The sequence below is a fragment of the Sander vitreus genome, chromosome 23 (assembly GCF_031162955.1).
Source record: "Sander vitreus isolate 19-12246 chromosome 23, sanVit1, whole genome shotgun sequence".
Classification (NCBI taxonomy): domain Eukaryota; kingdom Metazoa; phylum Chordata; class Actinopteri; order Perciformes; family Percidae; genus Sander; species Sander vitreus.
Genome location: NC_135877.1, coordinates 9,866,900 through 9,938,988, shown reverse-complemented (window position 1 = coordinate 9,938,988; position 72,089 = coordinate 9,866,900). Strand labels below are relative to the sequence as shown.

Sequence of the window (72,089 nt, the reverse complement as noted above, 5' to 3'; positions counted from 1 at the left end):
TTATTTATAGTATCAAATCATAACGAGTTATCTCGAGACACTTTACAGATAGAGTAGGACTAGACCACACTCTATAATTTACAAAGCCCCAACAATTACAATAATTCCCTCAAGAGCAAGCATTAGCGGTAGCTATTGCGACAGTGGCGAGGAAAAACTCCCTTTTGGGAAGAAACCTCGGACAGACCCAGACTCTTGGTAGGCGGTGTCTGACGGTGCCGGTTGGTGGTGTGATGAACAGTGGTAGTAATAGTCACAATAAAGGTAATCAACAGTGACTACAATGGTAGTCGTAGTAGTTAAAGTCATAGTAGGGCACAGCAGGGCGTTACGGGGTGTAATGTGGCACAGCATGGGTGGACGCGGTAGGACACAGCCGGACACTGCAGGGAATCGCAGAGCGTAGCAGGGTGTAGAAGGTCCATAGCGACAGCTGCACCCAAGACCCAGGTCTTGGTGCCACCCTAATCCAAGGCGATATTCTGGGTGAAGAAGAAACATAAGGACTCCGGGGAGTAAACTCCCCAGAGCTAGGTTAGTAACAAGCATTTCTGGGGGAAGGATTACGGTGGCCCTGAAGTGCAAATCACAACAGCAAATAGAAAAACGCAACAGCAAATCATAAAACACAACGGCAAATAGGAAAACACAACAGCAAATAGGAAAACACGACAACAAATCATAAAACACAACGGCATTAACTTCTACCGGAAAAGGTAGTGCCTATCTAGCAGAGGACGGACCCTCCTGATTGGACAGACAGTTTTCATATTTGCTGTCGTGTTTTCATATTTGCTGTCGTGTTTTCATATATGCTGTCGTGTTTTCATATTTTCTGTTGTGTTTCCCTATTTGCCGTTGTGTTTTATGATTTGCTGTTGCGTTTTTCTATTTGCTTTTGTGATTTGCACTTCAGGGCCACCGTAAAGGATGCACATAAAAGGAACAAATGAAAAGAGAGATGAAAGAGCAGCTCATTGTGTCATAGGGAGGAAGGAAATTCCCCAGCAGTCTAGAATTATAATAGCATAACTAAGAGAGGCAAAGGCCTCTCCTTATTGTTTTTTTCCTAATGAGAAAATGCATGTTTATTTCCCTCACGTGGGGTTCTAAACTTACTTTACCAACGTCCTTATATGATGACATTATGAGTCCAACCTCAAAGTGTGCCACATACCACAGAAGTGATAAGCTTTATCAGGACTATATGCTTTGATTTTTATGCTCGCCACTTCCAAGGTTGTGAAAAAAACTGTCTCTGTATCTGTCAAAATTCTCTCAAAGGGTATGCTGGTGTTTTTTTTTTATTTTGCCATTATCCACATCAAAATAACTTCAGAAGAGATGATGCAATCACATTTGCACATTGTTTATGGTCAGGGTGTTTGAGGCTGTTAAAACCAGCTGCGTAGAAATAGCATGTTCTAATCTTTTTGTGAGGGCTAGCCGCATAAAAGAGCATCTTTTATGAGCCCCAGTACGAGAAGGCACTCGAAAAAACACTGCATGATTCACAAGCAGCTTTTGCACGAGATCTCTAAAACATCTATAACATTTTCTGATTTTAATTCATATGACATTCTTATTTTTGAAAAGGGTGTAGTCCTCGAGAGGAAAGCTGTCTTCACATGTTCATACTGACTGAAACTGAACTGACAACTTATATACCTCCATTCTACATTTACTAAGCCTATTTTCTTTCCAAGCACTCCAAAACTACTAACCACCATAATGTGTATGATACCCTGGGAGGCTTTTTCTCCTTCCTTACAGCGAGAGTGCGACAGACTGACAGAGATCTTCTGATTGAATTGACAGCTCATGACTAGTGCTCAGCTGCTGCATTTGGCAAACGGTGACGGGAAGAGATGCCATCCCGAAGTCAGCGCTCCACTAATTGGACATGCATGCATGAAAGAGAGAGCTTCATTTAAAACCAATTAAGAAACTTGATAATCTTAAATTAACCTAAGCTAGATTCTATATAAGCTATGCTTATTTTAATGCCCTGTCTGTAACCTCAATTTCTCTCACAATCACACTCACTTTGACACATGCTCTGCCTTGTAGCTAATAATCTTAACAACTATCACATGATTGTATAAGGTTTCTAAAGGGTAGCGGTATTGACACATTTTTGTTCTTACTGCAGAGTTTTGACTGGAGGATAGCAACAACTCTTCCAATTAACACCGCAGCGCCTCTGGGTGCAAATGGTTGTTCATCACTTCACCATAATGTGTCTTTATGAAAATGGATACCTCACATGCTGCAAAAGTCATCTGCATAGCCGTGCAGTGCGAAGATAACATCTGTGGAAGTGCTCTTATCATAGACAAAGTAATCCATAATAGAAACTACCCGAGCTGTTAGGAATGAACTCAGTATTTTAAAAGTCATACAGTAGTTTTTACTATCCTTTCAAAAATGTTTATATCTGTTTTGCGTTTTAGTTAAATGACAATGTTCAATTCCTCCAACAGCAAGGAGATTCAATATGTGGTCAAATGGTCATATACACTAAAACACTGTCACTCAATACAAGTCCTTCCCTGGTTCCACTGGTTACCAGGGAAACCTCTCAGCTGTGTGTGTGTGGGTGTGTGTGTCTATTTGTGTTATTACACACATGCAGCTGGCAGCATCTGTGTGAGAGGGTTTCTTTATGTAACCGTGGATATATGGCTGTATTCATACACCTGCTACCCAATTTTTTAGAGAAGTGTGAGGCAGGCTTGGGGAAGATTGAAATGGGGGTCTTGTAGACGGAAAACATAAAGCAGACCTGACATGACCACCATCAGAAAAAGGCTCAAGAGTACATATTTAGTCATATTAATACTAGTTTGAGGACTAAGCAATATGCCTTTTCATGGAAGACATTTTGACATGTCACAGTAGGAAAAGCACAAGTATAAATTATAAATAAAATAAATGATGGTTAAATTCCATGTAGCTGCTTTGGTTTCAGGGTCCTCCTGGTATTGTGCAGGCTTTGAATAGAACCATCATTGTTATGTTGTTGTCATGTTATTAGTAATGGCTGTGCTTTTTCTAATCTGACAAGTCAAAATGTCTGCTGTGAAAAATAGGCTGTTAGGGGAAGCACTCCTATTTTTGTTTTCATGTTAAAACATTTAAATTAACTTTTAAATTTTTTTTCGAAATGAGCATAACATAATACTTCTCTCTCAGAAATGATGACGAAATGCAGAGATGCTTCCTGTCCTTCCACTGGAACAAGGTCTAAACATCTTTTGCAGGTAAGTGGCAACTACAGACCCGGTTATTCACATATTGTGCTTTCATTTTTACTCTTCTGTCTTGCTATTTAAATTAAAAAATCTCTATTCAAAGAAAACATGCTCTCTATGAGCTTCTTGGGGGGGGTGTTGAACGTCAAAAAGTACAGGCTTATCTGCTAATGTTAGCTACCGACCGTTACATTGAAACTATCCAGCAAATAGACAGTACCGTAGGGTGATTTAATGTCACCGCTCATTTTACACACAGTTTAACAACAAAACAAAACGCTGAGTGAACATCACTAGCTACGTTTTTCATGTTGGTTTTGAGCAGTATGCACCCCCACTCACCTGGAAAACGGTTTTAAAACAGTAACGTTAATACAGCGTGTCGGAGGAATACAGCGTCTCCTGCAGCGGGGAGTCGAAGGCAGAAGGACCGTCACCGCAGCGTTCGCTAACGTTAGCTTCTTGTCTCATCTGGGGTCTGATAAACAGTAAATTCATCAAATTCAGTGTCCACAATGCTATTTGCCAATAAACTGTAGCTGTCATATTTCACGGGAGCCGCGTGAGTGCAGATTTCATGTTGCGGCTTTCGTCGCGGTTTGTCACTTTGCCTAACCGTACAGATCCATTTTTGCGACTGGAACTTGGTGTCGTGACGTCATACATCCATGGTTGATGCTCCACGTCCTTGACCAGCAGCTGATTGGACGAACGTGTCACGTGGGTCTGGCTACTCCCGAATTTCAAAACAACCATTATGGCGGCTCGTTCAGAGTACGATCTCGTATTTTACGAAAATAGTTCACCGAAACGTGTTTCTGAAAACATTTTAAATGAGAAATAGGCCATGCAGTTGCTGAATCTGTCTTCATTTCAGATCGACAAAAATTTTCGTCTATCTCTATTGGATAGTCGCATCGCTTTCAACAGATTAATTTGCATAAAGATGGGCATCGGCCAGCTTTTTTGACGCGCAGCATTTTTTCAAATTACGAAAAATTACGTGTAATTACGACTTTATGACTTTTCATAAACGGCTGAAGGAGCGGCGGTGCGCGTGGTACATAGCGAAACCCTGTTGTGCGTCTGTCCTATTTCTGATACCTTGGCGGCAGAAATGTTACCATTGGCGGGCCGCCGCGCTAATATCAACATAGAGGAAACACTGTGTTTTGGCCACCATTTCTATCGATTAGGATAACGATGTACTCACTAAGTTAATTACTGAGATTTTGGAACATGGTGACATTGAGGTGAAAAAATGGGGTAAGTAATGCAAGCAATAACGATAAAAGATATGAAAGTACTGTAAGACCCAAGTTTTAATGACCTGTGATTTTCCTTTGTGGTCTTGCAAAGTCTGTACATGTCTAATACCTCCATAGAAAGATTTTGTGCAGACTTCCATATCTCAATCTTATCAACAGGCTATATTTTACTCTTTCACAATTGCATTGTTAAGGACGAGACAAAGTTGACAGCATGGAAAGATTAGGAGCTGAAACAATAAGTTGACACACAGAGGAAATGTACTTTACATTCATTTTTGTGGGAAACCTGCAGCACTTGGCCAGACTTCAGACGGTGAACCCTTTTTTCTTTATCTTGTCTGTTCACACTAGGTGATGCTGACATGCGTGGCCAATCGGATCAAGCAGATGCACTGATTTTGACTGGAGGGCTACAGTTACTCATGCGGATGGACTGATGCCATGCTGAGAAAGCCGACTGGTGGAGGTAGGATATAAGTCTCTCTGTCAGCGGCAGAGGAGAGGGGGAGTCGGGTGTAATGAGGAAAGACGTTTCTGATTTACCCTCTCCTCCCCCCAGTCACATATCAAAGGATTGAAAGCTGTGGTGAATCCACACCTTACATACTTCCAGTACGCACACTACTGCACGTGCATTTTAACTCACACACTTACAGTATAGACCCATGCTGTCTGCTATTAGAGGGATGGACACATCTTCAGTATCCCAAAAATTCACTCAGTATGTCAATGTACTGTATGAACAGGTGACTGTTAACTGTCAATTCAATTAAAGTTGTTATGGTTAGATTTGGGGACATTTGTGGTTGCTGTGGTAACAGCAAGTGCTGTTTAAGACCACAGCAAATCAGTGTTTTCCCTAGATCAACTGTCTGGGAGGGGTGGTGAGAAGGTTAGCTGGGAATATAGCTAGCTATTTACATAGTACAAATGTGGGACTTTCATTTTGGCAATTTTTAAACTGAAGCAGACTCAAAATGCTTGATTTTAAGTCTATGTAGTCAGAGATTCAGAGATGTCCATTGAAATTTGTCAGCTCCTGTGCTTCTCGGGTGGTCCAGAGGCAGCGTCTGTATCGCCCTGGCCACCAGGTTGATGGTGTTCTTCTCTTTCAAAGAACTTAGAACAATAACTCACTATACTGAACCTTCCTGTCTGTATGCTTTACTACATGAAATGACACCAAAGGGGGGGGGTGTGTGTGTGTGTGTGTGTGTGTGTGTGTGTGTGTCTGTCTGTTGGATGGAGGAGGAAGAGACCAAGAGGGTACAGTATGTGTGTGAAAGAGAGATCTGTAGCACTTTAAGGGTGTTGTTCTGTTAAATCCCATCCCCTCTCCGTGTGTGGCATTCTGTCAGAGCCAGCCCAGTGACATTTTCAGGCAGCTGAACTCCAGGACCTTTCAGTGTCACCCTCTGTTGTCATTTCTGACTGGTACAGCCCAGACAATGATGCACTCGCACTGTGGGGGGAAAATGATATACAGTACAGCCAACCTCTAGGTCTGCCTGGCTCAAAGTTGTTTTTCCACTGCTCCATCAAACCGGCTTCTGCTGGAACAGAATACCACTCACTGTAGTGATGAAAACAACAAAAAAGTTTTCAGCGATAGAATATGTACTTAAGAATTGAAGTCAGACAAAACTTTAACGTTTGATATTTGCTATTCACTGAAGCTGCAAATCGGTGGAATAAGTGCAATACTCACATTCCCTACAAAACATAATTCCCAATTGGAGCTTCTTTTCTGCTAAATCAAGAATCATCAAGCCTAAAAATATAAAAATAATCATTGGTACCTCCTCATAGTTCATCATATTACAGTTTGCAAGCCCCAACGTGGACTGTTTAATTGCCCCTGACAAAATCAAATAGGCTTGGTCCCTGAGGGAGTGTAAAACTGCACGCATCTTATCCATAAATCAGGTACGTAGGGCCGCTGCAAGGTGGCAGTGGCAGTTATATAGGAGCCTCGGCTGAATCACATGCCTGCTGCAAGGAAATGGACCTGTCGGAAGGGCTGTGACATAGTGCGGCGGCTGCGTCACTCACAACTATGATCCTCTATTTCAGTGGTTCCCAACCTGGGGTCCGGGAAAGATCACAGGGGGTGCGCAAGTCTTTATCTGGTTTGAGGTTGAGGTAAAAAAAAATGAAATTTGCACATGTTAAACAAATTATGATAATACACTAGAATATATAATGTATACAAAAGTCTGTATGAAAACTATATATTTTTGTTCTCGCTTAAAATTGTAGGCAGGCTACTTAGTAGGCCAAACCTCCGGGACCTCTTAACCTGGGACCCTTGCTGTCATCAGGTCAGCTGCTAGCTGCTATCATCCTCGTTTGTCCTGCCGCCACGGCATCACTATTTTATGAATAAAACATGGCGGAGAAACGTAAAAGTGCTGATAACTCTTCTGTATCAAAAAAGAAAGTAAGGCTCTATCTTGAGAGTTACCTCAACTTCGGTTTCGGAGGGGGGGCTCAGCTTTTCTTAGACATAAGTAGGGGGGGCGCCAAGGAAAAAAGGTTGGGAACCACTGCTCTATTTCATTATCACACTGGAACTCTGTGTGTGTGTGTGTTGCACTGTGCAGGCAAAGGGTGTAGCTGAAACAATTTCCGATTTGTGTGTTTTTAAGCTTCAAACACATGTTCAAGCAGTCACAAGCACCTGCTTGCCTCTGCCCGGCTACATTACACATCTACTACCAACAGAAATCTCTGTCGCTGCTTTACCCCTCACACAATCAACACTCGCCTATCTATGAGTTGTTGAGCTGCTCTGTAAGCGTGGGGTTCTGTAGAGCTGCCTTTTAACCATGTTCTCCGTATTGATTTGAGTGTGGCTGAAACCTCGTATTAGGGCTTTGCAAAGTTCTCTGCTGCATTAAGTCCTGGTCCTAATTGAAGCCTCCCGGAGGCTAACAGGCTCCATTGCTCCGGCATGTCAAAAAGCATCAGTCAGTTAAATGGGGCTGGGAGATGGAGAGTCGTTATTCTGCTACTGCTGCTGCCTGCAAACTCTGACCTTGTGGTGAGACTGAGCTTGAAATGTCTTGCTGCTTCCCTGGAACGTCCAAGTAATATTCTTGACTAGATACTGTATCCACCAATGAGTAGGTGTGCTGGTGAGCGCATGTGTGTTTGTATCTACGTTCAATCGAACGCCGTGTGTGAGCATGTACGCATAGTTCCGAGGCCCAAGGCTGCAGGGTAAAATGAATGACAATTGTTCCGAGTGGCTAGTGATCCTGCAGCAAATCCTCCCAAAAATTTATCCTGGGCTGCTGGGGATGGACAATTACATGGCTGGATCTGCCAGGAGATAGGGCCAGAGGGATGACTACAGAATGTTGCCATAGTAACGCAGAGGTGATGACAAGCTCTGATAAGCAACATCATTTTTTTAAAATTATATTTACACAATGTAATGTTTGAAATATTAAAGCTGTGAAGAAGCATCATTGCAAAAGTTAAAAGATCCACTTTCTACTACTCTAGTAAGGAGGACAAGACAATGTTGTATTTGAGTATGGGAACTAAGTCTTTTAGCTATCACATAGCACTCGGTGCACCTTTTCTTATGATGCCGCTGTTTGCAGCTCAGTGTCAGCAAAATGAACTAACTTCAGAAAGAAGGTACAGACACTTCTCAGCATTGAGGTGAAGAGGTAGACATGGTTCAGTCTCACAACTATCAGCAACTATCCAGCTCTAAAAACTCATATGGCACTGTTAAATCAGTGGTGGCCAGTGTGCTGTTCTTCGCTGTGCTGTGCAGAAGAGGCAGTACTGAGATGGAGGAGGCAAGCAGAATAAACAAATCGGTTTAAAAAAAAAAAAAAGACTAGCTGCTACAGCCTGAAGGCAGTAGCACGGTGGAGGGCGCAGACTAAACTGAAATCTGTCCTACACAATACCATCCACCCTCTCTTCGGTGAGCTGTCATCGCTTTTACCCCCATGGTGCAACATGAGGTGCTTAAGGGTGCTTCTGTTTTGCCAACAACCATCAGATTGTAAAATACCTGTTGTGTGAAATGATTGATTTTGCATTGATTGGAGAGCCTGAATATAACTGTTGATATAATAAGACCAATCAATTTACACATGCCTTGTGCATGATTACTTTTCCTGTAGATATTACAAGTTCTATTGCTACAGATGTTTGCTGCTGCAAATTTTGTGCATCTTATTAAAGCTGTACTCTGGCAATTTGGTATTGCACTTCCACACAGTGTGCAAACAGATTGAGGCAGTAGTTGCTGAGGTTTCCTGACTTTTAAAAACACTGGATCCTATACTTCCCATAATGCATCTCAATAGCATCTTTCCCTACACTTGCCCAAACCCGGCACATTCAGGTTATAGTCACAATGTTTTCCAAGATGGCAACCACGGCTTGTTTCTAGAGTTGTCCGTCATTTTTTAAGTAAACTTTTTAACATTTTAGTTCAGAATTGTTTTACTAGTCTTTTTTTAAAGCTTTTGGAATGTTTTGCCATTGTATCACAACTTTATTCCCCATGTAAATTCAACCCATTACAATTTCATAGCATACAGAGTATACTCACCCATATGAACTCTTTCTACTACATCTTAGAAATCATCTCCACTAACATGCTCAATGAGGTATTTTCCATTTTTAACGATTCTCTGGCCTCTGTGTTTTTTTGTTTTTTTTTCAGACAGTTTTAAGCATGCCATTGTTCATGTCTGATGTCATTCTGTTCGGACCCCCAAATTCCATCAGCTCTTTTAGTGGTAATCTTGCTGGTCCGTCAAATAATATTAAGCAGGTTGCTAGGAATCTATATGAATATTTGACGCTGACCTCTTGATCAAGTGAAAAATGCTGTTCAGTCATATTTCTTCCAGTTAATTTGGACACAGCCTCCCTATTAGATTTCAAATGGATTTTAAAATTGTATTGCTCACTATAAATGCCTTAAACGGCCTTGTTCCTAAATACATCTCTGATTTATTGACTTAGTATGTGTCCTCTCGACCATTAAGATTTGCGGATGGAGCCCTGCTGGTTACTCCCAGGTCACGGTTTGTGACAGAGAGTGATCAGGCTTTTGCTATTAGAGCCCCACACTATGGAACTCAGACACATGAAGTCTCTAGCTTCTTTTAAATCTCTTCTTAAAACTTCTGTCTTGTACAAACATTTGGAAATGTTTGATATAGGTTTTTCTATTTATTTGATCATATTCATTTTATTGTCTTTACTTCCTTTGTGCTCATGTCCTTATTCTCATTTTAGCTGACTTGTTTGGATTTATGTCTTTTTGTAAAGCACTCTAACATTGTTAAGAAAAGTGCTATATGAATGAAGTACATTATTCATTATTATTATATGCCTGAGTGTTGCTGTGTAGTGCTCTCTAGGCGGTCAGTTGACGGTGTAAGATCATGGATAATCATCTGAATGAAGCTATGCTGAATTTGAAAAGTCCACCTGTTGTCACCAAAGAGCTAGTATAGCACAGTGAAAGTCACTCCTCATGATTTATAATTTATGCGCTGCCACTGCTGAAAATCAGTCCACTTCACCCAAAAATGTGGATGTGCAATACACAAATTTCCCACAAATCTTCTGCCACCATACAAATGCAGAACAAATCTCTGTAATCCAGGGGAAAAGGAAACTGGGTACAGTATAGTTCTCCTAAAGAGTGTATATTGCAAAGTGCAGTTCCCAGGCACCTACTAACAGTTATTTGCTTTATACCTTTTCATATGCTGGTCTATAGAACAAAAAAAGTTTGACGTCATAATAATAAACCTTTTCCTATAACCGTACAGTGAGAGACAGCCACAAAGTGCAGTTCCCAGGCACCTACTAACAGTTATTTGCTTTATACCTATTCATATACTGGTCTATAGATCAACAAAAAGTTTAACGTCATAATAATAAACCTTCTCCTCAAACTGTACAGTGATAGACAGCCATGCTGACAGCCACTTATTGAAATTCTGAAGAGTCTGACAAATGTATTAGTTCAATGGAAGAATCTTTATGAACGAGACCTAATTGTCAGTAGGTAGCTACGGCAGCTGCTGGTTACAATGTAAACATTTTGTCTTTATTGGTTACATTTCATCAATGAACCAAACATTGCAATTAAACTAATTAACATAAAAATAAACGTAACATACACTTACACATACACTGACATAAACTGTATTACATTGCCCTCTAAACACATGCTTGTACTCCATTGGCTGTCATTAGTTTTCCAGCCTTGTAACAGCAAACCTTACCATAAAGCCTCAATTGTTACAGCCCCAAAACAGTGCATCATTTAGGGACAATCTGACACTGTTTTTCTTTCGTGTCTGTGGGTGTCTTGATGTCTAATCTAGCTTGTTTTAGTTTTTTAGCCACGTTGGGGAAACGGTATATGGATAAGACTAGATTTGGGATTGAAGTTTAGCAGTAGGTGCATGAGTGGCAGTATCTCACAGGTAGACTTTCTCTTTGATTGATGCTGAAAGATTATGGCTTCATAGTCTCTCCCTGTCACCCATTGTACCAGAATGGTGGATAGAGATGCCGGAGGGGCCTTTGCTTACACAGTGCTGTTTGCCTGGAACCAGATTGACATGGGCCATAAATCACTCTCTAATATTTTTATGCATCCAGTCCATCCAACTGCTGCTAATGTTTCCTCTCCCTGCTTCCTTTGTAACTCATTTGAGCTGAGCAGCGACGCATGACAATGTGTGTGTAATGGGGATTGCTAGAATCGGCTTGGCAGAGACAGGGCCTCTGCCTGGATTGGCTTAAAAGTGCAACTCCCATGACCTTGCAGCAATGTGTGACATCAAGATTACGTGGAAAGGGCAATTGAAGACAAATCAAATGTAGCTTTCAATTGTAAGGGCTTGCCCCCCAATGTCATTGTAGAAGCCCTAATCCTACATAAATCCTGTGTCGGTATTTAAATGGCTTTCATAATTCTTGAAAGAAACTGTCAAGTTGCATTAAAAAACCTGTCTGTCAAATCCTTGTCTACTTTCCCATCCCCTGCACATTTGTACAATTGTATGAGACGCAAGACTTCTGAGCAATTTGCTTCAGAAGCAGTATACCTCCATAAGCAGCTACATCTATCGCCACTTCATCTTTAATTATAATAATAATTAATAAAAATGCAAAGCAATGAAATACATGGAGAAAAGAGACAAAGTCTCAGGTAGCAAGTCAAGTATTACAGGGCAATTACAAATATGAATGTAAAAACAATCAAATTAATTATAACAGACAAAAAAGTAAACAAATCATCTAAATCAAGAATTAAAAGCAGGTTTATACAAGTGTGTTTTAAGGAGTGATTTAAAACTGGGCACTGTGGTCTAGTTTAAGGTCAGAGTCGAATATTATACCATGATTTCTGGCTTTGAATTGGAAGCCAGTGGAGTTATCATTATGAGCCCGGGGCAAAGATGACCTCAGATTGTGTTTCATTAAACTGAAGAAATTTGTCAGAAATTTAACTTTTATTGTCACTAAGCAATTATGAATGGTTTATAGGCTGGTTTTGTCATTAAAGCTCCATTGTGTAAATTTTTGAGTTGATTCTGAGCAAAACCCCATTTGTTCTTTCACAAATATGTGTACTCATTCATGTGTAATTACTTCTACCAACTAATCAAAGTATTCTCGTACATGTAGAATCTGCCATTTAGAATCATTCAGAATACATTGGAGCGACTCGCTCTAATGTATTCTACCATGTTGCGCCTCCATCTTTAAAATACGTTAGCCAAAGAGGGCCATACCTCTGCGTTTCGCACTTTTACACTCACTGGCACCGTGACGAATGCCAGGGAGGGGTGAAGGTTACTCAGCGACTGCCGGCAGATTTGAAAGCCGGTTGAAGATGGAGCGCCTATCTAGTACGCGCCAAGGAAGATAAAAGTGAATTAAAACGACAACGCGAGAGGCAAAGCAACAATACCAAAGTTAATATTGGAGTGGCTTTTCCAAGATGGAAAGAGCTCATAAGGAGCAAGGATTTTAAAAGGGACACCGAAGTTGCCTGCTTTCTTCTCTACAGGTAATTCTGCCTATTTGTGTAAATCCAAAGTTTTATAGTTGCTTTGTTGTATGGTTGTGCATAACGCTAGAACGTCTAAGGATACTTTTCCTCGCGTCAATGATGAAAAAGGATTGTCTACCTTGTAACATAAATGTAGTCGTATGTGGTGTGATTTCCCTGTCAGACCACTCAAGTCATGTGCAGTTGTAACACAGACTAGCTGGAGATACTAAGAGCTAATTTCGGTTTCATTTACATTGTTCATACTGCTCAGAGAAATATATTAAAAACACAAACCTTCGTTGCTTCTCTCCTACGCTGTAAACATTGCCTTACACTATTAATCTCGTACAATATACAGAATAACTATAGCACTGATACTTTACTAATATTACCTTGCATATGTTTGGGAACCTGATAGCTGATGTTGAATGAAATAGTACCAAAATAACGTAAAACTATTATTACACTGGAAGGAACTCTCACAGACGAAGTCGTACTTCTTGGAATAATACGGCCACCGTAGGAGTTACAACGCGCTCAGAATGGGAGGGGTTAGAAAGTAATATTCAGTTGGTTGTCATATACAATTCCACTGCTAGGTGGGAGAAATTCTTACACAATGTAGCTTTAAGTTTATTCTGCAGGTAAAGTATTGTCAGCGTAGCAGTGGAACTGAATCTTATGGTTTCGTATGATGTCACCAATATGCATGTAAAGGGAGAAAAGAATGGGACCTAAAATTGAGCCCTGGGGGATGCCGTAGTGGGTAGGAGCTGGAAATGCACAGAAGCAGATACTAAAAGAGAAGTGTCTACCAGTTAGCTACTTAGTGAAGTGAACCACTTAAGGGCAACCCTGGAGATGTTCACAAAGTCCTTCAGACGGTTTTAAAGGACAGTGTGATTAATGGTGTTACCTGCATCAGCAACCAACAGGTGCTCATTGCTCACCCTCAGGAGGGCAGTTTCTGTGCTGTGAAGGGCACAGAAACCTAATCGCCATTTTTCAAAAATGTTACTACTGAGCTGAGCGATCAGCTGGTGTAATACAACTTTTTCGACGACTTTGAAAATAAATGGAAGTTGGTGGGTCTGTAGTTGTTAAGAGCTGTGGAGTCTAGGTTTGTTGAGCCCAACCCTCAACAATCTGCCTCCCCAGCACAGTGACTTGGGCCGTTGTTGCCCTCATTGCCATCATGTCCTGACCTTTGCTGCCTTAGCTTGTCACACTCTTATCAAATGCTATCTGATGGCACCGCAATGCCCCAAGCAAGCAAGCAAGCAAACACTCTGATACAATCTGTCTGGCTGGTTAAAGGAGATGCCACTCTCCAACTGCGATTGTTCATCATCGCTTAGCAACTGTATGGCAGGTCTTTCAAGCTGAATTTCTCCCCATGTTAAGGCGGTGTGCATGGGGCTGTAGTAATAACAACGCTTGGCATTTACAGAGTTTGGAGTTTTGCCATTCCAAAAAAAGACAGAGAATTGTATGGAATGGTTTAAATGGTGTGTTTATCTGCTCTGCTCTGTTGGTCTGCCTGGCTGTATCTAACCTAGTCTATATCCATGACGTTCCACTTCCAGGATGCGCTGGTGCCGCCGGAAATTCCGCTGGATGACTCTCTTTTCGGCCGGATATCTCTCTTTTCGGCCGGATATCCTGTTACCTTCCCCTTTCTTTGTGTTGTAATTTTAAACTCCGGTGGATTTATGAGGACTATGGTTAACTGCGCCTCAGATATCTGCAGGGTAAATCCAGACAGCTAGCTAGACTGTCCAATCTGAGTTTTCTGTTACACGACTAAAACAACCTTTGAACGTACACGTTCCACCAAAACAAGTTCCTCTGAGGCTATTTTGCAGTGGCAGTGTGGCTCCGCTCGGCGCTTAGCGCCGCCAAAGACGATTGTGATTGGTTTACAGAAATGCCAATAAACAAGAGCACGTTTTTCTCCCATCCCGGAATACTGTGTGGACTAGCCAGACACTGCTCCGCAGCGCTGTGGAGGAAGGTCTGGCAATGCGAGACTAGTAGTAAACTAACCCAGTGTTACTTCCAAGGCTAAGGAGTATCATGAGCTAGCTACATTTTGTGGGGTTACAGGTAAGGAAGCTGACTTTTTGCCAAGCTTTAGCCTAATTTTTTGGCATGATATCATGTATGCAGCCATCACAGGTATAAATAAGAATGTTTTCTTGTTCATAAATCACCAGAAAATGGAGCAATTACAAATACCTAAGGTTACACAGTTATTTCACTCTTTTAAACCACATACTATAAATTGTACCCAATGGAAAAATGGGGTTTTGAAAAGCATTAAACATAATCTCACAACAGACAAAAGTCTACTAGACATAATGAATAAATGCATTAGGACACAAAAAATGGCAAGAGCAGAGAAATGACTACGGGATTATATTTTATTAATTACCGAAAAGTAGGTTCATGGCCTATTAAATGCATAGATAATAAGCAAAAGAACATCTGATGAAAGTTTTTATGATCCACTGTACAACTTCAGCAAACATTTCACTTTGTTGGGTTCTGTGTGCAGGAACCCAGACTAGTACACAATGTAACCTTGTATTTCAATTCCCACAGATTTTTGCAGGGAAAAATAAAGCAAAGGGAGACGCTGCTAATGCATCATCCCACACACATCATTCATTCTTCTCTTTTGTACACAAAAACACATACTTATTATAAAACACACACATATAGACATAGCAAATGACTCCCTTGCCCCAGGTGCGCTATAATGAGCCTGCATTATTTTTGCTCCTTTGCGTTGAACGTGACAACATTCAAAAAGCATTCAACAGTCAATGTTTTCTCCTGTAAATGCTCTGAACAGACTGCTCACTTTCCATGCTGATATTAGGCGACAAGCAAAATGAGGAGCCGCGCAGTAATTTGATTTTACAATTCATTCTGGTTTAAAAACTGTACAAATTTAGCCTATATGAGAAAATGTCTTCATGCGCTTCAACAAAAAAACTCAGCATCACTAAGGTAATTTAGGGATTAACAATGCTCATATGGGTAACTGAATGCATAATCAAAAACCAAATCCCTTTTCAAAGCCCCTGGGATGAAAATATGGCACAAAAACAGAGCTGCTAGTGACAATATTTTGTCAACTGATGAATAAATCATGTATTTAAAATGTAAGACAGATGATCACAATAATGAGGTTTAATCAGTAGCTAAGTTAAAATAAATAAAGAAATAAAATAACATGTTTCTCTATTTACCCTACTTCAGTGAAGTGGCAATCCAGTTTGCAGTGGTCATCAGGATGTGAGTCACTTTAGAAAGGTGATGGCTCTAGAAGCACTCATCATAACAGCCGACCATGAGAGCTGGATGGAGTGGCAAACTAAAATATTTGTTTTGCAGGCTTATGAAATTCTGCATTATGGGCATTGAGCCTTTCAGCTCTAGAACACATTATTCTGCACATCTCTCTCCATTTGTATTTCATTCCCTTTTTTCTGCAAAAATCATCTTCTCTTTTCTTAATTGACCAAAGAGAGGCCCCCGTTTTGCTTGGCAAACAAGGAAACAGACCCAAAAGCACTTAATTGATTGTGATGGCCCATTTGGCCTTGATTCAGCCACACGGGTCACTTTATAAAACACTGGGCCGGGGCGACATGACACGACAAGACAATTCAATAACACTGGTTTGTGTTTTGATTTGCCAAACGGCCTCCAATGCGCTGGCCTGCTGATTGCTCCTTTTTGAGAGCTCATTTGACAGCAGCACACAAATAACAGGCTGTGAAAGTCCACAACATTCACACATATACACACACACACATACACACACACACACACACACACACACACACTGTCTTTTGGTTTCCCACAAGCCCCAACTCACCTGCACACGCACGCGCACGCACACACACACACACACACACACACACACACACACACAGGCTGTATTTATTTTGCTCTTTTCTCTCTACCGCTACAATTTGGCAGGTGGCACAGTGCCGGGTTCCATTAGAGGAAAAAAAAAGAAAAGGAGAGGGAGAGAGAAAAAAATAAATCTATAACGGCAAATAAACAAGAGTGGGAGCTGCTGCCAGCTTGCTTGCATTCTCCACTGGATAATAGAAATGGAAGTACGATAAGGCTCTTGTATAACCTCCCACGTAGAGGTGTAGCTGAGTTCACTTTCCTGCATTTAGATTCTGGCTTTGGCACCAGTTAATGCTATAGGACTGGATGAAAATAAATCATACACATCTATACACATAGCACACAGAGACACGCACCTACTGTACAGGCAAACAGATGCAGTCCGTTGAAAAAGTTACCTTGTGGCACAGGTACCCAAAGTAAGTCTCAAATGTCCTTTTTATTTGGGCCGTTTTAATTTACGTATTTATTTCAATAGTATACCTACGGCTGCAGTAAGTGGTTCACATCGTTTGGAAAAGCAACAGTTGCAGTCATGCAGGTGTATCAGTCTAATTTGATCACTGAGGAGGTACTTGTTTTCATGAGGTAATTACACATGCCAAATAACTGACTTTGTTACGCATGCATTAGGCTGAGCCAGACTCATTATCAATTAAACATCTGTAACATGCAGAGACCGGTGCTTCTAAGCGCAGAGCAACAATGAATTATGCCAAAGCTCTTTATTCTTAGTAAAGGATCATCACCAATCTATACCTCTGACCATGGAATATCCATCCAAGTGAGGAAAAGAAAATTCCAGAAACACATCTACAAAAGGCTGACTAAGTCTAGTCGTTTATGTACATTTTTGTACCCCATCAAGCACTACACATGGCTGAAGGCCTCAGGTTTTATGCACATTGCAGGGACATGTTGGCTTTTATGTTCTGTGGAACGGGATGTAACGGTGCTGTGCCGAGGTTGGTTCATCGGGCCGTTTCACTTCCTCACATTAAATATCCTTATCCTTGAGACAGCTATTGGGGGGAGAGAGAAGGAGCCTCTTCAAAGCTTGTCTTGCCATCTGAAGGAATACACAAGGCACTCTCTTCCCCCGCTGAGAGCGAGGGACAGATAATAGAATCAGTGGAAAATACAACATGAGCAGTAAGGAAATATTCAGAAGAGAGTTTCAGAGCAAGATTTCTTCATGTCTGTGAAAAGATGTAGATGCTATTGCTGAAGTGATGGCTGCTGTAAAAGAGTTCTTGGAATGGCAGCGTTTCGAGAAATATTCTTTCTTATTTCGTCCAATTGTCTTTCTTTTAATGACGAAAACTCAAGCAGTAATTGTTCAGACAGGGTGTATTAAAATGTTTTTTTCATTGTGAGATCATGGAGGGCCGCAGGTGTAGACAGATGAAAGGTTCCAGACAAAGAAAGAAAGCAGCACTATATTCTCAGAAAGGTGAAGCTCTGCTACTTCTGCTACTTGGGCGGAGTGATTTGCTTTGCAGCAAGCCTTTCTGAGAATATAGTTCCCAGTTTGTTTACGGTTAGAAGATGGCTGTGTCTCATGTTACGTTGTTTTTTTGCACACGCTGTGACTCTACAAATCACAACATGTAAACAGGAACATGTTGGCGTTATTTTGTCACTTATTCGGAGCAGTAGGCTAGTTGGAGCCAGTTACCTGCAGGTTCTGTGCTAGGCTAAGCTACCGGTGGAACCGTCAGACAGCGTTACAACACGCACGGACACGAGAAGGGTATGTATCGACTTACTCTGGGGGTTACGGTGAATAAGCTAAAAGCCCAATAAGTCGGCATGTTCCTTTAATCAATCCGATGGAGCGCGCCACCGTGGCCCGTTGCACTGTTGTGCACAGAGGTCTTCTACTGTGAAAGAACCAGATCTGCCATTGCCGATAAGTTATCAACTGATGACTTCTCCTTCTCCTGTTAAACTGATTATATGCTGCACCGCAAGTCCACACTGACTCAAAAACTTGCGTACACGAGTTTAAACTTGACGTGAGATTTGATCGTAGCCTCCGCTCACGTCCATATTGATAAATGCCGAGCTTTGCGTGGAGATGACCGTACGCTGGTTTTGCGCTTGCTTTCTGTTGTACGTTCGTTTCGTAAATGAAGGCCACTGCGAGCAGTATGGTTCTAAGCTCTTTCATTAATCTCACAGGATGTCATATGGGCCGCATGCATGTACTGTGCAGTTTTGCTTCAGTGAGAAGAACATGCTTTTGTGTGGCAGTTATGTTCTTCACCATTTACACTGATCCATCATTATATCCTGCTTTGCCCAGAAGAATAGTCATTTTAAATTCTAGTATTGTGATGTAAAACCAAAACGTGCCAGATTTACCAACGCTATGAAAATAAATTAGTAAAAACAATAAAAAATTAAATTCTTAGCAGCTGAAATTGAGCTGGAGTCCGTTTCAGAAAGCAGGTTTAGTGAAAACTCTGAGTTTGTTAACCCTGAGATGAGGGAAACTCTGGGTTTTCTGTTTCAGAAAGAGAGGTTAATCAAACCTGAGAGAGAGGGGTAACTCCAGCCCGTTTCAGAAAGAGAGGTAACTTAACCTCAGAGTCAGTTACTATGGTAACTGAGCCTGTGAACCTAACCTGGTCGGGAGCAGGTTTTCTTCAAGAAACCTCGGGTTTCTCTCAGCCTCCTCCTTCTGACACATCGCGCTTTCATTTCCTCTTTAGGTGCTTTCTGACCGGATAGTACTTGTACTTTTTAGAGGAAAAGAACACTTCTAAGCAGTTCTAAGAACTACTCTCCCCAAAATCTTTTTTTCCGTTTGCATTCCCACGGTCTTTATAGCATCGTCACTAGACCTTAGCGCCACATACTACAACAACAAATGATGCTAATACTTGTGCACTTTTCCTATATTAAATGCACGTCCATTCTCGTAGTAATTCACGTAATGTTTTCCTCAACACAAACGGGGCTTTATTATACTCGGAACAGACCCTACCTCTGCCTGCTACGCTGTGTGTGTGTGTGTGTGTGCGTGTGTGTGTGCGTGTGTGTGTGTGCGTGTGTGTGTGCGTGTGTGTGAGAGACGGCCGGCGAGCCGCAGGACACGCTTGTGGAGTTTAACTCCGAAAAGACAGTTAACCACAGGTTCCCGTTAATCCTATGATGGACATGTGTTGTGATATTTAAACAAACAAAGCGCCAACGGCGAAATAAAAGCCTCATTTACGAGAGCGGTCTGAGAGACCTCCAGCTTACCGCGAGGTGTTTGAGCAAGACTGGCCGAGCGATGAGCTAGAAGCCGGGGCAGGTGCTTGCTGGCTGTCGATCTCACTTGATGGAGGTTCTGAACTCTGAAAACTTTGAAGCAAATTGTCAATTCGGCATCAATTTTCGCAAGACTGCCTATATTTAAATCTAAACAGGTAATTTCTTGCCTAAAACGTTGTCAGAAGTGAATTTAATGATGAGTAAGTGAATGGTGAAAATTGTTAAAAATGTCCCGTTGTTGGTTGTTGCTCTGTCTGCAAGTTTCCGAGTTGGCAGTGGGCGTGACTTATAAGTTCGACCAATCAAGTACACCTAGGAAAAGGGAAAAGACCCTGCTCTGGAGTAGGAGCTAAAAAGGTAGGCTACTGAGGCCAGAGGAACTTAAAAATTCCCACATTTTTCCTGTCGGAACACGACGAAAAAAGTGTTCTACGAACGTTTAGTTCTAAGAACTGCAAAAATCCCTCCGGTCGGAAAGCCCCTATTCATTCATTCATTCATTCCTTCATTCATTCAGTCTGTATCAGGCACATTGTAGCGAAGTTTATCTGCATGAATAAAAAAACAGGGTTGGTTTATTAACTATGTTAGGCAGACTATAAAATGTTTTTCTTCTCAAAACATGGCATTTCCTTTTGTCGACGATTCCGTTGATGAAGAAGCTGTATTACTTCGCAGGGAGTTAAACATACGTCGGGAGATGATATTGAGGCCCCGACTATAGATGGATTTTCATTTCTAGATAACTACCTATTTGAGCGGTATCGTTTTTCTTCTTACTCTATCAGTTATGTACTGTACATAACCTTATCCGTCCTCATGTCGCTAACGTCACCCATCGTGGACATGCTCTACATCCCAGCAGATTATTTGTGTCGCATTACGTTTTTTTTTGCAAATGTCAGTTTTCTTTTAACTGTGGCATATTAGTAAAGCCACAGGATTGCAGATGAATTATTATTCTGTTAATGATGGTGCTGCAGCCTCAGAATGGGATTAGTAGGCCTAGGACTTTTTTGCCCACAGGATTGCACCTAAATGAAATAGATTATAGGTTAAATACCATTTCACCAGTAATATTATACTTATGATTAAATATATACACTATATTGGAACTTACGCATTTACTCTTACAGCAATTTTCTCCCACGCAAATTCTCTCTTTTGCTGCAGCCGCTGTGTTGCCTTTTTAACGAACTATATGTTCAAACTGTATGTTCCGCCGACAGTTATTTTGTGGTTGTTAGAATCGTAGTATCATGGCTCCATTCATGCTGCCTTTTTATAGTGGTGGTGCACGTGCTTTACTCTGAGTGAACCTACTCCGAGTTGATTGAACCAACTTGAATCAGCTGTTCTGGAACCAGAAACTCAGTTTCCCATCTCAGGGTAAATCAACTCCGAGTTCAGGGTAAGACTTGGTTTGTTAAACCTCCTTCCTGAAACGGGAAAATGGGGCAAAAGGAGGCTTATAGCCGAGATCCCTGAGTGTCCTTGTGTTTTTGTTTTTCTCTGTTTTACTCTGAGCTAAATTCTGCATAGAAAGGAAGTTGAATATAAATCCCTCATTATTCCTGTTCTTTGAGGTGTGTGTGTGTGTGTGTGTGTGTGTGTGTCCATGGGGTGCAACTGAACAATGCAATTGGTGAATGCTTGAGTTTGAGAGAGAGAGAGAGAGAGAGAGAGAGAGAGAGAACCCCCCCAGCCTGTGGACTGATGAGCATTGATTGGCTGAATGAAATAATCAGATTCTGCTGAAGGCCACCCAGTACGTTGTGTTTGCGTGTGCACAAGGAGACAGGTGTTTCTGTTTGTTTTTCTTATGTTACATTTTCTGCTGACTGCCTGATTAGTCTGTTGCTTACAGTAGTCACACCCTGCAGGCTTGTTGTTATGGAGTGTGTGAGAGCAAGCACAAGGAAGCGTTTTATTATTTGCTGGTTTATTCACAATTAAACATTATTGTTTTCTATACAAACAATAATTATTTACTTCAACTACACTGCCTACATTGACGTACAGTGACTGAGTGTTTTCATTCCCAGGGTTAATTAAATGTGCAATGTTGAGCTGAAAGAAAATTAACATTTAATACTTTTTAATTATTATATTTTTCATAGACTATTTTTAGCCTACAACTTCATTAATTGCTGAGAGATTTAAAGACGAGATGCAAGAAAGGACTCTCATTGATCACTGGCTCACTCATACGGACATGATCCTTTTTTTAATGACAGTATCATGCATTTGTAGAAGCCAATAGTGTGTCATCTGTAAAGCCTTATTATCCGGATCACTCTTATGTTCTTCTGTCTTTAGCCTCTTATCCCTCTTTAGCCTGCCATTTTCACACTAGGATTCATATGTACGCTCACCAGCATTCACACAGCCCTTCACATAATGATCCTCACATGTACTCAATCGGCACATGTTGACTTATATGTGCAAACATGTGATCACACAGTCTGTTATAACCACACACACAAGAGGCCCACTCCTCTCCCTTCTACTGTGATCTCAAGGACACTTAGTCAACATTTACTGGAGCTTTGATGGCTTTACGACCTGCAATATTACTGGCTCCCTTCCTCCTCCTGTTCATCCTCTTCCTTCTCTTCCTCGTGTCATCAGCAGGTCTTAGTCTTTTGTGTCATGGTGTAATTAACCACGCAACAGGGAGTAGCTCAGCATCCAACTTTCAGCTCTGATTTGAAAGAGCGAGTCTCAAGCTTCAAGCCAGAACCATCTGCTCTCTTTTTTTTTTTTCTTCTTTTTTTTTTATTTAGGACAAACAACAAGTCATTTGAAGCATAATGTTAACTCATTAACTCATTGTGTTGTAACAGCTCCAGATGCTCTCTCTAGATTGTACGGACACTTTGTAACTGAGGTAACTTTCTGCTTGTTTTGTGTAATTTATTTGATCATGGAAAAAAACTAAACTTAAAGGAGGCAAAATACATCAGTGAATGTAACCAGTAGAAGTGGTAGTATTGCTGTGAAATCTGCTGTTTAGCCATGCAGCTGACATGGTTCTATGGATGGCAATGTTTGTCGGTTGGTTGGTCCACCACTTTGCTATATCTTAACAACTATAAATGGATTGCCATTACATTTTGTTGAGAGAGTCATGATCACCAGAGGTTGAATCCTAATGGCTTTTGTGATCCTTAGACTTTTCCTTTTAGCGCCACCATGAGGTTGAAATTAGTGATTTTTTTCTTAAATGTCTTGACAGCTACTGCATGGGTTCCCTTTTATATTTGGTAAATACATTCATGTTCCCTTTGGGATGAATTGTGATAATGTTGGAAATTCCTTAAAGCTTTAGTGTGTAACTTTCTGTTACATTCAAGCCATTGACAAATGAGCTACAAAGCTAATTAAGATTGTCAGCGCCACACAACTCTCTGTGTTTCTCAGTATGGCTATGTTCAAAAGATTGGGTCGTTCGGTGACTTTCACGTACAGAAGCTTGAGTGAATATAATTACCTTTTCTGAAGAGTCCATGTTTTTTTAATCCTCTGTGTCGTCTTTGGCTACTAGCATCTGCATTGAGGAGTGGTGGTGGCGTGTGAGTGATCACGTAAGGCTTGTATCATGTGGACGCGCTGACGGTTTTGTTGTCATTACTTAGAATTCCTCATGGGGGGCGCAACACACTAAACTAAGATGGTGAACATTATACCTGCTAAACATCAGCAAAATGTCATACACACTAGATTGAACCAGCCAGGCAAGGTGCAGCACTTTTCCTGCACATCTTGTTTTCTTCATGTTGATTTTATGCTATTTTAGCACAGAAGAAGTTAAAGATCAGGGGGGAAAAACGTACACATGGCCTTAGACAATATTGCATTTCTTTGAGTTTTGACATTCTTGTATCTTACCTTTGATCTTTCTAATGGGCACAGCTGAGATATGATTCAATGTAATGTAGTGAAGAAAAATCCTTTTAAGCACACATTATGAAATGTTTTTCTGTCTGTATTGCTGAGCCTCCTCCTAATAAAGCAATTTAAACTCTGCAAATGCTGGCAGCTTGAAGATATTTCTGCCAGAGGTAAAGGGTTAGCGTAAAATCATGGCTGTGGAGAGCCAAACTGAGACGTGTGATCAAAGCAGTGTACTGTAGTGTGTTTGGTGAAATCTTGCCCCATGGCAAAAATCCAGAAACCAGGGTTTTCTAATAACACACAAACTCACACACATGGGATCGGACGTCCCATCCTCTATACCGTATTGCACCCAGAGAGAACCCCAGAAGCCCCTTGTTATTCGTGGCAAAGATGGAGAGGAAGAAGGTTGACAATTCATTTAATCCCTCCATGGATGCTCCTCTTCTCTCTTGGGGTGATTTTGAAAAGATGCTCAAGGCTTTCCCCCAGCGAAGTGCTAAGCAGAGAAGCCCCTGGGAAATATTTTATTCAGGCAGCGCCAAATTATGTACTCCACTCACACACATACAAACTGCAGTTTTTATGAAAGAGGCATCTTTGTCCTATATTTCACTCTTGTAGATGCTGCATTTTGAAATTCAATAGAATGATATTATTCTAAAAGACTGTAACTTTGAAAATGAAAGCTGAAGGTTAGATTAACCACGTGGGCCCTAATGCTCCATTTGTTCCCCTTAAATTTCCCCTTAAGTAGCTTTTGAAGATGGATAAACGACTTGACAAAATCACACTTGCATTCCCTATCTTCCTGTTACAGCAATTCACTGAAGCTATGCCACACTTATGTGGAGAGAAATATCAGTGAGGACATGTGAAGTACTCTAAACACACATGTACAGTAAATACAACCCACATACACACACACACGGCTGCTTTCTTTCCATCAGTGGCTCTCTCTCCCTCTCATGTTTTTGTCATTACTTGGAGACTGGTGATTAGGTTGCAAACTAACAAACACACACACTCTTCACACTTTCTCTATCCTGCCGTCTTGCCTCATTAGATGCGTCCATGTGTTGGAACACTTCGTCCTCTTACAACCCACCCAAACAGAGGCCCTTACTAAAGTTAATGAAGTGGAAGTGCCCTGGTAATGTGTGGCCCTTGAACATGTTTTTACATATTGTATGTACGTCGAGTTCTGTGAGTGTGTGGGTGTTGCAGTGTTTTGTATTGTTTGCTGTGCTCCTAGTAATTACAAGAGGTGTGAATGTGATATTTTACATCATGATGCTCTTATTTAGCCAGAGCTACTAGAACAATATTCATCTTAGTTAATGGCAATGCATTTTAAAGACAACACATCTTTAGGTAAAAAAGGGAAACGTGACAACAGCTAATTTATAGGTAATTAGTGAAGGAATTTATCTTCTAAATGACTTGAGATACTGCCTGTCAGCATTACAGCCACAGTCCCCATGTGCTGCTTTCATCAGCTGTTTTTCTTTATTTCCTTCCTTTCTGCATGTGTAACTTATTGACAATGATTTTGCAGGACAATTGAGCCTGAGAACTCCAAAGTAATGGTGTGTCTGTCTGTCTGTCTGTCTGTCTGTCTCTGTGTGTGTATTATTGTAACCATGAAATCAAAGGTCCCCTAACCTTGATATAGTGGTTATTTTATATGCATAGCCACAAATTCCTAAACTTAACTGAAAACTTATTTTGACACAAAACACAACCTTTCCATAAACCTAACCAAGTCGCTCATTTGCCTTGATCTAACCATACAAGTCATTTATGCTAACATTTGATTTGTAACATTTTTGGAGGCCACAATCAAATTTTTATGATCCTGCTGATCGTGTCTGATTGTAAAACACTATTATGTATCTATATGTTGGATCTTTTAGTTTTAGTAAGCATTTAATTACTTCTTTTTTTTTTTTTTTTTTAAAGGTTTTAATTGGTTTTAAGGGGCCGCTGTACCATCATGATAGCTCTGTGAACCGAGCTGGAGCTGCAGGTCCAGTGTAAAGTAAAGGCCGGATGACTGCGAAAAATAAAGCCTATCTTTATACAACTACATTAGTGACGAGTATAGAATAGAGAAGGGCTTCCCAAATACCATAGTACTCTTTTAAGTGCTTTTGTTTGAGGTGACATGGAGCAATCTGACAGGTTGATTGGCGAGAAAGCTGAGAGAAGTGATTTTTAATAATTGTAAAATCACAGAGCAATCATCTCTCCTGGTGCGAGCGAAAAAAAGAGGAAAACAAGGACTGGTTGGGCTAGAATGCTGTTTTTCTTTCTGTCCAGACATTTTTACTTAAAAACATCCCTCAGGTGCAGTACTTATTATGGAGCACAACATTGCCTAATGTGCTTATTTCTACTGCTAATGCAGCAGGCAAGCAGGAAGACAGGGTATTGCTCTCCAAGGGAAAGTGTACAGTACAATAAGACCTGTAAGCACAATTTAAGTAATTAGATGGTGAGGCTGGAATTAAGGCCCCACATGTGCACACAAAAGTACACTCACACACACCCACACATGGCGTGCAAATACACACTGCAACTGGACAGACAAAGTAAATCGGCACACATACAATTTGTGGTAATTTCTCCTAAATAATTCCAGTATCTCTGACTATGATAAAAAAAAAAACTGCAGTAAAAAGCACATTGTAGTTATTCGTCCTTTCCCCACTTGTCTCTTTTCTTCTGTCTCGACTTTTGACCTCTTTGCCTAAAAATCTTATTAACAGTAAATTATAATTTGAGTGTAATTTCAACACCCATGCTGTACTTGGCAGGTGGCTACTCATCCTCTCACAGTTTGAGACAAAGGATGGTGTGATTTAAATTTGGAGAAGGAGGCGGGAGACCGAGAGAGAGGGAGACAAAGGGAGAAGGAGAGGCTACAGTGGAAACAGAGAAAAAGAGAGAAATGTTAAGTAGGACAAAAAAGCAGAATGAGCAATCGCAAGAAGTTGTGGCAACATGATGAAAACTGGAAAAGAGGAGCAAAGCCAGAAGAGCAAATAAAAAGGGGGAGGGGGGGAGGACAGTGAGAGGAAGTGGAGAGGGGAATGGGAAAAAAGGATAAAGAAGGGGGATTTCGGATGGAAAATAGTGTGGGTGTGTGATTTATGCCTGGGGAGCTCTGTGTTTCCCGGTGAGGCTTCCTACTGATTCCCTAACCTGAGAGACATAGAGGGAGGATTTATTTATTTAAAAAGATTTATTTATAACCCTGACAGCAGTGCTGCTTTATCCATAGCATATCCACACATAATGTTGGTGTTAAACCTCCTGCTGTGTTTCTGTGAAGTGAACTATTATAATTAAAGGATGTACACCAGGGAAACAACATGATCTCTTCCTAATTTCCTTTTATTTGACCCTGTAAAGTTAGCTTGATTGACCCATCTTTACCTCTGAGTGGTTTTCATTTTGTTGCACATCAACAACTAATATTAGATTTTCTTAATAATTGAATAGACAATTTGGGAAATGTGCCCTTTTGCTTTCTTTTCAAAGGTTTAATGAGGAGATTGATACTACTCTCATATCAGTAGGCACTACTCTAAATATGAAGCTTTAGCCTGCAGCTGGTTAGCTTAGATTAGCTTAATTAAGGAACACAGGGTATAGGTAGACTGGCTCTTGTCAAAGTTCAATAATATGCCTACCAACACCACTAAAGCTTACTAATGAACACAATGTATCTCATTTGTTTATCAGGAATATAATAATGACTTGTTACGTGCTGTAATACATTTTCTTTGGTGAAAGCCAGCCTAGCCATTTCCCCCTCCGTCTTTATACTAGGCTAAACTAAGCTAGCGTATGTCTAACGTAAAATAAACCTGCCCACTATCACCTCTAAAGCTCACTAATTAACACATTGTATCTCATTTGTTTATTAAAAAACCTACAGGTACCTCTGCACAGAGCCAGGCTACCTGCTAAGCTAAGCTAACCAGCTTCTTGCTGATGCTTCACATTTATTGGGCAGATTTAGTCTAAACCAAGAAAGATACAGTTGAATGGTATGTTGCGCCACAGTACATATACATTTATAACTTTATATAAGGGTGAATACATATTTTAGTTGTTGCTGTAATATCTCCTGTCATGGATGGATAGAGGTTTGTTTAGCTTGTTAGAATGAGAAATAGCTCTGGTGATCCATTATCAGCAAAGTAAAAAAGACACCCGCTGGTGTTCCATAGTTGTTTTGTATATACTATTGCATAATTGCTATGCGTCCAGCAGGCTAAACTGCCTCGCTTGGCTGGATAGAAATACAAACACATGGTCACACTGAGATGGCACTGGTACTCCATGCAGAGAGGCAACACACACATACATGCAAATGTACATACATTATGTACACACAGACATTCAGGCGTAATTATACATGCTGTGCAGTATCTGATTTCACTTGCCTTCTGACTAACACAATCTAATGGTCTCACAGTGATCACAACTGATGAGATGCTACAGTTACAGAACATGCTTGACTAGCAGAATGTGTGTTTACTAATACACACTTAAGAGCTGAGTATTTATGTGTGTGTGTGTGTGTGTGTGTGTGTGTGTGTGTGTTTTGTGGGATTATGTGCCTACATTGTGCCTACATTTAGACAATAATCTGTATTTATCAGTGTGCTGTAAGTCAGTGTAGTAGTCCTTTGCTGTTTATGTGACTGTGCTCTTTTGTCATAATACATTACCTATAATTACCCACAAGAAAGAGACAGCACATATCCCTTGGGACAAATGTGCTCACATATACAGCACACAAACAAAATAACAAAGAGAAGATTCTGTGAACATGTAGGCAGTCTATCCACTTAATTACCTCTACTTCAGCTGCATCGTATGTACTCTAGGAAAACACAAATTGATAGAGCTGGCAGCCATCCCACTGCAGGCATTACCACTTGGTTTACTAGTCGGTATGCTAATCTCAAATCCGCTGTCAAAGATGTGATATATGATATGTGCCATGCTGGCGTTTAAGTATGCTAGCATGCTCAGCAGACTTTGCGTGGGGTGGAATTTTTCATTGCAATGTGCATTAATTTGATCTCAAACCTTTCAAGGCTGTCTTCACAGTAAAGCATGAGATGTAGTTCACAGACAGGAAGGCAAAAAGAAATGCAAGTGGTTTGTTAAAGTGATGGTTTGTTGGCTTAACCACATACAATAAGTCTCAGTTAAGAACAGGTTCCATGCTGTCTTTAGCAGGATCATTACGTATGGAGCCACAGTACCGGTGTAATAATTGGCATGTGGCACACAAGAATATAGGCATTGTAGAATGTTACATAATACCATACTGGCCCAAATATAGGATGAGCCCCACCCATTTCTCTAATTTCAGCCATTTTTAAAAAGTAGTGTAGCTTCTGTAGCTTGCAAAGGTCATTCCCTAGAGCCAAAATATGCCTCTTCAAATTGATTTCCATGATCAAACTGCAGCATTTTGCTGCACCTTCTACTCTCTCGTAGTTGGTTTTTTATCATTAATACAAAAAGGTCATATGTAAGAACGTTGTATTTCTTGCCTTCAATGACATTATGATGGCTTTTTTTCACACTTGCACCATGTACAGTAAAATAAATGTTATAGAAATGTGACTAAGTTCCTGCCAGCATGACTGGTCTAGAAAAACTAAATTGAATTGAACGTTTATTTTTATATTGATTGTATTATTCTTTTTGGACTTTTTTTGTCATCAATTTATTTAAAATGATCTATAAAATGTCAAAAATAGTGAAAAACTATTGAAAGAAGCCCAAGGGGAAAATCCAAATTGCTCTGTCCAAGCAAAAGCCCCAAAACCCACAGATGTTAATTTTACAACGATACAAAAGCTAATTCTCAAATTTGAGAAGCTGGAAGCAGAGAATGTTGGTACATTTTGGTTATTAAATGATTAAATACGATTAATTGATCATCAAAATTGTTGTCCGTTATTATTCTGTTTGACTAATGGATTAATTGACTAATTATTTCAGCACTGCTATCCTGTAAAATTGCATTTACCGATTACAGCACATGCCCAAAACAAGCTATACTGTCTTTGATTTGTTGCAGAGCAACAACGTGCTACACAATGCAGTATTTTTCCATCATGATTTCATCTTAATTATTTTCCTTCTGAGTGTGTTGAAGCAAATGATTGCTTCAACTCAGCTTGAGATCACCTCTGCTGTGCTCTGTAAATGTTTGAAATAGATTGCTGTGCAACTGACAAATGCCACTCTTGAAAAGACATATCTCTGGCACCTGCTTTTATGTACCCCGCAGTATTAAGGCACACAATTTCATAGTGGGATCTAAAAGAATTTTATTGTGGTTGTGTTTGTGGTAGGCTTAAAACCATTAAAGTTAAGATCCAGCAGTTTGTGCAGTAGCTGATAAGTGGGAGAACTTGGCGTCATGCAAATGTGCTGTGGAGTTTGTGCCAGTTGGGAAAACGGGTCACTCACTGTCCATAGGATGGAAATATTCAATTTTTGAGTGCTTAGTCACAAAATAGTTTATTTTGAAATATATGTTCAGTGGCAATGGGTTAACAGGCTTTCCACAAACGTTTTTGAATTTCAGATCAGTAATCAACTAATGGCGGCAGCTCATTTCAACTGATCAAATTGCCACATAGTACCCACCATTTTGTCATCCTTTGATGTAGGGTTCAAAGGGCTGCAGAGCTGTCAGCGGTTGTCTTCAGATACATCAATTGCAATAAACTGTGAACTGAAAGCAAGGCAGACCTCTTGATGCTCTTGCCCGCTCTGTTTCTTTATTACACAAGACCAAACAGACTTTTTTCGAGCATAAAATCTCAGTCATTGCTGACAGCGAGCAGGAGCGAATACAGGGCCTGTTGGAGGGAAAACATGGATGTTTTCTGGCTGGAAAATACAGCGCAGCCTGACAGCTCAAGGTCCAACACACACACACACACACGCACACACACACACTCACACTCACACTCATGTGATGGAGGCACACTTACGTGATGGAGGGAGATGGCGGAAGATGGATTGTCAGGTCAGGGTGATATGACTGCACAGTGGTTAAGGAAGATAAGCGAAAGACAGACGAGCTTCCCTCTACCAACCAACTGATGAGCGGGGGTCTCAGGGTGGGGAGAGGGTAAAAGGGGAGAAGCCAGGAAAAAAGGAGGCAGTAGTAAAATATAATTCATTCCTGGCTGCATAGGAAGCCAGGAAAGGTAGGAGAGCTGGAAGTCTTGAAAAGAAATCCACAAATAAAAAATAAAAACTTGTTTCATTAGCTAACAGCTAATTTGTTTACTAGCCTGTGTAGCTTTCCCCAATGCAAGAAATTAGAATTTGAGAAAATATTTGCTATACTAATTACATTTACTGTACTTCACTTCTAACTCCGAAACAGTTGTAATCAATCAAATTGCTCGTCATTCATTTACATCATCAAAAGCTGTCCAACCGATGCTGTCACCTGTTGATCTGTGCAACCATCTGCCATAAATAACACCACAATCAACCCCATGATTCGTCATCTTGTCACTCAGTAATAGTCTGCTCATCACAAACAATTTTTCTTTTCATCAAGTATGACTCTGGGTCTTTCCCTACACAACTGGTGAAGGAAGAAAAAGCACCAATCTTTAATTTAAGGTTTTGCGTATAATTAATGCATACAAGCTGTTCTGCTGTGACTGTGCCAAACTATTTGAATTATTCTGCATTTTTCCTGCAGACTCTTGGAGTTCGCTGTTTAGTGAAACGATGCACACAGGACACACACACGTTCTCTCCCTCACAACTTTGACTGACTGCAACTTCCTATTCACAGGCACATCTGTTTTTAACCCAACTCCATTCCTGCAGAATACTGAAAACATATGCAGAGGCAGCAGCTATTTCCTGAATGTGTTTTCTTAATGCACCACAGAAGTCAATACATTACCTGCAAGGCTCTGCACAGCACTTATTTTGCAGGCACTCATCATTGCCGGAGACGTGCATCGCGTTTTCTTTATCTGATTGTCAAATCATCAGAATTCCAATTCTATATTTTCTTGTTGGTAAAGATGGGCTCTGGGGCTAACACGGGCGCTGACATCAGTAAGTTGTTGTCATTGTGCTGGGAAGTTAACCAAGCATTTTTTTTTTCTCTGCACGTAAGTTGCTAATGGAAGTTGAATTCCAAAGTCAGCAGAAGAGTGTAAAAATGTTTGGAACATTGTTTGTTGACTGTACTGCTTGAACAGCCAGCACACTTCAAAATGCAGATTTGACATATTTGTAGTATCAATTCTATTAGAAGACAGGCTCAGCATCAGTGTTGGGGTAGTTACTCAAAAAAAAGTAATAGATTACACATTACTGTGCCTCACTTTACTACATTACTCACTTCTGAAAGTAACTAGTTACACTAGTAGTTACATTACTTTTACCTGAGATGCACCATAACTTACTTGCCAAATAACAATATAAAGTTAAACCTCATGTATGCCCAGATCAACACAAACCCTTATTATAATGAGGACATACACTACCGGTCAAAGGTTTGGGGTCACTTAAAAATATCCATTCCACTCCATTATAGACAGAATACCAGCTGAGATCAGTTGCATTGTTTTTTGAACCAGGGCAGCAGTTTTCAGATTACATTATGTGCTTACATAATTGCAAAAGGGTTCTCCGATGTTTTCTCAGCCTTTTAAAATGATATCAGATTAGTAAACAGAATGTGCCTTTGGAACATTGGATGAATGGTTGCTGATAATGGGCAATGTAGATATTACATTAAAGATCACCACTTCTTTCTACAACAGTCGAGAACCCTTTTGCAATTATGTAAGCACCTAATATAATCTGAAAACTGCTGCCCTGATTAAAAAAACAATGCAACTGATCTCAGCTGGTATTCTGTCTGTAATGGAGTGGAATGGAAATTTCTAAGTGACCCCAAACTTTTGACCGGTAGTGTACACAAGATCTCTCTTTTATGCTCTTTAATACCACAAAGCTGACAACAAAGTTATGAACATCAGCACAAAAGTTGTCAAGAAGTACTGGATAATTATTTGATAAGTAACTGTAACGTGATTACTGAGTTATCAATGCGTTACGTTACTGCATTACAGCCAAATGTAATCTGATTACAGCACTACTCAGCATACATTTAATTACATGTTTACAAATACTTAAAATCCAGCTTTTATGTCTTGCACAGTAATTCTGGGAAATGTGTAGCGACACCATAATTAGAAAACATTGGGTTACACTTTACTTGAAGGTATTTACATAAGAGTGACATGACACTGTCATGAACATGACATAAACATAATACAAGTCTATGACATAACGCTTCTTTTAGTAAGTGTCATTCGGTTTTTGTCATGACAAGTTAGGGTTAGGGTTCATGTGTCATGACTGTGTCATGACAGTGTCATGTCACTCTTATGTAGATACCGTCAAGTTACTAAATATTGTCATTTTCGTGCATGTATAACGCTTTAGTACACTTCTGTCATATCTAAATAAATAATAGTAATTCAATTATTGTATTGTGTATACCTTCCAAAAGCCACAATGTTTCATACTAAACAAATGTAAAGGCAGGACTTCAGGATTAGAATTCATTGTGGTTACATACCCCTGCAAATGTTATTACATTATTGATTAGTATTTAACCACTACCATTCTCCTGGAGCCTAAATTCCATAGATTTTCCAGGCTGCTTTTAGAGAAAAGGTGATGAATTCTATTGAACTCGTTCACATGGCGGAACGTCAGTTTCCAGCTTTTAAGGTAAATGATAGTTTTAATCTTCTGCTTCTGTATCTACTCCCCTCCTCATAACCCCTCTCCCCCCGCCATTTCTCTTTCGAATTTTTTTGTTGCCGTTTGAGCGCTGCCATCACACCGAGCCTTGGGGACAATGTGTCTGCTTCGAAAGTGTCCTTTATGAGGAGATTATACTGCAACATCCCGCACCTCTGAAAGTATCTGGTGGCAATTCCTGTACTGTGTTTACTCCCTTTTATCTCAGTTAACGTTTTCTTCTGTCTTACAGTAAGGTTAATTTCAAGCTACTCTGGTATTTGAAATCTTTTAACACCATGGAGAAAAGAAAACAACATTGTTTTCTTGTGACTTCAGGGTGGGCCCCACTCTGATTATTTCTTTCCATAGGGCCTCAGATGGCACACTAAGCGGAGCCTCAAAGAGTGGACGCCAACACAAGATAGGAAATAATAATAGCAAAACAACAAACCACAATGCTTTAAGCATGCCTGGTGAATCAAACTAATTAGCAGCGGAGTGCCTGGGACCTTTAGTTAGTCATCTGAGAAGCCCTTTAAAGCCCGCAACTCCTTTCCCAGTATTCTGTTGCTTTCTTGCTCCCACAGTAAATTTATTTCAGAAGACGCCACAGCCTAATCACAGAACAGTGAAGTAGCAATGTAATGGGCTTTATTGACTCTTAATTTGCACTGAAATGTTTCTTGATTGTCTCATGGGGCTCTTTTCATTTTCCCTAAATTGTCATTATGGCATATGTATCTCATAGCATTGAGTTATCTTTGGTGTGTAAGATGGATAGATGGTAAGATGAATATATAGGTAGAACTTCTAGATAGGTGGATAGATATATATGATTAATATTGGATGGATGAATGATATTGGATGGATACTTGGAGGGTTGCTAGATGGATGGATGGATATTTGAATGAAGAGCTGAATACATACTGTGATGGATGGATGGATGGACAAAAAGAGAGAAAGCTACTACCTTGTATAGCATGTGATTTGTATTTGAAAGTGGTATTTTCTTTGCAAAACATTCAAAATTCTGTGGCCAATAAAGGCTCTGCTGTAATGTATTGCACAGCATATACTGTTTATATACGGTATATATAGGTGCACTGTGTCTCTCTCTCCCACTGCATGCAGTTGGTAGGAACATGGAAAGAAAGCTCTCTCCTGAGCAGCTCTCAGACTTGTCTGTCAGATCTTTATTCACACCCTAATTGGGGCATTATGGCTGTTTCTGTTGAATGAATGTTTGTATTTCAAGAAAAGGCCAAGCCACAGATTTCAGTGCCACTTGAAGACACACACAAGCCTATGCCTGAGCCTGTCCTAGAGCAAACCCAGCTAAAATCAATACGACAAAGGTCATTGCTATTCCAATCATAGCCAGGCGTAGTCTCTGTGTTTACTGTATGTGCTTGTCTCAAGAAAATGCAGGCACTCTTAACACTCTCTCTGTGGCATTATATCAATGATCACATCATGCACATATTTATTTATCTTATTTTGATGCATGAAATGATAGTTTGAAAGTGTGAAAGATCCCCGCCCGAGAGTAAATGCTGCTAAATTGAGACCCGGAATTAAAAGGAACTCTATCAAGATAAAGGCTACTTCTGATTTACACAATCACAGACTAGCTTTAGTCATTGTACAGCTGCCAGGCAAGTCCAAACTTGAATCAACTTTTCTCTGCAGTCAGATTTGGTCATCATGTGTTTGGCTGTCAGTGATGGAGGAGGTGAGAACATCTGTTCTGTTAATCAACTTGCCATTCCTAAGGAAGCAGCAGGAATGTCAGGCGTCTGCTCCAAATCTAACACGCCACAGTGAGCCAGTGAAATCGCTAGGTGTCCACCATCTGTGTGCATGACCTGCCAAATGCCATGTCATCATCATCACCATCCGTCATGGCCGCATCAGACTCTGTGTGAATCTGTGTGTGCGCCAAGCAATTGTGCATAGCTTCCTGTGCGTTGTTTACGTGCATGATTGCACTTCTGGTCTTATGTGTGTCAAGTTATACTTTATTAATCCCCATGACAAAATTTGTCCTCTGCTTTTCGTCCCATCCCAACTGTTTAGGAGCAGTGGCAGTGCCTGGGGACCAGCTGTTTTTCTGAGGCCAACGCCTTGGTCAAGGGCAATGGCAGGATTATTACTTTATACCTAACATGCTGGGGACTAATGTTTGTGTCCTCTGTCCCAGGTGTGGTTATTGTTTGGCAAGATTTGTCAGTTGCGGTTTGTAAACACAACATTCAAAGTTGGCTCCTCCTCCCCGGCTCAAAGAGGGTTGCGGTGCTCGCCAGCAGGTGAAAGCCAACCCCAGATGTTTTAGAACGAGCTTTGTCCACTTGGTGTTTTGCCTCACTGTTTTTGCGGTTTTTTGTCCGCCATTTTTACAGCTTTCTCTTAGATGCGTGCTTACAATCTGGCTCATGAGTAGTGCAGTGACATTTTTATAGAGGCTGACAGCGAGAAACGTCCCGAACACAGCAAAATGAAGAGAAAAAAGAAGGTACAGGCAGAGCGTCTCTGCAGATACAGACACCGCCACACAGTTCCTGTGGGTCCTAAATGAGGTGATCTGAGTAATCCACCTCGACCAACTGAAAGATTAAAATCCTGCTTAAAACTACTGTAAACCCATCAGTAAAAATTATGCAGTAACATAATATATTGTAACACACAGTTAATTTGTGTTAACACTTCTGTTCTATTATTTAAGTGAAATTTTGAATGCAGTACTTTTACTTGTGATGGAGTATGTTGTATTGCTTCTAAAGGATCTGAATACTTCTGACAGCAGTTAGTGTGTGTGTGTGTGTGTGTGTGTGTGTGTGTGTGTGTGTGTGTGTGTGTGTGTGTGGGTGTAGAGACACCTGACCACCATTTATCTCATTCCATCTGCTGTGGAGGAACTAACGGGCTGCGTCTTCTGTCAGATGGTGGATCTGATGCAGAGCTCATATCGTGCATTCTTACAGCTCTGGCATGGTCTTACCTTAGAGTGAAGTCAGTGAAAAATACTGGACACTTGGTTCTTCTCCACTCCCGCTTTGTGAATGCACAATTGCTTTACATGTGAAAGAAATCAAATTGTACATGATGCATGAAAGGCATATTTGCTTTATGGAGACTTCTGTTTGAAATAAAATGAACTTTATTACTTAAAGTTCAAAATGTATAATTTTTATTTTTTAATTTACCTTCGAGGCCAGAGGCACAGACAACCTGACTCTGAATGTTTAAGACAGCAAATGTCAAAGCTTTAATGAACGGTGTGTAGGTTTAATCAATATTGTGTTACATCAATGGGCAATTAGTGCTGAAAACAGTTCTTTATTTATATGAAAATGTCACTGAAGTGAAAGTTATGAAGTTGCCAACTATCTATTTGAAATGGTTCGTGTTGGAAAAAAGACAGCATTCTTCTTTTTTTAGCAATTTAGCATTTAAGTAACAAAGCCCTCTGATGGCCTTAAGAAGTTTGACTATGGTAGAAAAGAAGCATAGACATATATAAAATGGACCAACAGATCCTGTTGCTCTGGACGGAGACCACTGAAGGCCATTAGAAGCACTTTTCCGGTGATCGCTGAGCGTTACTGCGCAGCCTCCAACTGAGAGAGACGACGTAAATGTGCCGTGAGCAACCTGTCTGAAAGTTGTAAGTCTTCTGGTAGCTGTGCCAAGAGAAATCTCAATCATTCCGAATATTGCAGAGACGGAGGAGAGCGTAGGTATATGTAAGGAGATAACATGGGCACAGGCTAATTATTGCTAACTAAAATGCTAGTTAACATTAGTAATTAAACTTAAACAGCTAATGTGAGTCGAAACTGCCTGCGAGCTTCTCCTGTACTGTACGGTAATTCCTCTACTGTGCAACAGTAAGTCGCGTGGTTATGACACAACCGTTAGCCTATTTTTTACAAAAACGCCTGCTACAGAGCCATAACGTGAGATACAAGGTAATGGAGCCTTTTATACATTGTCGTGTTTCTTTAGAAATAAACAATGGACAAATAGTCTTTAGACGCTGTAAATAAATAAATAAATGTAAAGTTATTCGCTGTCAAAGTGGCCCCAAAATGAATGGCAGTCAATGGAATGCTAACGGGAGGTGTTGGCTTGTTAGCATCAAAATGGCGCCATAGGAGCTACGCGTTCCAAGGAGAAGCTTACCCCCTTGAAAAGAAGGAAGTAGCATGACATGGGTAAACAAAATGTCTATGACATTTTTTCCTACTGACAGTCAACTATGGATGTTGGTTTCTTTTAACCGTCACCATGCACAATTGTTCCCGATATTTTTTTTTTTTAGGGTTGTTATTAGTGCTTTCTATTTTAACCATTATGACAATCTAACTTTAGTGAAGTAGTATTTTGAACCTAAACCTTGATGTTTCCCCACTCTTGACCAAGTTGTTTTTGTGCTTAAACCTAACCAAAACTTAACCGGACAGTTAAAATATATCTTATCTGTGCAAAAATGGTAATAGTCTGATAAATTATGTGGTCCTGCTTATTGAGGCATTGGATAAGAAGACGCTTACAGTATATGTTAGCCTGACATCACCAGACCAAATCACAAATGCAAATTAGTCTGCAACCTTTCAGTTAATTTTCGATTTTCATGCGGCGTTATAAACGGGTATCCACATGTGACGTAGTGCTGAGAGACCAGTGACTTGGTCCGTCCGGAGTAGATAGCCTATCACATCACAGTAGTCAATCACAGCACATTAGGGCTGGACTTGGCGCAAAGTGGGTGGAAGGGAAAAAAAATCATATGGCAAACATATTCTTAAAAAAAAAAAGTGCATCTGTTTGTTCTTCTTTCAGCGAAAATATACCGCCCAGTTCGTTAAATACTGACGCGATAGTGATCGACTGCAGACATCTTGGTTGTTTTCATAAATGCCTTAACAGCGCTCCTCTTTTTGACTTTGTCTCAAACACGCACCACATTAAACGGTTGTTAAAAAAAAAAAAGCCCCAGCACGTCTCAGGCCGCTGGTAATCTGTCCAAAGCAGAGGGTGACCAAATGCATCTGCCAAAGCAAATAAAACATGAACTTGCAGATTTGTCTGTTGCCCAGGCAAAGTATATGTTGCTCTGGATAGCAATTACAAACAACTGTTACTGTTATGCATCTGAACTGGACATTGTCATTACTCCTTTGTTGTGATAGTTGTCTTAGTCTGTTAGTGCTGTTTATATTTTTATGCTTTCCACTTTATGCTTTCCACTTGACCACTTCTTCTCATTTAATTTGGTGCTCTTGTTGGTTCTAGCTATGCTAGAATTTGAAAGACATCTTGCTTTAAAATGTAATAAAAATGCCAAGAAAGCTGTAGGAAACAGTATTTTACTGTTACGGTTTACTGTTACACTAAAAACAACAAGCCCTTAAATATCCCTAAACATGTTTTATGCAAATCAGACTGGCTTCAAAGCAATATTAGCATTTTTTCATGCTAATTTGCATTTCTAATTGACATTTTTATATGTTATTACAAAATTTCAAGTGAGTTGGAGGTGAGCACAGCCTGCCAGGCGTAGGCAGTATTCAAAATTCATCTTCCAGCAACTCGATCACCTCAATCTATGGAGTCCCCGGTGATGAGGGGCCTGGCCTTCTGGCTGTATTATTGTATTATAGAGCAGCTCATGAAAAAAACAACTTCCTCTCTGCTCATCCCCAAAATAAGATTTCAATTGATTAAATGCCACTGTTGGAAGGGAGCATCATCAGATTTGACCAAAGTCTCTCAGCGTGTTGCCACAGCTCTAAATGGGTGGAGTTCTGAGAAAGTCTGGGACTGGGAAGATAAATATGAGGGGGAGAGAGAGAGAGAGAGAGAGAGAGAGAAGCAGGGTGATGGATGTTTGGGAGGATGTGGAGGGGTGTAGAAAGAAAAAGCAAGACCGAGATTTCTGCCTGATCTGCAGCATAATCATCCAATGTGTCTCCATCTGGCTTGGCAAAGACATCATTAAGAAAACCTGAGGTCGTCTGGGTTCACTGAGCCGCCGAGGCTCGGCCTCACTCCCTTCCCTCCTGCCACTCAATTTGTATAATGTACCTCCACTCCGGGTCGCTTTTGAAAAGAGCCTGTTTGACCCCTAATGTGGAGGAGTCAAAAAGTTGTGTCTAAATGAAATGGATGGCTGAGAGACTCCCTGCAAGTGTGTGTGGCCAGTCAATAGTCTGGCAGGGAGATGCTGATGATGATTCTAGGAGATGGCTGCACTTCGGAGGACTTGTTTAGGTATGCAGAATGGGCACGAGAGGCCGACGGAGAGGGAAAAAGAGACGAGAGGTGGTGATGGGAGGAAAATGAAAAGTTGAAGTGTGCCCTTCCCTGAGGTGATTTGTACAAGTGACCCCATATTGAAGGGATGCTCAGTGGCATGCGTACTCCTCAGCAAAAATGTTTCATACTCCGTCATGATGAGGCTACACTCTGAGGGATGGAGGAATACAGGGGGAGAGAGTGTATTGTGCAGTGGAGGAGTGATTACCCGGCAGGGAGCTGAGGGATGAGAGCCGAACGGGTATTTTATTTTGTCAATTGGAGTGTGCAAATGGAAATGTCACAGCGGCCGGAAAACTAATGAATCTGATAGGAGAGATGCCACCTCTCTCGCCGAATGCTTGATCAATTGCCATTGTCTTCTCCGGGCGCTGATGTTTTTCGTTGTTATGTTTTTATGGTTTTCTCCGCCTGGCCTGGCTGTTTGCAGTTAAGAGTTTGATGTTGAACTTTGAGTCAAGGAAATAAAGGAATCGATCTAAGACGGGAATCAATGCTTTTATCTGTTACTTACAAGTCTGGGCCTGTGAAAAGGGATCTTGGATTAGAGTTCTCTAACTCAGTTAGCCAAGTAAACCGAAACAAAAGAGGGCGTGCCAGCCCCTGAACAATTTGCCTCTGCGTTGATCACAGTTAAAAACGTCAATTTAGTCTTGTTTATTTTCGACATTTCTATTCAGTGACAGATACACGCTGATACTGAAGTTCCCTAATGGCAGTAACAGAAAACAAGTTGTCTCACTTCAATTAAGCAAGTAACTTTCATAACCTTGAAGCGTTTTTGTGCATTAGTGACACAAAATGACAGATGTGTTTAGTTTAAATTTAGACAATGATGCAGTGTTTCGGGGCTTTGTGCTTGTTCAGTCACAATTTCTGGTTACTTGATGAGTTTTGCAAAGACTGCAAACGCCACGCGGGATGAAAAGAAAAAACCTGCATTTGCACTATTCTATTTTGACAAGCAGGCTAATTTCTGCCCAGGGTCATCAATATTTCTGACACTTCTGTGGTGGCATAAATATAGAATGAATGTCCCTTTGTTGTGCTTGGGGAGCAACATGCCTCCAAGCATCAACAAAAATCACTTGGATCTGTTTGTTAGCTTGTTCAGTCAGTCGACAAGACTGCTGCCGGTCCCTCAGGAGTCTGTCTGCTTTCAATATCATGCACCATAAACAATATCCAATTTGGACTATTGAACTATGAAAATACACTGCACGAGCAGGAGGAGGGAGATGACTAAAAATCAACCAGCTGTATGAGTGATGAGTAAAAGCATTGGTTAAGGGGTAAAACAGAAAAAAGCAACATGATGGTTTAATCTAAAGAAAAAAAAAACAGGTGAATCAGTGCGTAATTGAATCTTACACTTATAATAAAGGTATCCATTAGGGGTGTACGATTCAGAAAATGTCACGATTCGATTCCGATTTTTAGGCTCAGGATTCGATTAAATATCGATTTTTCGATTCAAAAACGATTCTCGATTCAAAAAACGTTACTTTTCCCATGTGATTGCAGTAGACGTACAATTTAAAAGAAAAGAAACACAACAAATGAAATGTAGTTTGATATTACTTTATATGTCTTCATACAAAAATAAAAACTTTTGCAACTAAAAACTGCAAAAGTTTTAGATTTAGCTTTAAAATGCTGTACTCAGATCAAACAAAAAATACTGCTAAATGTGGTTTAAGGAGTACTTCAGCTACCAGGTTGACTGTTGAAATGTGAACTTGACTGGGCACATTGAACTTAAACACTAAAAATTAGGCCCTTTCTTACTGTGGCAACTACAGTCCATTCAACAGAACTTTTGTGATGTGTCAGAATCACATAATGGATACACATTTAGGTGTGTGTGTGTGTAACCAGTTCATAGTCCACCACTGGTTGGAATCTGTACATTCTTTTGCAGAAACAGAAGCTGGTCTATGTGTTTTGGAGTGAGCATGCTCCGCTGTGCAGTTACGATGTCTCCGGCAGTTGAGAACAATCTCTCTGACGCAACGGTGGGAGTTTAGAGCATTGAAAGAATGCGTTGGTTGACTGGCACGTTAGGAGGAGGTACTTTAGGTTGTTGTTCGTCCACGTCTTTAATGTTAATCTCTGGGTGATGCCGTACCATGTCAGTTCTCAAGTTTGTGGTGTTTCCAAAATACTTAACTTTCGCTTTGCAAAGCCTGCATATAGCATGATTCCTATTAAGTTCCGTCTTCCCCTCGAGGTTATAAAAGCCGAAATGTGTCCAAACTCTCGCCTTCAATGAGGATGGAGCGTTCTCTTAATACATCCATGGGATGGAGCAGGTTGAATAATTCTACCTCCGATGCACTACTTCTTCTTCTGATTATGACAAGAGAGCCCAGGCGTCGGTGTGAATTCTATGCACTGCCATCTATGGGAATGGTGAGGTAATGTAATTTCAGGACAATAGTGTCAAAACGAGAAAAGAAATATATATTAATCGATTTTTGGAATTCTATGAATCAATTTTGAATCGATTTTTTTTCACACCCCTAGTATCCATTTACTTGGCTGGCCCTCTGAATCACTTAATGTGGCTTTGGTTGAGTTATGTCAGAGTATCTCTGTCTGTCTCTTGACTGCTGTGAGCTTAAGACCTCTTTGTTCTAAGAGCAGTCCCATTCCTTTGATTGAATTACCTTAGTTCCCCTCTGATTCTGATCAGGCTCGACAAACCCTTCTCCCATTTTTTTCACCTTATCCTCCGCCAGAGTTACAAACTGCGACCTGCATTTGCTCAACCTTTACACCCTTTGTCAGTAGACCACAGGGGAAGGCCTGGGCAACAAGCGTCTCCCGGCTCCAAAGCAAAAGCCCATCAAGACCAAAATAGTGATTTCTTAGAATCAAGATGCCGCGAAGAGCGTTCCCCACTAATGGCCTTCAGGACTAAGAGAGAGGAGCCAGGCCCTCGTTACCACCCGTGTTCTTTTGGACACACTTCAGAGGACTGAGGAAAGCTTTCTCTTCTGACAGAAGAGAGAGGGCTTACAAATGGCTCAAATCTCTACAGCTATTCAAACAGAAAGTACATAAATAGGGCTTTTAGTCATATATTGATATATTTTTTTGCCTTTTTCTTGATACATTTTTCTTTACTGATCTCAACAACCCTCACAAAACTGTGCGGTTGCCTTTCATTCCCGAGTGAAAATGTTTTAACATGGCTTCAAGAGAGAATCATTTGTTATTGGGACAATAATGAATGTGATGGTTTTCCACAGTCTGCTGCTAATTCCACCATTAACATAATACAATTGAATAGGTCACTCAGTTTCTTTTATTTCATAGATGAACAGCTTTCAGTCAGTAGAAACATCATTCTGGATGCGTACATTATGGAGAAGAGCAGATTGCCAGATTGTTAACTACCCCGCTCTCTTCATTTCAATTGCAAATAATCTGGATAGATAATTTATGTAAAACACGATTATCATCAATATGAAACGGTCATTCACTTTTGCCGTGATCTAATCTAAACTGGTGGATTTGTCTTATCTGGAGATGAGAGGAAACGGGAGACAGAAGCACAAATATCAACAAAGAGAAAGGGCCGAAAGAGAAAAGGGATCTATCAAAAAGATAATGAAGATCAAACACGGGGGTTTGGTTATTGTTATTCCAGTTTCCAGGGAAGCGTGTAATGAACTGAAGCAATATGGTTGTTTTGTGTAACCTTAACTCTGAGCCACATGCTGCTCCACAGTGAATGGAATCACACAGAGCCACCATCCACACATACCGGGGGGGTTGGGAGGATGATTGATGGTACACCACAGCCATTTGTGTGTTCGTTTTGAGAGCAAGTTTAAAATATCAGTTAAAACAGCTCCGACAGACTGCAGGTAGATGCATACAAAGATATATTTTCCTTCCTTCAGCTTGATTAGCATTAACGCCTGAGCAAGGGGCAAAACTGATGAGTATCGTGTGCTTAAATATGATTGCCGTGTGCTCAGGTGTGAACAGTAATTTGAAACATACTTTATCTGCACTGATGTGTTCCTTCACTAAATGGCCCTCATGAGCCTCGACCCCCATCTCATAAAATCCATCCTTCTCTCCACCCAAAGAATAAGGCCACCCGTTATGATGAAAGAGATCCACACAGATACTTTATTTAGGTCATAGGCTCCTGTTGCTGCCACATTCCTATAGTACACAAATGATCTGAAACTAAAGGATTGTGATGCTAAAATGCAGTTCAGATAACTGACAACATTGCATTTTCTGAGATTAAGAAGCAATAAAGAATACAAATAACCTAAGTATAGTTATATATATATAATATATAGATTATTATTATTATTATTATTATTTACCTGCAGCATGAACACAATCAGAAGGAAGTTACTTGTAATATTTTAAAGAAAAATGGTCAAAAGACATTTTGTCAAAACCAGAATTACGAACTTATATTCAAATCAAACATCATTATGGTCCTGAACTTTGTTACAGCTTAATGTTTTATTATATTATAGGAGTCAGAGGTCATTAGTGGCCCTAACAGGAGTCCTATCACTTGCCCTTGAAGTTGGTAGATTTCAAAACATCAAAAATGATAAAAGGTTGTGTGAACTATGTGAATTAGGAGACGCTGAGAATGAATCCCATTTTCTTTTAAGTTAAGATATTATTAAATGAAATGTCTGTTCAAAATCCTGAAATGTTTTGGTGAACTGATGGAGTGGTTGTTTAAATTGAATGTGTATAAGTTGGCGACCTTTGTCTCTAAAGCATGGGAAAAACAACAAGAAGCTCAATTTGTGTAAAATATGTAATTTATGTTGCTATTCTGGTATCTGGGGTCTCATTTCTAAACGAGGCGTACGCACACAAAACGGGGCTGAAAATGTGCGTACGCCACTTCCCACGCAAAGGTTGTGATTTATAAAAAACAAACTAGACGGGAAAATGTGCGGTCCTCCACGCAAACTCTGACCCATGCGTTTGCACATTTTGGAGACAAAATAGGAATTGGTGACGCAGATGGTGAGGTGGTGAACTGAAGTCAGACTGCAGAGAGTAAATGGGAATAAGATTACTCGTAATATTTTCTAGTATTGATGCGTTGCGCACATTTGTTCACTCCATATCATCCACGTTACCATGAAGATTAAAGCCAGCAGTGTTATTTGCGCTTGTACTGAGTGATAATTGTTCCATAAACACCTCCAACTCAAATCTTAAATAAAAATGTGTTCTTAATATTTACTTACTTTACTTACTATTTACCGACTGCATGGAATATCAAATACACTAGCATTAGATAACGGCAGAGCACAGTGTAAATAACTAAATATGTGTCTTTAATACTGTGCATATATCATCAAATGTCAAAGTCTGTAAATACAGCCGTTAAGCTCTCGCGCAATCGTTACACTTAAAGTCCTCGTTATCGGTCCAAACTTTAAGACTGTTTGTGACAAAACCTGCATGAAGAAAAGTGTGTTTGCCTATTACACTTTCTTTCGTCTTCAAATTGTATCTCGGGGTGGGGATACCACTAGTTGATGCTGTGTTGGCAAGGTGTTAACAATCACAAATTGTTGTAAACAAATACTTTGGTCAACCCGTGCGTAATGCTGCATGATGGCACTGCAGGAGGACTCCACCAATGGAAGAATCGGGAGAAAAAGAGACTTCAGGGACCATTGACGATGAAGATTCCCTAAAGCTGAGCTCTTGGATCTATGTACTGAATTGGGTCCAGTAGGGCAACGCGCCGGAACCTTGCCATACCGGTCCAAATACAGGTCCTCTCCACTCTGGGGGAAACCAGCTGTTTCCAGAGGGAAATGTCAGACAGCTAAGTGTTTTTTTTAAAATAAATATTGTATATAATCTTCAACTTTATCACTAAGGCTTGTTTGGATATAATATATAGTTCTGTGAAATCTTATTATATACGTCTGGTATATCTGCCGTAATGCCTGCCGTTTTGGACGTATTTTTAATACATGTAGTTATAGATCAGGTTTCCCTACACTGTGCAAGAACAGGCCGAAATTATAATTCAATTTGCAGCAATTCCTGAACGTCTGAGAAGTTTTTTGCTTTTTCTCTGCCAGTCATCATGATTCGGTCTAACAACTGCCAGTGTCATTCATATACTGATCAGCATTCACGAGGTGTTTTGCATTGACTATTTATGGTTAAAAATGGGCGTGTACAGGGCGGGATAAAAGGCTGATCCACGTACGCACGCTTGTAGGTAATCTCTGATTTATAAAGGGAACTTTGCTTACAGGTGTGCGTACACACAGTTTTATAAATCTGACTTTTTTTTTGGCGTACGCCATTTTGGTATATAGGTATATTTGGTATAGTAAGGATCCTACGCACAGTTTTATAAATGAGACCCCTGGTCCCTTGATGTAAATAATGGTGTCCTGTAAGCCTGTTTGGGCTGGGTATATTTTCTTTATGCATGACACAATAAAATAATTCATTCATATAATAAGGAAAGAGGTCAATTCAACTAAACATTTCTGACATTTAATGAAATCACATTATAATGGGGATTTATTATTTAAACACAAAAATTTATTACACATACTTTATAAGTATAATATTATAAGTATAAACTGTATACATTAAGACTGAAGCAATTTTAGTTATTGAGGTCAGTTTTCAAAAGAGACAAACTATTGAAATCACTACATTGCTGGGAACTGGTCATACAATTTAATCTCTCAATTTAATTTTAGAGAGCCTTAAATCTGCTTTATGAGGGGTTTTGTCAGGTTTCATTATGTAACAATATGTTTAAGGTGGTTCTGAAGTTTAAATTAACTACTGTACAGCAACCATGAAAACCCGCTGTTTGTACCCATGTGAGTACACACGCCAGCCAATGATATGAGCATTGTTTTTACTCTCATTTTACTCATGTTGCCTTCATTTGAAAATAAGAGGACACTGTTGTTCTAGATAATTTCAACCAGGATCAACCCTTGTGTTGTCTTCCCGTCAACCATGAACTTGTTGTCCTTCCAGGTGAAAATTAACTTTGTTTTGCGCTTTTCTGATGTTTTTGTCGCTTTTTCTGATGTATTTGTCACTTTTTTCCATGCTTTTGACGCTTTTTTGGATGCTTTTGGCACTTTTAAAAAAAAATGTAGCTGGTTTAATAATAGGTTTTACACTTATTCTTGGAATTCATGGTCAATAAACCTCATTTATATGAAATTATACGTAAGTTTTTAGTTAGAAAAGCAGAGTAAAGAGTAAAATTCTGAAAACTTGTAAGAAAAAAAAAAAAGTAAGTCAAGAAAAATGGTAAATGGTACTGAAGTCTAATGAGACACCAAAACACAGATTTTATGTATGAAATCTTTCTTACTGCATGTTTCTGTATCCTGTACTGAACACTTGCACTTCCACATAAAACATTGACTCATTGAGGTTAAAATTTTATACATTTTTTTACATGTCCTCCTCTCCAACTGTCCCCTGATTATATGAAACATTGTGACAGTAGGCACAGATGCTCTATTAATTTGGCCAGTACATAATTACCAATGAGTATATTAGCATGTATGCAAGGTTTTTGCAAATGTGAGTGGTATAGGCATTCATCATTTCAATTAAAAACACCCTGGAAACTAACCTCAAAGTTGTAACCAGCATGAACAATTATTACCCAACTCTTCTTCAAACCTTCTTCAAACCTGCCTGCAGCAGGTCTTTTTGAAGCATTAGCCTGCAGTAAAAAGGTGGTACTTACACAGGGACTATAACTGTAGGTGGTTCTTCCACCATTTCACAACAAGATATTAATGTTTGGTGATGATTTATGCGGGCTGTCATGAATATCGATGGCCTCTATAGCGCTAATGATTCTGATGGGAGCGATGGTGTATCTGTGTCATCAGGTTGACGATGCTTTATAAAACCTACTAAGAAAAAAGGGGTTTCCTCCATGTCCTTGCTTGTTAGGCACGCGCTCTCCCCCCTTTTTCTCCCCTAATCCCAATCCATCATTAACGTGACCACATGCATGTGAAGAACTCAGACGTTCTTGCATCAATCGGCTGCATGCCCACTTCATAGAGGAAACAGACAAAGGGAAGCAGCAATCAATCAGTAGCCCAGGAAACCAATCATCTATTTGAGAATGGGTCTTCCAATTAGCGGAAAAGCCCTCTGTGGTGTAATATTTCCACATTCAAGCCAGGTTGATTTCTTACTGTGGTCTATAAAAATATGGATCCATATGTATTAGTATGCTGGTTTCCTTGGGATGAATCAATTTATCAACTTCCTCCTCTAAATGTGGAATTTCAGTAATGTCATGCAAGTTGTGAATCAGAGGGAATATGTAAATGTGAAAGCAGCACTCTATCGGGTGCACACTGGGTTATTTCAAAATGGAAGAGACTAATAGCAGCTGTGGTTTGGTGGGACACTTTCGCTTTATATTAATGGATTTCATGAATGTGGATGTGTATGCATGCTCATGTGGTTTATTATTATGGCTATGCGCTACGGAGGGGGGGGGCACATGTCATTTTTAACTGCATGTTGGAGACGCCTTGGGATTGATGGCTATGGAAATGGAGACAGTAGAGGCCAGGCAGAGCAGAAATGCACATACACAAATGGCTTTTGACTGGTTGCTCTTTGACGAGCCGTACCAAATCTGCTGTGACATTCTGTCTGTACTTTTCAGGAAATACACAGCAATGCATGTTCAGAATGGTGATGAGCTGGGCAAATTCTGGCTCACTGATGAAATGTAGTGTGTATGAAAAATTCACCTGTCATCAGGAGTTACACCAAAAGTGATATGACAGGAAACAACCTACACAGCTGCAGCGCAATTGTTTAATTGATAAAGGTTCACCATCATGATATGTAATATTTTTTCTGTCAAGAGGCAGATCTATTTTTATTCTGTCATGAAAGCAATCCCTGCTTTGTTATTGCAATTTATAGGTCATCCGTTTGTTCCTCCAATAGCTGGCTATAAAGGCCTCATAAAGCAAGCAATGGCATTAAACTTAGTGCTAGCAGCAAGATTGTAAATGCATGTTGACATTTCACTTTTCATTTGAATGTAGCTGCCTGTAGCTACACTGGCTGACCTAGGTTGAAGTTTGTAACTTTAATAAGCTGATAATTCAAACATAAAAGTGCCTGTAGCAGCTTGAACATTGTTTGCTCTCTGCAGCTCTTGCAGTGCAGTCCTATAGTATAGGATCGTATCTCAGATAGAAAGGGAATTTAATATTTAATTGCAGCTTTATAAAAGTAAGAAAAAAAATCAGGCTGTTGTGTGAATACGACTATTATAAATATGAGCTATTTGGAGAACGGTCAAATACAAAGTGTGAAAATACCTTCCCACGTTCTCCAGGAAAGAGAGGTAGAAGATTAAATCAGCTGAGTTATTCTATAAAATGTAAGCAGGCTTACAAATTTACATTTCCTATAATTCTTTTCATCTAAAAATGAAAAAGGAAAATGACCTGCCAGCCACTGCCTTAATGACTACTTTTTGTCAAAATGAAATAAATAAATGCCCTACTGAACTTGCACCTCCCACTGGTGGATTGCACCTGCAAATCTCAGGCCCCCTGACAATGATCCTCGCAAAATTAAAATGAGTACGTAACCAGTAGGAACACCAATCTATAAGCCTTCACTGAGCATGCTTTAATATCTGCCTCAGAACAGATGGCTTTTTTTGAATAGAACAAGGTGGTTTTAATATTTGAAATATTTGAAGATTCAGCGAGAAACATAATTTTTTCTTCCTCACTGCGGATTAAATGGTGACAGCTCACTGGTTCTTTTCATGTGGGATTTAAGTTAAATCCAGAGGGGTTTTCTCTAATATAGGTTGCTTTGAATGTACAAATAAAAAAATTAAAAAAAAGCTATCACCCAAACTCAAAACGTGTGCCAGTGGAGGGCGAGAGAAAATAACAAGATCGAGGAAATGCTTGATATTGAGACAGACAGCAGGAGAGATGAGTTTCTGGATAATATTCAGCTTATTCACTCAAGTATGAAATCAAATCATGAATTGTAAAAAAAAAAAAAAAATAGGAAGAACAATATGGCTAATATCCATGAGCTGCTTTAATCTCAAAGAACATGTTTGGCCTGTGAACTCATTTAGTGGCTTCTTTGGCTGTCATGTTGTGTTTCTCCGAGCACGCAGTCTGATGGAGAACAAAGCTGCTACACCTAGGAGTATAGAATGTTGGCTGATTTAGAGTGTGTGTGTGTGTGTGTGTGTGTGTGTGCGCGCGTGCGTGCAATGTTATTTTTTCTATATGTGGGTACAGGTGCATTCTTAGCTCTGCCAGGCTTGTTTGCGCATCCGTTTTTTTGAGGCTGTATTTGCAAAGAGACAGACTCAGTCCGACCTGAGCATTACCTGAGGAGCACAGAGCGTCATATTTTAACTCCTTGTCTTTGACAGATGGCTCAGCTCTAAAAGCCTCTGTCCATGGTGCTGAAGGCTGGCCTGATGTATGAGCGTTAGGCCCTGTTTGATAAATCCACCATGCCACTCTGCCTCTGACAGCCATTCATCATGCTTGGCTTTTTCATGTGAAATGTTCTTTGTGCTGGATAATGCAGTCAAACAAATAAAATGGGAGTGTAAAGCTTAGACTCGGCTCTGTCCCACCCTGCTTTGACTTTTCAGTACTGTACTTTATCTCTCTGTTATAGGGACACTGTGTCCCTGTCTAAGCACAGGTAGCTGTAGCTGTAACACAGTGACTATATTCAGACCAGCTGAAGGACGAACATGTTCTTAATGAGGCGGCTAATGAGTTCTGTTCTTTTTTTTGCTGTTTTTTTTCCGCCTTCCCGTGGTTAGGACGACCATTCAACCATTCAGCTGAAGTCTCCTGACTTTTCCACCATCCCATTGTCTGACTCAGAAGACTCCCTTTGTACTTCTTGGTCATTATCGATATTTCGTTTTTACATGCTTGCAGTTGAAAGGTTACATATAAAAGTCATTACACAGTTGACATTACCCCATGGTTGGATGACGGAGAAAATAATGGCAGTATAATACCATGCATATTGGTTTGAAATAAACTAGGTGCATTATGTCAAATATGAGAAGAAAGCAAATGAGGAAAAAGTAGGCAATTGTTTGTAAAAGGAACAATGACATTTATTTTTTTCTTAGCACTTTTCTTAATAAGTCTGTTGTGCCCATTGATCACATATAGTACAGTTAATATAAAAATGGCTTTTTAACTTTACACCCAAAGCAACAACGAAATGTTTTCTTAAAATATGTATGCTAAAAATACTGAGAAAGTATTTTCACTAAAAGTACCGGAGAATAGCTTGTGATTCTGCAATGATGACATGGCCATGTTTAGCTGTTTCTTCCATTTCTTCTCTGTTTACCTCATGTAGTTCTGGTTGTAGGCACTTACCAGGGCATGACAGACCGCTTTGTGAGGAGACAACACATCAATCACCTCAGTTTTAATCAACCTGTTATATTTGTTTTAGTCCAACGCAATTTTTTTCCTAGTCACCATTGCAATGAGAACTACACAGCATAAACAGCCATTTGGCAAATGACCTCTCAACATACTCATTTTGTAGCTGAATTTCATTAAGCTTAATGTGACGTTGTAATCAAAAGTAGTCTGCTCCTTGCCTTAATTTAAAACCTATTCAAACTGTTCAGATACAGAGGATTTGTCATTACATCAACATAATAGAATATATAACAATATTTCCATGAAAAATCAAGAATCCATTTTAAATAGAAAAGGGGGGTCTATATTTCATCAAAAGGCTTACACCATAGTCACTGTAATTTGTCTACTCTACTAAATCTCCCTTCCCATAATAGACAGGTGTTATTACTGTTTCTCTAACTCGTCTATGGATGTTTGACAAAGCACAGACGGTATTGCTTGGGACCACACGAACAGTTCCACAACTCAGAACACATTTAACAGTCAATTACAAGATAGTTGACCATCATCATCTTTACTTTCTTTACTCTGTCTGCATCTCTTTATGAATAGGACTGAAATATATTGTTTTGCAGAAAATGCCCCTTTCTGATGATGTTAGCTTGGTTTGATGTAACGATTACCAAAGCCACCATTTCAGCTGGGGTTGACCCTGGGACAGCATGTAGTCTATTTTAAACTGTTCCATCCCAGTCTGATAATAGTTTTGCCAGTGTATCTGAGCCAGGGACCAGCAATGGGTATGCCTTTCAAACAGTATTATAGATTTGTCCACCCCTGCCCATGGCCTTGTCCATTCCGTGTAGTTGGTGTGTGGTGCTCTACAAAGCTGCGCTTCCTAAAAGGCATTGTCAGATACATTTATGACTGTGGCTTTCACTTTGACTCCACTTGGCAGTCCCTTACCCGAAACCCACAGCTTTGTAAAGAAAGGAGAGTGCGTACCGGTGGATTCCACTTGTGTCAGCGAAGCTTTGGAGTCGCATTTCCTTATATCCCCATAAAGGTGGTGGTTCCTCAGAGACACATAAATAAGCAGACATGCCACTGAAATCACAGCCAAGAGCACACCGAAGACAGTGATTAGTGCTGCGTCCCATTTTTCTATGTCCTTGGCTGCCAGCTCTAATCCCTTAGTGGTGACATTGACACATTTGGTGTCATGGTTGTAGTGGATGCTGCCGACATCCACGCAGACTTTGTACAGAGTGGCGGGGCTGAGATGCGTGAGGTTGTAGACCTGGACGTCAGAGGGAACCCTGGTGGTAAACGCCGTGGTGGGATGGTTAGCATCTGACCCTGTATACCATTTAATGTTGGGAGCCAGGGTGCCACGGCCGGCCTTCCACGAAACTAGGATGGAGTTTGTCTCCACTGATTCGATCATGACATTCAGAGACCCATTTGCAGGTTGGGGAAAATACCCATTCACCTCTACTGAAACAGATTTAAGATCAGCTCCAACCAGGTTATGGGCAACACAAGTGTAAAGACCAGCTTCGTTTTCTGTTATATCATAGATGTCAAAAGTTCCCTCTGGGTGCATGTAGAACTTGTCAGACACGGTGTTAGGCAGGACCCTGGTACCAGACGGGGTGATCCAGTAGATGTCTGGCTCTGGTTCAGCGTAGGCCCGACAATGGAGTGACACTGAGCTCCCATTCTGTGCTTTAATATGCCCAGGCATGCTTTCGGGAGAGATGAGTGGCAGACAAATCTCCATCATCTCCCTGAAGTGCACCTGTCGGACATGCTGGCCTTCGTACTCCGGGGGCTCCACACAGTACAGTGAATCAGGCTCCATGAAGCGAAGGTTGGTCTTGTTCATGTTCATCCAGCGGACTACGCAGTCACAGCGGATGGGGTTGCTGTGCATGCTAACCTCTCTGAGATTTGGGAGGGACTCGACAGTAATCCTGTGGAGGGCACTGAGAGCATTGCCATTTAGCATTAGGGTTTCCAGCCGTGGTAGTTTGTAGAAAGCATTAGGATGGATATAGGAGAGTTTAGGATTGTTGGTGGCTTCTATTTTGGTCAGCTCAGGAAGGTTATTGAGGGCAAAGCTGTCGATGGAAACTAGCTCTGGCATGCTATTAATCCCCAGTTCTTTCAGATGGAACATATCCACAAAGTCCCCTCTCTGTATCCTCGCAATTGGGTTTTTATTTAGGTCCAAGAACTTAAGATTTTTTGCATTTTTCAGGGCAGAATGAGGCACCTCAGGAAAGATATTATCATAGAACGAGATGCTCTCTAAGTTATCAAGACCAGCCAATGCATCGTCAGGAAGCTGAGACAGGTTCATTCTAGTAAGAACAAGACTGCGGAGATTACTGAGAGGTTTGAAGTTCATATCATTAATAGAAAGAATAGGATTCTCACCTATCATCAGGATCTCCAGATTTGGCATGGGGTCGAACCACTCTCTTTTAATGGCCTTCAGCCTGTTAGAATTGAGGTGGAGCCGCGCAAGATTGCTGAGACCCTGGAAAGCCATCGGGGAAATGGATGAGATGAGGTTGTGATTCATGTAGAGCTCCTGAAGGTTAGCCACCTCAGCAAGACTTCGCTCAGGCAACTCTCGTATCCAATTTTCCTCCATATGAAGGGACAGCAGCTGAGGAAGATTCCCCAGGTGGACGTCACTGATAGAGGATAAATTGTTTTGCGATAAATCAATCTCTGTGATGTTGGCCAGGTAATCCAAGGGTCTGTCAATCTTGGCAACATTGTTTGTTTGCAGTAATAGTACTTGTGTGCCCACCGGTAATTGTTCTGGTAGGCTAAAGAGTCCCAAGTCATTACAGTCAACTGTCTGCGCCTCCATGTACACCGAACTCGGAGAAAACCAGGGTCTAATCTCACATACACAGAGCTTTGGGCAATCATGCCTCTCCTCTGTGGCAACAACAAAAGAGGCCATGGCCAAGCCGACAAAGAGACGATCCACGAATGACACGTCCTTCATATTGGACCGATTCCCTCCAGTAAGAAATTGGTCCTTGTAGATTAAGTGGTCTGAGCTGTTAACTTCACAAATAACGAATCATTTGCTGCAGCTGCTGAGGCGATTGACTCACTGCCCCTGCCACCGCCACCACCAACTGCAGCAGGGCTCCCTGTTTGTTTTTGTCTTGCTGTGTAGACGCCCTTGGATGTAATGAGCAATCACTCAATGTTGCCTGCGGGTGTCAGGGTCTGGGGCCAAGGCTGCAGTTCAGGCAGACCCGAGAATGTGGGAGGGGGAAAAAAGAATGGACTAATATTATACCTCAAAGGACTTGTTAAGAACATTCATAGGTATCCATGAAAATTCTGCTCTTTCTTCAAAGATGGGTGTCCTCATTGATTGTCGTCACTAGCTTCCTGAGTCCACAGCCCAGTCCATTCCTACCTGTATAAGACAGAGAGAAGCAGTGTGAGTATTACATGATACTGGACATGGTCAGGGAATTTCATAAGAGAAGGATTTGGGCATATTGACATTTGTTATAGGCACACTGATGCATGTTGACATTTGTACATGCTCAATTCAAGATATAGAACCGTGGATTTATATCTGCTTGACCTTCTAGACTTCATTCTGGGGACGTACCGATGTGCCCCCACAATTGTGGCATTCAATACTGATGTCAGCAGTGCGAGTCTATTATTGGTTAAAGAGAAGGTTTTATTAAAATTCTTAAATGGCAGACAACCTAGGGCTTAAGCATTAGCCTTAGGAGCCAGCTGCTTAAAGACACTGGAATATGTCAGTCACTATGGCAACAAGTAAACGGGCAGCCATCAACACACACCACAGGGAGACAGTTAGGCCGTACATGTAGACAAAGCATTTGACACAGATGCAGTTTGCAGCTGTTTGTTAGAAGATGCAGCAACCGACAGCCATGCAAATAAAAATGCATTAATGTGTTGACATAATTAATCGGCGCTATCACTAGGAATGTGTGGCTTTGTTAAATAACATTTAAAGACGTATTCAAAATGACACATTTAAAAAAAATGGACACCATAACTGTGTCTAAAATGTCTCACTCATTCACTACTCTCAACACGTATGAATCGTCATCATTTTGCATCATCACTTTTAGTGTGCAACAGTAATTTTCCCATCTATCATAGAAAAAAATAATAGGATACTCTGCAGAAAGTAGATTACATGGCATTGACTATTTCACTCAGAATTTTGACACTCAAATAAAATGGTGGCGGATTAAGAGTGAAAGCTGAAAGCTATATATATTTTACACATTTGGTATGGCAGAGTTCTTCCAGTAACAAATATTAATTGAATTGTCCATAAATATCTTCATTCAAGTATGAAATAATTTGAGAAAATAATCACATGCTGTGTATCAGAAACAGAACTATGCTGCTTCCTCTGGCATGTGAGTCAGCCATCTCTCTTTTATATAGTGTAGTACCATCACATTATGTTATGTTCCATCCTCTCTTGCTATGGCAGAAACTGTACCATGTAATTTGTCGTTTGTAACTGCCTCTTACTGAACAGTTTGATGGTGCTTGTAATATTTCGGGCCCATAAGAGCGTGCAGCACATCATGGGAAAACTTTGAGAGAGACGGGATGAAATGGAAAGAATCAAGAGAAGAAGTGTGACAGCTGCTGGAAAGGGAGAACAAGAAAGGAGAGAAATGGTTTCATTTCATCACCCTTGTCATCTCCACCTCAGTGGCCACAAGGGAGATGTGGGGGGAAAAGATATTTTAAAAAATGAAATAAAGAAATCTGAAGGCAGCAGAAACGCTGCGGTTTGCATCGCTGGCGAAGCCAAACCAAGGGTTCATTCCTCAACCTCTGTTGAACTGAAGAATGAACCAGATTCCAGCCAATGCTGGAATCTGGTTTTGGAGGGGGTGGGTAAGGAGAGAAGGCAAACATGGAGCTAGTGGAAGGAGAGTGAGAGAGAAAGAGAGAGGGGGCAGCATTATTTTTCAAAAGCACCTGGCACTCTAATAAGCTGCAACACCCAGAGCATTCTGATAAACAGGGTTTAGCTTCTCTCCCTCAGCACTGGCTCTTCATTGTGGGCTATGCAGTTGATCCGTGTCCTGGAAACACAGGCCAGAATCTGTAATTTAGCCGACAGTGTTTGGGTCTTACCTCTGCTCGCTCTTCCTTCTCTCTTTAGTAATCACAATTACCAGCAGTGTAATGTGGTCAGGTTAACTATTATTGCAAGGCTTTATTGTGCAATCACTGCAGGTGGCTCTAAAGGGAGGTGTGTTATTTGTTTTACCAATGATGTTAATTGTGTGGACGTTTTTATGCTATGGCTTCTGTTTTATGATCAGTATTTTCTGATAAAGGCTTTCCAGCATTAGAAAATTAACTCTATGAATGTGAATGTGTGGTTTAAGAAATAGTGCTGCCCTATTTTCAAAACACATTAAATCAGGTTTTACCTCATTAGATTTTGGTATGGCTTGATGATGGATGTGAGGAGGAAATCAGTGATTGTAAGGAGAGGTAGGAGACAGATTGAGAAAGAATAATTATTGTCTGTATTTTAATGTTAATGTCTTGTGTCCCACATTGGCGAAAATCTAGGATGGGATTAGTAAGGATTTACAGAACAATTTGCAAGATGGTGTGGCCAGCAAACATAACATATTTCCCTGCTAACTAATGAGGATACAATTCTCATAATCCAACACTTGGTTCATGAAAATATAGATGTTAGGCCTGTGTGTACTGTTTTCCAAATGCCACCACTTCACTGTGACAGCAGGGTTACAGTTACTGTCAAAGCTTGGAATGTTGGTATTGGGGCAGATTATTCTTTTGATTATTGATTGTTTGGTCTATAAAATGTCTATAACACACCAGACACCTACCTGACCTAATAATGTTTGTTTTGTCTAGCCAACAGTCCTAGACCCAAACATAATCTGTTTACTGTTATGGAAGACTAAGAAAAGAAATTCACGTGAATTTTTACTTAAACGATTACCAAAATTGTGGCAGATCAATTTTCTAATGATCGACTAATCAATTAACCAACAAATCGTTTTAGTTCTAGTTAGTATCAAATTATTATTCTAACCATTCATTTTGAGGTAAAATGGCCATCTCAACTGTCCCATTAAGCGGAGACTGAAGCAGGAAGTCAGGATGTCTTCTCACGTCCTCCAGCTCGCTCTGATGGCAACAGACTGAGCATCAATATATGGAGAAGTCATGTGAGAAAAAAGTTGTATAAAGCCTTTTGTATCTGCAAAATCTGATAAATTGTCTCATGTGAATGTCACTTGAGTCATTAAATAGTATACCATGTTTGAAAAAACCATCAGATTAAATAATAAAATATGAAATTAATATTAAAATGACTCATTTTGCATTTCTCTTCCATTGTATCCAAAAATGTGGATGTTTATTGGATTTAATATCTACTCCAGTCAAGGGCAGATTTATACTTCAGGCTCCAGCCTTTACAATGAGTTAAGTAAACTCATTTGAAATGGAGATTCACTCTCAAATTATTATTATTACTATTAATGCTGCTTTCTAATTTATATATAATATAAATATTGCATGTCTTTCACTGCCCCAGAAATAAAGTTTTAAATATTACAAATCAACGTAAACCGGGTTTAATTAACAGTCTCCTGGATGTCCGCTGAGGTCCTAGTGAAGGGCTGCTGAAGGGAAACATTGGGAGTCATTTGTAAGAAGAAGCTGACTGAATCTGAGGTGACATCTTGGTGGCAATGTGTCTGATGTGGCAAATGTACTGAGTCTTCAGGCATGCTTGCTGTCTGAGCGAAATAGTGTTGAGTCAATGACTTAGTTATGTAATAAAACAGTTTGGAATAAAGACAATCGAGGCAAGACAGCTATGTAACACAACTAAGAAAATGTTTATACAGTACATGCTTTCAGATTAGCTTAATGTTAATGACAAGTGTAACAACCTCAGAGCTCAGTGTAGTAGTAACACATCAGCAAATGTGAAAAGCTTTCAACGACAGAGCCTCAATTAAGAATGCTTGTTTGGCTTGAGAAATTGGGCTTGTTTAGGGTACAGAAACTGGGAGGTGGGAGAGGGTTTTTGTTCTTGTTCAATTGTAGTTGTCTGTTCAGTATGTTAAAAATAAAAAAAAAACTATAAAAAATTGATCTTAAAAAAAAAAAAGAATTACGATTTCGTCCGTGAGTGTTCCTTCCAGTGTAATAATAGTTTTACGTTTTCGTTATTTTGGTACCATTTCATTGCTAACATCAGCTATCAGGTTCCCAAACGAATGCAAGATGATGTTAGTAAAGTATCAGCATGATCCTCCATCTTCAACAGGCTTTCAAATCTGCCGGCAGATTGAGTAATCTCCTCCTGGCATTCGTCACGGTGCCGCCATGTAAAAACGTGAAAGGCGCAGGTATGTCCCTCTTTGGCTAATGTATTTTAAAGATGGAGGCGCAACATGGCAGAATACATATGAGCGACTCGCTTGTATGTATTCTGAATGATTCTGAATGTCAGGTTCTATGCTTACGAGAATACTTTGATTAGTTGGTGGAAGTAATTACACATGAATGAGCACATATTTGTGAAAGAACAAATGGATTTTTGCTAAGAATCAACTCAAAACATTACACAATGGAGCTTTAAGTGAACTGATCCTAATCATGCACAGGCAGTTGAACAGGTAAATTGGTATTGTACGTCTGCATTATGTGAAGCCCAGTGAAGAAGCAGTCTATATTCTTGGGGCCTTGCACCGTGACTGCTGTGAGTCCACACACTTGTACTAACCTATTAGTAATTTTCCACAATCCTCTGCTCAGTTGCCGGTAATTGAAGTGGCGATGGAAGGGAGAGAACAGATTGGAGGACAAAATGACTTGCTAGACAAGGGACTTGTCATGGTAGTATTAGTGGTGTGTTAAGCTCTGGTCACCCTGAGAATGCTGTCATTGCAGGAAATCAAAATTAATTTTAGCAAGACCCAAAAGCAAAAGAATTAGCCAGCCAAAGATTGAGTAGAAAACAAGCGAAAATGTTGTGGTGTATTGGGAATGAAGTGGCATTTGGCTACGCAAAGATTGGTGAGGCTAACATGACTGGGGCCAATATAATTAAAATATGGATGCTTGTAATCTGTACCTGGAAAAAGCCTTTGGAAATTGTGTGATGCGAGATGCATAATCAACAGCTGGTAATATAATCTAGAGGGCTTGGAATGGGATCTCATGTAACTTAATGTCTAACTGCACTTACACATTAATTCAGAGCTTTGACATTTGTCCGGGCAGCCAATGGATGCCTTTTATAGGTCAGGCTAAGGTGTTCACTCATGAAGCTAAAACAAGTTCCCAGGTGTCAGAGGGTGGGTGGGTGGGGGACGGGGGGGCAGACAGCAATCATTCAAGCCATGGTCTCTAAAGCACCTCCATTACAGTAGCAGGCTGAAAGTCTGGCCCATGGGCTTTTCACATTCACCAGTGTTAATCCTGACTGTGAACATTAAAGCAAACAAGCTTCTTGTATCTGGCCTGTTCAGAACTGCCTTAACAGTGATGAATACAGCTGTTAGACCAAAAATCAAAGAGGTTAAACCTGGAATAACTGATGTTTTGGTCACCATCGGTGAACACTACATTGACAAATCACCTTTTTCAGTTAGTTAACGTGTTGGCATACTGTTGCCTGGTTACACATTCAGGAGATAAGGAGAAACATTAGCATTTATTTAAGTCTCCACTACCTCCTAAGAGAAATATCTGGCTCTTTAGCTGCTAAATGCTCCACTGTGTTCACCAGCTAGTTGCTAACTTTGCCTGTCTGCTGTTTGGTGCTGGGCAGGTGAAAACACCTGCCTGCTACAGCTAAAAAAGACACTATAAGCTGAAATACACTTTAATAGGCCAACTTATACTAGAGTTTTTAGGACAATCCTGATATCAATATTTGGGAGTTTTAAAAATCCGATTGGCTTGTCCCTACAAGAATCCCTTTTCAAATTATACAAAGTAATTTGTATTTACATTGCTGATTATAGCCATTTCAAAAAATATATCTGTACCCTGGGCCAATATCATCCAGATTTTCATGATTATATTCAGTCTGTCATTGAAGAAAAAAAGTGTTTTTGCATCACTATTAAGAGTTGGGAGCTACTATATCTGTATATTTTTTGACATATTCCAACTAAGTAGCTGTTCAGAAATGACTGTCATTGCATCAACATTATAAACCGATATGTCTTTAGTCCTCATTAGTCACAGAATTCACTCTTAATTAGCGTGACATTTGGCATTACTGAAAAACCTGGAATCTCTCATTAAAATGCTGCACATTTAGTTTGGCTTTTTGTTGTCAGGTAAAAACTCTTTTTTTGGTTCGGTAATGTTAAATTGACACACACGCACATACTTTTTGTTGAGTGGATTTTATGACACGTGCCCAAAATGTACTTTTTGAAAACCATTTGCTCTCATCTGGAAATGGCACCAGACTAATCATGATATACCCAAATTGGGACGAGGCTACATTTAAGAGGTTCAGCCTTTGTCAAGGTGAAAAGCTTCTTGGCAACACCTCACACTTACTTTCCCACCGGGCCACCTCCATTATACTAATACTGCGGCTCTTCCGGACAGTAATGGCACAAATACAGTTTGATTAGAGACCAGTGAGATATTACCACTTTAAATTAATGAGTGTGCACAGCAGGGCAGAAAGCATTGGTCCTGGTGGCTCTTCGGTGCTAATTCAGACAAGCCTGTCTCAGGTCGGCCGGGCCGCCAAACAGCCGGGCAGAACTGTTTGGTTTATGCTGTTCATTGAAATGAGTTATAAATCCTCCCCGTCGCTTCACAGGGTTTGGATGAGGTTTAGCGGAGCAGGGAAGTAAAGATGATTGCTTTGTTGCAGGTTGGGTGCTCATGAATGCCCTGTGTGGCGACAGGTTGACCTACAGTTCGTGTAAAAATGAAATAATTTGTTATACAAAACACAAGTTCTGTGAGGGTTATGGCGGGCATGAAAAAAGAGCATTTGTGAGATCTGAGCTGTGGAACAAGTCTAGATATAGGTGGGGAGCATATTGGCCCTCGGGAAGATGATTATGGGGCCTGCACGGTTTAAGTTGTAACAAGGCAGTATGGCATCTGATGAGAGGTGTTCATTACACTCACTGTGATAAAACTGGTAGGAAGACATAAAGGTCAGACGTAAGTGGAAAGTAGGGCACAGCCGAATTGCCTCCTCTTTCAGGAGAATAGCCTGTGCATTGTAGAAATGGTTCACTGGGAATTTTGATCCACTGGTAATAAGCCTCGCAAGGCTTTCTTCTTTAAGTCACCCCCTCTCTCTCAGGCTGCTCTTTCTTCTTCCTCCCTTTTTCTCATGATATTGCAACCCTCACATCTCTTTTCATGAACCTTGTCCTTTTCATCCTGCACTCTCACATTTGTCTTCACTCTTCAAACCCTTATAGTGAACATTTCTCCTTATGTTCCCGCACTTGCATCACGAGCCACACAAGCCATGGACTATTTAGAAAGTAGGCATTTAATGTGGTCTCCCTGCATGTCTCAGCACCCCGTCTTGCTTCCTGGGCATCCTACTGTCTCATTCCGTTGCTACCGGCCTAATTGCCTTCTCAAAACTCATCACCCCTGCTGTGCCATATCTAGTCTATCTGCAATACCGTCTGACTGTTTGTCTCAGTAGCTGCTATTATTTTGGTAATCCCTAAAGTCCACCGGATGTGCTTTGGTCCAGAGCCAATTGCATTCCACCCAGTGCGTCATTGTCCACAAGACACGAGCGGTGATCCTGGTCTATTTTTTGCCAGAACAGTTTGCATTGTCACTTGAATGTAAATACATACAATTCCATTTTCATTTACAGCTGAAATGAAAATATTATCCAAACATTTCATGTGATAGGCAGTGTGTCATTTATCACTGCACATACTGTAACATACTGGTTCTATTTTGATTTTTCATATTCACAGGCAGTGAGTGCAAAAATGCAAAACAAGAAGTGTCTGACCTTTTTGGTGATTTTGATCAGCTAAACTGAAGGGTTTAGTATCCTCTTATGATTTTGTAATATGAATAGAACTTGAACTAGAGCTTGTATTTCTCTTTCCGTGGTTAATAGTTTCTAATAATAATTTGAAAGCAAAGGAACAAAAGTGAGAGAAGATGGTGGACACTTGACCCACAGTGGACATGTAGCACAGCCATGCCACAACCAAGCCTCTTCCGATAGACATTCTGGGTAAGTCCCTTAGTGGGTGGGTGCCTCTGAAAGGCTTTACTGTCCCTCCCTCTGTCCTTCCCCTCATCGATTTACTATTATACTTTCTCTAAGGTAAGGGAGAGTTCATTAAAGGGAACCTTCTATGCAGTGTGTATGCATAATGAAGCTTAATGTATGTATCTGTGTGCATGTGGGAGCGGATGGAAACCTTTCCTCTTACATCTGCACTTGTATGGTCATGAATCAGCGACAAGTCAACTGTTAATGTAAAATCAATGTTCCAAATTAACCGCAGGAACATAGACTCTGGTTTTTCAGCCCTTTTCTGGATAAGACATGCCCTTGGGCTGAGTGAGGGAGAACACAAATGCTGCACTATCCAACGCTACAGCACACCCACCTGCTCTCATGCATGCAGGAGCATGCACAAATACATAGAAAGATACATGCATTTGCAGACACAAGCACACGTAACTTTGCCGACAGTGTACTCGCAGAGAACATAAAAAAGCACACATTCCCAAGCTCATTCGCATAATGCATGCATAACGCACCACAAAGTAAAAGAGCACAGCTAGGTCCCCTTGTCTAATTCACATAGTGCTGCATCTATTAAAATTAAGCCAAGGTATCCAGCTTAAGGCTGCCGCTGATAAGGTCAAAGGCGTAGCGAACATTCCAACACTCATTTCTCCCGCAACATAATCGCACTCACTCTTGACAAAAATCTGCATAATGTTCCATGTATTGCTGCTAGCCAGAATGAAAGAGAGGTGTGAGGAGGGAGGGGGGGGGCAGCCAGGGACTGGCAGGGGGAATGGAGCCAGCGGCATATCCCTCAAAGTCAGAGCCAAATTGAATCTGCAGGTGCAAATGTGGCATGTGTGCTGCCTCTAAGATGTGCAGCTATCTATATTTATATGAATAATATATGGCTGGTCAAGGGGCCACAAGCCTGCAGGGAATAAGTTTCTACGGCAGACGGAATCAATCATTATATGCCACTGAAATGCATTTATCGCTGGCTTGGACCTCTTTATTATGATTTCATGGGGTTTGATGTGGGCTTTCTCTTTCTGTTTTCATTCTCTGCTACTCTTCCTCAGCTAAAATAGATGAAATATATGGCACCGTGGCTTTGTGTCTATTCAAAGGCTTGGCAGCAATGACTGGCTGATTTGGAGACAGTAATCACTTTATATATATATTTATGTGCATATTTCTGCACATGTATGTTTATACATGCAGTGCGTGTTTGTACATGCTCACATATCTCTATGGATAAATTATTGCAGCTTCATCAATACATGAACACTTGATTTGGTCTCATGATACAGCATCCTCCAAGCTTTTCATTACTGCACTGAGGGCCTATATGTATCAATCCAAATGCAGAACAGATGGACAGCACAGCAGTAGCCCTTAGATGTCCTTCTCTGTTCATGTTTGAAACCGCAATACGGGCATGTTTCCCTATCATGTCCAACTCTAATTTGAAGCAGACTAATTAGAGAGTAATAGCTTTGATTGTTTGTTTTTTTGTGATCACGAGTCTTAGATCTTGTTTTCCAAATATCTGACATTTATCTAATATACGTGATAATTTTTTAGAACACCTTTTAGTTAAAGCGGTGTGGGTCCAGCGCAACATTGTACCCACGTACTCTGGAAACGCGTGCTGGCTAAATACTTAAAATGCTAATGTGAAAGCAAATGTCATTGGATACAAAGGAGGTGTCACATCCCATTCTGACCTTTTGATATGGACTGAACAGCAAAATGTCATGGATGCTGCTAGCAAACCATGTTTTCATCCTTTGGTTTCTCTTTCTCCTTTGATTTAATTTGGGTCTGCTACAGTCCCCCCTGTTCCTTTTGTCCTCTGTCTGTGCTTCTTCCATTTTAAATGGTGCCTGTGTTTGTTTGGGAGCAGGATGCTATCAGAGAGCCTATGCTTGGTTGCACAGGCTGATCCCCTGCAGCCGTCTTGTGAATATGTTTACATGCATTTCACTCAGAAGCCTCGATAGATCCTAAAGCATCTTGTTACCATCGTTATGGGAAAATATTTTGAGATTAATTTGAATTTGATGGCGCAATAGTATAGTCATCTTAACCTCCACATTCACGCACTGTGAACCGGCAGCAGCGTTTGGCACCCACACATCCTCTCACCACACAGGAACCTGCTGCCCTCTGCCTATGGAGAAATGAATATGGAACACCCACACTGTGCTGCCTGCCCCCCCCCACCAACACACACACACACACACACACACACACACACACACACACACACACATATATACTGCTTCTGACTGTTTCACGTGCGGATCAATAGGCAATTCGCAGAGCCACTCACTTTAAGTGTATGACTTAGTGTGGACATGTAATATTGATTTGTTTTGAACAAATGTGCCTACATTAATAAAGCAACCCATTAATGTTTTGCTTTACTGTTTTTATTACCTTTGGGGAAGAACTGCAACATGGCTACAATGTTATCATACAAGCGTATACTTCTACCTCAGATACTGTTTTGGACTATATTTTGCATAACATAAAGTCACAACTGGCAGTGTTCAATTTCAGCAGGAAAACCCTTTAAAAAAAATTGCGCTCAAAGATCATTTGTGAAAAGATGATGGCTGGATATTACAATGACCGTGGCTCGATCAGCAGGTACTCACATAATTCGAAGTGGGAACAATACTGTGTGGGCCGGGGTTTCTCATCATGGCATGGTGTCTGATGTGAGGGCATGATGTCTCTTGTGTGGCATTTGACTGTGTTTCATATTGAGCAGCTGCTTTGGGTGAGTCATTCCCACTGTGGAGGCCAAAATCTATTGTAATCATCACCGGAAACAAGCACACGGACACACACACACACACACACACACACACACACACACACACACACGCATGCATGAATACACAGAATGCATCTGCTCAGAAGATTACAGCCCCCATTGGTGAAAATCACATTTGTCATTATCGGCTGTTTATCTGCCTTTGAAATATTCATAAGTAGTTACATCTACAGGATGACATACATTTTGGACAGAGGGAAAGGTGTGAGAGATAAAATGGGAGGGTGTGAGAGAGGGGGAGAGGGTAGAGAGACGCCCCAATGCAGTTAAGGGATTAGTGAATCCCTTCCATCTCTGTCTCTGTCTCTCTAAAGCCGGATCTCCGAGTGTGTGGGTGTACAGGCACAAGCAAGGTGAAGTGATGATGGTGAATGCGCTCGAAGATGCCTCTCAGTGGCTGTGTTAATTACATAAAAAGCCTTGGATGCAACGTGCCGAGATGGCGGTGAAAGCAAAGGATCCTTTCACTCCACAGTTGGAGTGTGTGTGTGATTGTGTTATGTGTTAAAAGAACCCTAGGTACACAAACTGTAACGTACTTTCGCGGCATGTGTCGGTAAGCTAACGACTTTTCTGTTTGCAACAGAAAGGTTTAGTGGAGAAGGGAGAGAGTGAGGACCCGAGGACATTAAACTGCCAGTCCATCACTACACACACACACACACACACACACACACACACACACACACACACACACACACACGCGCCTCGAATTTTCCTTTTTGTAGCCTAAGCATTGCATCCTATATAGTTGCACAAAAGCGCGTCTCCACGTCAAGTGAGGGTTCGAGGCCATTCATCAGCATATTTATCCTGCAATGTTTCCCCTAATTTCTGCAATCACGCACGAGTGACTGGTGTTTGAGAAGCGAGATGATACGTTATTTCAATCACAAGACTTTATGTCCCGTTAAACATCCCCGAATCACTGAATTCAGGCGTTTTTTATTAACTTGGAAAATGCGTTGCGCAGACGCATCCGTTCAGATGCACCCGTTTTAAAATGACAGAAATACATTTCAGGAGTAAACTTACCCGATTTGACCATGATAGCCCTCGAAGCAGTAGGTTATGTGTTGTCTATATTTCCATCAAGTGCGCCGCTCCAACGACGAGCGAGCCCCAGCGCGCAACATAAAGCCAGTCAACAATGTGTGGTCTTCTTATTTTTACGCAGTTGATGAGAAATCAGTTCTAGGCTTCTTCCACGGCAAAACGCGCGGCTTCTGCATGAGGGGGAAACAAAGACGGCGAAGTCCAAAAGCAGGTTGGCGAGAGTGTGGAGAGAGATTCACGTGTTCCCTGTGCCCTTCCCTTCCCGTCTTCACAGCGGCTGTTAAGGGCGCATTTCTTCCCTCGATCAAGTGTCAGGCGGACCACATAGATGCGCCGCCGTCTGCCCAGCAGTCATTAATATCAGAACAAACCCCGACTCTCCAGAGAACAGCCAATAGCGTCAGAGAAGCGGGCGAGGTGCTCGCAGCATCCATGCTCTGGTTGGCTGTGAGGAGCTGTCAGTCATATCCCAGAAGCCTGTTCTCATCTATGTCTTCTTCTGTTGGATGTGAAGCACGCTGCAAGAAATATCCATATTAACAAGTCACTCATTCTAGTTATGAGTTGTTAAAAGTGTTGAAATAAAAAAAAAAAAACTAAATTTTAAAGTGGGTGAGGTAGGTGCTATTTGATTCTCTGCTGGAAATTACTAGGACACATTGTATCTGTAAAGATCTGTGGTCAAATGCCCAATGGACAGTATCTGGCGTTATTTCTGTCCTTACAACTTTCCTTGTTGGACTGCTCACACCACAGGGCTTCCAACAAAAACCTATTCAGCATGTTTGATAAGGATCAGTGTGCCCTTAGGTCAAGGACCAGTGGTGTAAACAGTATTTAGATCCTTTAGCATTGTTGCATTTTACTGTTGTAGTTGGTCAAGGTGGAGCTAATTTGAGCTATTCGTTAATTATAACTCGTATGATAATACTGCCTAACATATTATTGGTTCTTCTATGTGTTTTGATTTGAAAATGTGTGGTGGTAGTATAAAAAAAGTAGCAAACAGCAGTGCACACTGCTTTGTGTATCGCCAACACATCTTCTCATAATAAAAAAGAAAATTGTTTAATGAGATCCAGACATTTTTTAGAAATAAAAATGATTTGCGTCAAATAATAATTTTTCTGATTTGTTTCTTCGACAAAAAGTTAAATTACTTCATACAAAAATCTCAAAGACATCTACTCCTTCTCTCTCATTGAAAACCCCAGAATCTATGAATATACAGACATTTTTTTTGTTTCAAAGTTTAACTACTGGACACGTCTCCTAAATCCATCCTCGGTGTATGTGCGCTTGAGGTGAAGTTTCCACATCACACTTGAGGTGAAGTTTCCACATCACACTTGTTGAAGTTACATACTGGTCCGTGATTGGCTTCCAAACTAGTTGTGATGTCACAAAATCCTACTTGTACAAACGTGTTAAACTCAGATTTAATGTGAGCACAGAGAAGCTGTCCTTCTTCAGCAGATGAATGTGAAAATAGCTTTCTGGTATCAAATTGCACAAACATTGTGCACAGTGAAGATCAAATTTCTAAATAAAATAACAATAACCTAACCTTTTTGAACTGTGGGGGACTTTAATACACGCTTGTAAACACCATAGCTGTGCAAGCTGTTTCTGAAATAAAGTAAAGGTATTAATACTATTAGACTAATGTAATACTATATTGTGCAGTCTGACCCAGCAGCTGTACTGCAAGTACGTTTGAGATGGACATCTTTTGCAGTGCAGGGGCAATGAGAAAGAAGGTGCAGGCAGGGAAGAAAATGGATAGCTGTACCTATTAGCTCCACAGCTCCCGACTCAGATCCCAGGAGGATTTCTAACACAATGTTCTACAAACTGATGTTCCTGGAGGTCGGGCAGGGTTATCCGCATCCTCTGAGAAAGAGACGTACCTCATCCGACAGCCCAAAGGGTTCTGATCCAAAGACTGTACTACCTGAGGCTGTTAGGCTGAGTTGAAGTGTTAATATACAACCTTACCGTACATGATGGTGTTCTTTCATCTATTTGGTGTCATTCACATTTCTGTAAAGCCTCAGGGACTTTTGGAAGTTTTGCTGGGTCACTATCCCCATAAGTTCCCCTTAGGAATCTCCAGTAGAAATTATTCAAATTTCATGTAAACTGCATAAAATAATTTATTTTGAAAGTACTTATAAATGGATGACCTTTATTAATAAATATAATGCCACAAAACTATTTAGACAGTTTTCTTTAATTAGATGTGGAGGATTTTGCCATGCCCCAGGTGCTGCTCACTCAAACTTATGTAATTATGTAATTTTTCAAATAATTTCCATATTTTCCCCTTCCTTTGCTTATTCTGCATTTTTCATTATGCCAATTAAGATTTGTGTTGTCTGAATTTGCAAACTGCCATCTGTCTGTCATAATGGGACAACAATGGGGAGCTAGAGAAAAGCTGTAGTTTATATATTCTCATTTTCATCATACTGTTATGTCATCACATGTTCGTATGTTCACTGATGTGGGCAAGTTTAAAGGGATAGTTCGGAAGCAGGCAGGAGTACCGACACGGAAGCTAAGCAATGTATTGCTGTGGACGGGGGCAGCACAGGAAGCAGCAACATGTATTTTAGCCACCTCAAAAAGAACCACCTAAAAAAATCAATATCGGTTTAAGTGTAGAGTATATTAAGAAAATGTTGACCGCTACCTTGCACATTCTAACAGGGAACTGAAGCTGCTATATCCAGACTCCTTTGACAAAAACATTTTTTTACGTCGCAGAACACAGGAGTTGATGGTCTACGGCTGCCTCAATCGGTTAGTTTGTTTCTCTTGTTGTGTGACTTTGGAGTCTGGCTTTAAAGAAAGCATACATGGATTAGTGATTTCAACTTTTTTAGGTGGGCCTTTTTCATGATTACACTTTTTTATTGCCATTTCAGCATGTTAACATACATTACTAATTTGCAAACAATTTACACATTAAAACAAGGAGAAGAATAAAAAGACTTGCAGTATCTAATACGGACTGTCTTACTACAATATTACACCTCAGATTTCATCCACTGAGCATAAACAATTATATAATGCACAGAAAACAAGGATGCGACACACCTATGTATAATGTGTCATGGTGATCATCTCTACCTATTATGTCCAGGTAGGATACCCCAGATCTTTCTGAAAACATTTACTATCATTAACTCTGTGGATATGATGCTCAAAAGAAGCTATACCAGCTTGTCTCTCTATTCTTTGAAACTATTATTCTCTTTTAACTTCCAATACCTCAGCACTATCCTGCTTCCCATTACGAGGGCTAGTTTCACACAAGAACACACTTGTGAGCCCAGGTTAACCTCCGTTGGTAAGATACCTAATATGCATAATGCCGGACCCTCAATGAACTCTGGTTCCACTATGTTGCCTTCTCTTTGTTATCTCCAACAGCTATCCCCCTCCCTAAGCCCCAACCTTTTTCACATTAAACTCACATAAACTCGTTATAAAACCTGGATGTCCCCCCTCTAAGCTTTCAACTTGATTGCCATAACTCCTGATTGCAAGTGACAGGGGCAACATTTTTCTTTCTATCTGCTGTTAAACTGTACAACTCTTTATTTGAAGAAACTTCCAGAAAAATGTTCTGGGTGTATTATATTTAGACACCAGCTGTTCAAAGGAGAGTAAAATGTTTCCCATCAATCAGGTCTTCCATTAACATTATTCCTGCTCTCATCCAATTTTACCACATGATAGAATTTGTAATCATTTTTAATGACTTATTATACAATGTTGACGACACTTTGGTACAGTATAATAGGCGTTGAAGTTACAAATTTGATAAGCCCTTCTTCCTGTCTGGAGCAAATGCCAGGACAGGGGTTCTATAAGATATATCCCCTCCTGTCTATCTGTGTTTGACTTCTTTTATAACTTTGCGAAACTAAAGATTGTCCAACATTTAACGCCATTGTCCCCATATTTAAACAATATCGCATCTTGCCCTTCGCTATAACGTGTGGCCGTTCAGAACATCTATGGACATATCTGCCTTGCGAAGTGGTCATATATTTGCCATGGTAACGGATCATTTCATTAGGCACAATATAACAATACCAGCCAAGGTACAACCTGACAAGGTAATGATGCTCCACAGTCATTTTCAAACCATAGTGGGGTGGGCAAGCTTTCACCAAGTGTCACACTACTGAGTACACAGACTAAAGCACCTCATATTTGTTAATTACACATTTAAAAAAACATTGTTGGGTGAGAAGCCTATGAACAGAGAATCCATTAACAGCAGTTCTATCCCGTAAAGTTGCAGTAAACAACCTTCTGTCCCGTTTTGTATTCCTATTACTGTAAGTTTGTGGTGAATGAGGAGAATGGGTCAAATAACTTGACCCATTACCAAATAGGAAATTCTGTAGTTGTTTGAGTATCCAGTTGGATAATTAATTTTAGGTGTCAAAATTCTTGTGTTTCTTTTCTTCTGTCAAATAAGGTAAATATGCACATCTGGAACATTAGTACAAGTTATATCACACCTAGGCATTGCTTCATTGTATTCAAGTATGGAATATAGTTACTGACAGAGACATGGAAAAACACTTGGACTGCAAGTGGACTGTCTGTGTGTTTAACCTTCTGCACAGTGAATCCTGTCTTACACAAGATTCTGCAATGCTTGAAAAATAGGCTCTGAATATTTAAAGTATCTAAGTCTTGCTTATTGTTCCTGAAAACCAGAGTTTAGCAATTTTGTGTTCTGTATATTTAAAAAAAAATCAAAGAGCAAAACCTTTTCTGGATGTTCAGGATGACTTGGGCTGGGATGGCACTATACCCAGAGCCGATTCTGCATTTTTGCCATGAACCTTTACTGTATAAATTGACCGTGGTGACTTACCACCTCATGAAGCCAGTCAAGGGTGCACTCAGTGCCTCATAAAACCCCTCCAACACAGCAGTGTCAGGAGGAGTTAGGATCTTCAATAGACAAAAAACAGGATATAATCCCGCCGTGACAAATCTGCATCACATTTGATGCAATAAAACATTACTTTGGAGGGAGCTACCTGTGAAAAGGCCTGAGGTGTTTACAGTGTAAGTTATGCTCCCGCTCATCCTTGTTTACTGCGGACTTTGGGTGGATATTCTGAAGGCGTTTCATAGTGACATTTTGTGATGTGTTCCGCAGGGGGAGAAAAGGCCACAGAGGGCAGTAGAATTTATTGACTGAATTTCACAGTTATAAATGGGTCTTTTACAAGTGACATAAAGAAAATGATCTGTTCTCAGCAGAGGTGGAGATCTGCAAACCTGTTCTGTGTACTGCTAGCAGTCATGTCACTTGTATTCATTCACTAGACTATAACTTTGCTTTTGATAAATATTGTGCATAGACTCGAAGATGAAGGCAAAGTATTTAAAGAACCTGAATAGTTTCTTGTACAGAAACCCTTAGACGCTGCATACATTGTCTCCAAGCAATATGTTCATTCTCCTTAGGCACTGTATGAACAGCCTGCATTTGCATTTTCGTATGTAGTTCGAGCTATGTTCACTATCATTGTCTTATACGTTTT

General features: G+C 40.5%; 1 protein-coding gene across 1 annotated transcript; it reads right to left on the bottom strand.

The window, feature by feature from the left end:
• Nucleotides 1-51,039: 51,039 nt before the first annotated feature.
• On the bottom strand, nucleotides 51,040-66,800 carry lrrn3b (leucine rich repeat neuronal 3b). The gene is made up of 2 exons (XM_078242622.1): nucleotides 66,487-66,800; nucleotides 51,040-54,737 (listed from the first exon to the last, which is right to left on the bottom strand). The coding sequence occupies exon 2, from the start codon at nucleotides 54,309-54,311 to the stop codon at nucleotides 52,182-52,184; it is 2,130 nt and encodes a 709-aa protein (XP_078098748.1). The 5' UTR covers nucleotides 54,312-54,737; nucleotides 66,487-66,800; the 3' UTR covers nucleotides 51,040-52,181.
• Between the last annotated feature and the right edge of the window lie 5,289 nt (nucleotides 66,801-72,089).

Excerpts from the sequence above, each read along its gene's own strand:
- lrrn3b (XM_078242622.1), bottom strand. The coding sequence starts at position 54,311 with ATGAAGGACGTGTCATTCGTGGATCGTCTCTTTGTCGGCTTGGCCATG.